The sequence below is a fragment of the Papaver somniferum genome, chromosome 4, assembly GCF_003573695.1.
Source record: "Papaver somniferum cultivar HN1 chromosome 4, ASM357369v1, whole genome shotgun sequence".
Lineage (NCBI taxonomy): Eukaryota > Viridiplantae > Streptophyta > Magnoliopsida > Ranunculales > Papaveraceae > Papaver > Papaver somniferum.
Window position 1 is genome coordinate 149,080,566 of NC_039361.1, and position 72,089 is coordinate 149,152,654.

At 35.6% G+C, this 72,089-nt stretch overlaps 2 protein-coding genes and 1 long non-coding RNA gene across 3 annotated transcripts; 1 reads left to right on the plus strand and 2 right to left on the minus strand.

The window, feature by feature from the left end:
- The first annotated feature begins 31,857 nt into the window (after positions 1 to 31,857).
- Positions 31,858 to 35,662, plus strand: LOC113271546 (serine/threonine-protein kinase PBS1-like). Its single transcript, XM_026521444.1, has 5 exons — positions 31,858 to 32,311; positions 32,660 to 32,868; positions 33,069 to 33,258; positions 34,211 to 34,602; positions 34,906 to 35,662. Exons 1-5 carry the CDS (start codon positions 32,161 to 32,163, stop codon positions 35,383 to 35,385), a joined length of 1,422 nt encoding a protein of 473 aa, XP_026377229.1. The 5' UTR covers positions 31,858 to 32,160; the 3' UTR covers positions 35,386 to 35,662.
- A 4,483-nt stretch (positions 35,663 to 40,145) lies between these two features.
- On the minus strand, positions 40,146 to 41,595 carry LOC113271547. Its single transcript, XR_003322192.1, has 3 exons — positions 41,485 to 41,595; positions 41,189 to 41,261; positions 40,146 to 40,785 (listed from the first exon to the last, which is right to left on the minus strand). It is a non-coding gene; the product is annotated as an uncharacterized LOC113271547 (long non-coding RNA).
- Positions 41,596 to 64,519: 22,924 nt separating this feature from the next.
- LOC113274352 (bidirectional sugar transporter SWEET14-like) lies at positions 64,520 to 67,243 on the minus strand. Its single transcript, XM_026523762.1, has 6 exons — positions 67,036 to 67,243; positions 65,915 to 65,951; positions 65,597 to 65,807; positions 65,325 to 65,486; positions 65,076 to 65,195; positions 64,520 to 64,958 (listed from the first exon to the last, which is right to left on the minus strand). The coding sequence occupies exons 1-6, from the start codon at positions 67,085 to 67,087 to the stop codon at positions 64,656 to 64,658; spliced, it is 885 nt and encodes a 294-aa protein (XP_026379547.1). The 5' UTR covers positions 67,088 to 67,243; the 3' UTR covers positions 64,520 to 64,655.
- Positions 67,244 to 72,089: the final 4,846 nt, after the last annotated feature.

The following is a 72,089-nucleotide window of genomic DNA, read 5'->3' on the forward strand; positions in this document are numbered from 1 at the left end:
CCTAACTACATCAGTCACTGCTGCTACTCTTCTTCTTCACTTCTTCGTTCTTTTTTGTTTATCAGTAACTAAATTAAGATATATTATATATCTTCTTTTGATCTCTAGATTTAGAGTAAGCTTTAACTATTCTTGATATTTTTTTATTTATTTTTTTTGTCTGTAAATTTGTGTAAACCAATACTATCGGCATCTACGATTTTTTTATCTGTAAATTTGTGTATCTTTTTTTGTTTGTTTGAGTCGTTTGATATAACTATTGGTTAACCAAAAACCACTGGGACAAACCGAAACCGGCTGGAACCATTTAGAAACCGAACCAATGGTTAATGGATTGGTTTGGTTTAGATTTTTAGAAACCGAGAGTATTGGTTTCGGTTTTGGTTTGGCTAGAAACCGAACCAAAACCGACCATGAACAACCCTAGTGAGAGAATAACTTTTAAAATCTATTTTCAAAATACCCTCAACGAAAGCTCTCAAAAAATCATCTAATTACCGCAATTGCCACTATTATTATTAGTTTGAGGAAGGATAGTTTTGGATGTTCAACTTATTATAAGTAAAAGTATCTCTTTTGTAAGTATAAAATTTAACGAAATTTAAAAATAAAAGTAACTTTTTTCCTGAAACGGAGGGTATAAGAGTAACCACCAAAACTTTGACTATGAAACCACCAAGCAATTTAACTATTAGCAGGTTCTAATGGGTAGACCGGTAGAATGCCCGTCAATGGCAAGATGGTGAAAACAGGTACATGAAATGACACAAATATCATGTAGGCAATCTTTTATTAGGAAGCTTCCTCTTTGTTGAAATCTACCAGGAGTATGACATCGTACTAAAATAGCATGTGCCTTTACTGTAGGAATTTTGTCGGCGGCACGTTGATATAGTATGACGTGGACGAATTTTAGCCGTCCGAATGCTAATTCGGTGATGACTTTGCGGCATATTTTTCAAATAACTTTAATTTCGAAAATTTCGGCGGTACTGGAAATGAAAATAAGTCTCAAAAATATTAAAACTCCTTTTTTTCTAAAAAAATAATTGTTTTTGCATTTGGGTTTCATTAAAGAAACTAACTTAATGCGTTACCAGGCATAATTTGCAATAGTATGATAGCATTTACTAACGACGAAATTGGGATATACCACTTGTGATATAGAATAAGAGGACAAGACTACACACAGTAAAGAAGGCTAAATTGGGGTTTCTCAGAAAAATAATTGGGGACCCTAGTTACAGGACAAAAAATATCATAAAATAATAATTGGGAGTTATTCCTTATCCCAATTTTTTAAAATGGCTAAACTATCCCAAATCATTAGTGGTAATTAAGTTAATTAATTGTTAACTAGTTTATTAGATTAAAATCAGATTTAGGGATAAAATTTTGATAAAAGAAAAAAAAAATTGTGTTGTGGAGAGTAAGAAGTTGAGTTTTTAGGGGATTCCAGTAGAGGAATCATATTGCTCAAAATGAATGAATCAATCCTCAAAATGAAGAACCCGAAGCTCAAAACAATCAGATAAACTTCTTATACTCTTCAAATTGTATGAATGATGCCCCATGTGGTCGATTCATGTACACCATGCAACTACTCAGAGTGAGGGTCGTTAAGTCGAGAGGGTAATAAATGAACGACTCTAAGGAGTCGTCAATTACTTGACACAACCTTTGACGACTCAAACCTGTAACTTTTGCAGGTTATGAAAAATCGTCAACCAAGTGTGATATAATTGACGACTCCAACTAGTTAGGTCATATAGAGTCGTTAACTTAATATGTTTAGAACCCAACGATTCTAAAACTTTTTACTCTCTGAAGATGTTACTCTTAAGGTCGTTAGTTAGGCATTCATATATACTGACGACCCTAGCGAGCCATTTCATAGATCAAGGGTCGGCAAGCAAAATTTATAAAACCAAACGACCCTTCAACATCGTTAACGACTTCACATGACGACCTTTCAACATAGTTAACGACTACAACCATTTGACATGACGACCCTTCCTATTTTTTGAACAGAGAACAAATTTTGTATCGTATAGAGTCGTTGGAGATTTAGAAATCCCTAGACGACGTTATTTTAGGGCAGAAAACCAGGTTTAGGGTCGTTATCTACTACACCCTAATTGTTAACGATTTTTTTATCAATTCAACATGCATATCAAAAATCGTTAAGCAATAAAAAACCGTGGTTAACGACCCTGGAACTGTAACTGCAATTTTGCAGTTGAAAACCTAATTTTTTTTAGTTCACTTACGACGATGAATCGGTGAGATTTTTTTTCTCAGAAGTCGTTAATGGAATGGGAAACAGTGGAGGAGAAGAAGTTATTAGAGAAGGGTAAAATAGTTATTTCACCATCATTTTGGAAGCCCCATATATCTTTTGGTGTGGGTATAAAGTGTGTCATGGCCTCCAATTAGTTTCCATGTCCCCCAATTTAGCCTTGAAAGTAAAGGGAGAAAAGAAAAGAGATTTCTTATTTATGTGTGTGTTTATAAAGGTTTGGGACTTTATTTATAGAGTTTACATACTTGATGTCCAAGTAATGGGGCCCACTAAAGTGGGCATCTACCAAATAAACTTCCGTTTATAACACTCCCCCTAGATGACCACTGTATCTAAGCTAATTGCCTCATTAAAACCTTATCAGGAAAATCCAAAGGGACAAAACCTGACTGAATGGAAAAGAATACAATTATGAGAAAAATTAGAACAGAGTTGGACATGGATATGTTGCCTCGTTAAAACCTTGACAGGAAAACTACATGAGACAAAACCTGAAATGAAGGGGAAAGAGTACAACTTTTGATGTAAATATGGATGCTAATCAACTCAACTATATAAGTGTTATACAAATAAGCACCAAAATCATAACTATGGTCTATATTATAGACAAGTTTTAAGCAAGCATAATATTTTAACTGCAGATTTAAGAAAAATAATATTTATGCTGCTAAAGCATGGATTTTTGTGTTTTTATGGACTCCTCAATAGACCTATAACGTTAAAATCATCAACTAATTAATCTGTATTTTTGGTTTTGCACCAAATTTCTAAAAACACATAAAGGATTGTTAAACCTTATGTAAGCAAATAAGGTGGCTTCGTAAATATAATTTGAATCCTCCAAGGATTACAAATTTAATATGTTCTCCGACCACATTTCTTGTGTGAATGCTATATGAATCCTTCAAAGACGACCATGCCAAGTGCATTGTATAAAGAGAACAATTAGTAAATCAATCTTAGGATTTGAAAATAAATAAGACCATGAAATCGTTTTTAAAAACGTACAAATTTCTCGTATAACGATGCATTATGACTACGCCAACCTATAATTAATAAGCTTGCATTGTTTAAGTTGTTAAGTTTTGGATCCAAAAATGCATCATTCGAGAGATTCATCCAAACTAATTTGGATTGCATACCAGCCAATCACATATGTCGATATTCCTCTGCATAGGGGTTCACAACCACCATCATTTATTTCAGTAGCTACTGTAAACGAATATTCGACATTATTTAGCTCTTCACGATCCCACAAAATTCTCGAGTGTATGCATTTATTAAAAAATATTCACATAATTACTAGTACCAGGGCCATCGAATCTCCTTATCTTCCAGTGAGGAGATATGAATTATGAGAATGTGGATCTTGTTTTGATATACTCAATTGGAGCACTATCTGTATCCTCTTAAAATGCTACAAATTTTATGTGATTGGATTTGCCTTTCCAAGAGGCATATTAAAAGCTAAATGAGATAACTTTACGTCTATTAAATGAGATCTCTTTCTTGATTTTATGGGTCGTGGTGCATTTTCGTTCTTAGTTGGTAGAGCGATTTGTCTGGTTAATTCCGTTAACGAACGAGACCTGAGCCTGCTAACTAGCTATGTAGAGGATTCCCTCGCGACCAGCTTCTTAGAGGGACTATGGTCGTTTAGGCCACGAAAGTTCTAGGCAATACCAGGTATGTGATGCCCTTAGATGTTTTGGGTCGCACGCGCGCTACACTGATGTATTCAACGAGTATATAGTCTTGGCCGACAGGCCCTGGTAATATTCGAAAATTTCATCGTGATGGGGATATATCATTGCAATGGGTCATATCCCATGGTAATCCAACAATCAGACTCAATTACCCAAACAATATTGAGCGTTAAGGCCCTTTTTGTGTAACATATGGCGATATTCCCATCTGGGTGGCTTAGCGTATGCATGGACCCTTGTTCATGTGTACGGGTTATTCGCCAGGGTCAACTCTCTCAGTGGATATACCTTCAGCATGCGAACATGTTACACCATCGACTAAGTAGGGACTGCGGGTATGCTACTTTAACGGTCCTGAATACGTAAACCCAACTAGAGTGGTGTGCCGAATCCCTGTTCTGTAACCATTGCGACATAGAATGTATCAAATCTATACCTGCTTTGTGGATTTCCCAGGCTTCGCGCGCTGGCGGAAAACTTAGCTATACTTTTGGGAGTTAACATTGTCTCCTGCCCTACCTCGACTTTCTCGGGACTACAAGGCTCTGGTTTCTTGTTTCTGGAAGAGAAAATGATATAACTATTGATTTAATTACACAAGCTTCAGATAGTGAGTCTCCTCCTGATTATGGCAGAAATTCTATTCATCTCATATACGAAAACTTCAAGTTTCGTAAAGTATTATCCGATTAATTCGAGACATATACTTATTATGAAATATTTCTTTCGACATAAAAAAAATGTAATCTTAATAGACATACATATTTACCATCAACCATGGATTTCTTTTGGAACAAAAAAAATAAATAAGATAAAATAAAATAAAAAATTATATGTCAAAACCAAAAGTATTGAAAATATGTAAAAAAATCTTCGATAACTTCGTGATCTCAAGGGCCAACGATATGAAAATATGGACACTTTCTTCGTCAAAATAAATAAATAAATAAAATTAAGACCAATATAGTCACTACAAGGACTAATAATAATATTGGCCAACAAGCCGGGTGTGCACCCATTGATCTTTTATGTCCTACCGTATCTCAACATCAAGTTGAACGGTCCCAATTTGGGAGATTCATATTAGGAAGAAAAAATAAATATTGCTTAATATCCCCCAGGAATGCAACAATCTTCCATTTCGTTGGTGTTTGCAATTGCAAATAACATGATAACGACATCTCATCCTTTTAGTATCTATAAAGATACCAATTTCAATTAGCATATATGATTTTTCTTTAAAAAATGAAGATATCATTATCGTTATCAATTTTGGAAGAAAAAAATCCATTATTGGTTGGAAAATTCAATCATTATTGGTAAAAATTTAGAGAATATGCCAATTTATTTTCTCTTATCTTATAAAAACGTTGGAGAATATTAATAAAAATTGGTCTCTACGATTAATTAAATTCGTTTCGACAAAATAAAAGTATTGTCGTTTTAGTCATCGCATACGAAACCTACTTCAAGGTTGACGGATGATTTCTTGTAAAAAAAAAAAATAGATATCATATGTAAATCACATGATCTTTGGCCATAGGTTTTTCAACCATGCACGTGATTAATTACCATAAAGGTAATTAAATTGTGATAACACCAATTTCAATGATTATAGTTTCATTAAAAGAATAGAAACTGTGTAAACCATCTTTCGACGGATTTATTTATTTTTTTTCTATGAAAAAAATTAGAGAAGAAAGAAATCATCAATTTTTTGGTGATTACAGTTTCATTAGGGGAATAGAAACAATACACCATCGTCAGATGTAATTTTTGTTTAATTGCTCTATAAATAAAAAATAGAGAAGAAGGGAAAAACACAGTCAAAGCCAAATACCCACCATAATATAACGGGCGTGATAAACAAAAATAATAAAAAGAAGGATATCAAAGCTTACTCGTTAACAGGGAGCAAACCCTTAAAATTTGGTGTGCCAAGAAGTTGTAGTAGTGTGCGGCGCCCAAGTCTTATGATACGTATAAGGAGTCGATCTGCTGTATATATGACAAGTTCAAAGGTTAGATCAAAGATGCATAAAACACAATAACAATATAACAGTCATATAAGACAAAAGTTAAATAAAAAAGAAGAAAAAAGAGATGGAATAGTTTGAAACAAATCAGTTGTTTAAGCGAGCAATTAAGCCATAGGCGTTTCTTGGACAGTACTCATGGGGAGAGATATATGTAAAAAGAATATATATTTCTTTTCTAAAGAAGGTATAAGAGAAGACGAATTAAAGTTGAAGGCTCACGCATGTTATTGGCTTGTTGATCGCGTTGCTGATAACGTCTTGTGATATAGAATAAGATATAGAATAAAAGGAGAAGAATACATAAAATAAAGGGAGAAAAAAAGAGAGATTTTTTATTTATGTGTGTGTTTATAAAAGTTTGGGACTCTATTTAGAGAGTTTACATACTAGGTGTCCAAGTAATTGGGTCCCACTAAAGTGGGCATCTACCAAATAAACTTCTGTTTATAACAATACCCAAATTAATTGTGGTATACCTAATAAGATAAAATAGGGTCATTAGGAAGTACAACACAAAACCCCTTAGCCACATATTTACAAAAATGTCTAATTTATCCTTGCTTAATTAACACTAATAAATATGATTAGGTTAATTAGTTTAGTTAGTTAATTAGTTTATTATTAAAATTATGAAATTAGATTTTATTTGGATTGCACTCACAGATTATGTGGGTAAATTTTTTAGATTTTTTTCTTCTGAGAATTATGTTTGTAACATGAACGAAACCATACTACCCAAACACTTATAAATATGGGATTGTAGAGCTGCTGGGTGATTTCGTAATCAAAATTATTGAAGGAATCAACACTTTCAGTTCTAAAAGTATGAAAAGTCGGCAGGGCCAATAAATTTGGAAGATAATGACCACAAAACCGTCGGCGGGCTAGTAAAAAATCATTATGCCGACTATATATTTTTGACCTACATGAAAGTTGTTGTAAATGCTTGACTAGTCGACATGATATTTATTTATGAACCTGCCGACTTGACAGTAGTCGGTCTTGTTGTCGTTACGGAAAATGACGACTCTGGATTAGTCGGCAGGCTGTGTAATTTAAAACTATGTCGTCTTTTGATATACCAACAAAAAACTGAATATGAAAAGATGTCATCCACTTTGTTCATGCAATTTTAGTTACTACATTGATTGAAACATAAAATCAAACTCATTTTCGTAGGAATCACAGAAGCACTTAGCACGTGCATCAAGCCTTTGAACCCCTAGGCGATCCTAGTGGACGAGTTATACTCTCTTGAGAGTTTACATAGGGATCTACCAACAAAATCTACACAACAACTTGTAAAACTATCGATCTTCGTCGGAGGAATAGTCGTGGTACTCATACTCCAGAATTTTGGATACCATGAAATAATAACTTTCATCAAATGTGAATGCTTCCACCTTTTTCTCTAAGTAGCGCGCTTTTACGGCTCCGTGCTACAAAACCACAACACAAACTTACTTAGTTAGTTTTGTTTAATTAAAAGATCAAACAACTTAGCTTATTTGAAAGAAACTATGAATATACTTACAAATTGGTCAAGAGGAAAGCTGGGGTGGATAGCGTTCAAAATCTGTTTTTGAATACCTATAAAGTCACATATGTCTTTTTGGATAACTTGGTACATATCATGAATTCATTGAAGACTTCTTGTCTTTGGATTCTCATAATCTCGATGGTATATTGGTTATATATCTTCGCCCAAAAGGTTTCGAGTTCCACCCTTACGGGAGATTGACCGACAACTCGACTTTCGGTATACTATGTTTTGATGATGACCAAATCTTCGGCGGAGTCAAATGATGCCATAATTGTATGTAGAGGTGTGAACAAAGTTAGAAAGAGTAGATGATGGATTGAGCTTTGTAGAGTATTTAAAAATAGGTGTCTGTAGTTTTGTAGAGAGAACTAATATATTTATAGGATAGTGCCCAAATCTAGCCGTTGGGGTAGTCAATCAACGCAGTTGTACTTGCAAAATTTTGAATTTTGAACTCGCCGTAAAGGTTTTAGTTTTCCCCATATGTCGACCATCCTTAGTCGTACGGGGCATAATTTTGTTACATGACGACTAATAAAATTTCACACACATGAGAAGGTCATATTCTTCTGCCTATAGTCGGAAATATATTCTTTTACTACAGTGACGGCTAACATATAGTCCGTCTGGTCGTAACACTGTTAAGCTGATGACTATTGGCAATTTAGCACACAGGAAAAAGCCATGTTCATTGAACATTAGTCGCGCAATAGTGATTTAAGAATATGTTGACTAATACTTTGTCGTCTAATTTTCTTGACCTGACGACTACTAACTTTTTCACACACGGAAGAAGGTCAGTTCCATCTATCATTAGTTGGCATGGTAGTGGTTTAATATAGTGATGACTAATATATAGTCGGTTAGGTTATAATATTTTAAACCCGACGATCCTGGTAACTGCATCATTTCTGTTGTCAGGATCGGCAGTCTTCCATTTTGCAACCTTGTCGACTCTACATTAGTCGTCACTGTAACTAAACAAATAATTTATTCAACACCTTGCCGAATAAATATATAAACTTAACATAACTAAACAAATCATTCATTCAACAATTAGGAATCCAACATTTGTCTAAAGTAAAAAAAACACATGTCCAAACAACCTTAACGAAACATTTGTCCAACCATTAATCTTAACATATTTTCTAACACGTAAAGAAACAGACTAGAAATTCATTAATTTATGACCACGACCACTACCACCACCACGGTACCGTTTAGCACTTTCGCGACGACCACTACCACTTATACGGTTACGAGGCCTCTTTAGTTAAATATAAGCTCGTTGGAACATTTCGGTGGCATTTTAATTGTCAACATTCTTAGCATATTCAATGTGCTTAATTTTATCTTCAACCGACAAAGGCTCTCATCTGTCTCTCCCGCAATACATCATCTTCACAAGGGTCTTTAATGGCTCCTTCTATTTTCAATTAAACAACAAACAATTAATAAAATGATTCGATAATGTAATCTTAAAACAATATGAGCAATTTTAAAATACTTACAAAATTATTAAGACTTGTTGTTGGGTGTTTCGCGGTGTTCTTCCTCTTATGAGCCGGTTGTTCAAAAATTTCTTCCCTAATTACAGTAGGACGAGCAAAACCCATGTACCACGACATGTAATTCTCATGAGATTCATGACCTTCGGTTACCTTGTCCAAAAGACTCAAATCAATTTTATTGTCCCGTCTATTATCCCAATAATAAATTTCTGGTGGTGGAGCGTAAACGACGTCAATAATTTTTTAGGACGTGATGCACTCATTCATTACCATTTTATAATGGATCATCACCGGGATGGAGTACTTCTTGGACATAACCCACTTGTCGCATTACCTGATGTGGATCGTACATTGAAAATCCTTGGGGGTAAAATAAGGGACCGTAGTAAAATGCAACATCATTTGTCCTTACAATCATTATATCTTTTCTATCATCTCGATACAAATCATATATTACCTCATCCGTTGTCATTTTGTCTGCAATTCGCATGTTGATAAGTTGCTGAGGCATATCCTTCTCCTGGGCATCAGTAAAAGTGTATTAGCATCCTCTTGGCTTGTGCTTCGCAAGACTACTTAGATGTTGGGGTTGGCTTTCACCGAAGAAGGGAAGTTTTCATATATCCAAACCTATGCAAACACAAAGTGTAGTAAGAATCTTATTTTACAAGAATTTTGCAAATATAAATGATTCAGACAATTGAATTACCCGTAAGAGACTTAGATTCCCGTTAACTTGCTTTACTAGAGCCCTTGAAGCCTTAGCCAACTGCATTCAAGAAGCCAACCAACGCAGTATCCCAAGAATACATATGTATCTTGTCAAGGATATGCAATAGTTGAAGATACTTGTTTTCGACCAATTTTTTGGAACTGTCGGGGAAGATACAGTTGGCCAGGACATATAACAAATAAGCGGACGCAGTAGTATTGACTAGAACCAATTCCACACTTCCTTCCCTATCAAATATTTCTTGGGTCCCAGAGTATGTGTCCATCAACTTCTTCAGACTTAACTTCTTGCTTGTATAACCAACCATCCTTCTTCACAAACATAGTCTCCGACTGCTTTTCATCCAAACCGAACAAAGATCTTGGTCAATTTGAAGATATTCTCCCAATAAATTTGATCATCATATCCATCTTGGATGGATTTTCCCTCAACCTCGAGGCGTAGAATTTGGATTTTCCCTGAGTCTCAATCCTATTTTAGCTATCATGGCAAGATTCATTTTGTAATTTTTTCCAGGATGGCCGAGTTTAATAGATATTTGATTTTATATTATTATATCTGGCATCATATATTATTATATCCGAGTTTAGTAGATATAATAAAATATTATTATATTGTAAATATATTATCATATATTATTATATCTATATGATAATTTATCTTAAGGATAATATGAATGTTGTTGCCAAAATGTAATTTGATTATTTTTGAAAAAAGTTTCACTTACAATTATATCCGGCAGCCAACTAGTTGTTTGTGGTTTGATATAGATGACAACTTCGTTATCCAATTCCTGAAGTTTTAAAATGAATTATTTATTAGAGCGATTATTTATATTTGAGATTTTATCAGTTTAGGATTTATCGTGTCAAAATAAAGCGCAATCTAATTTCTTTCCTTTTTTTTCTTTTTTTTTTTAGAAAAAACTTATCTGATTTTATCAAAGTTAAAAAATATGCAGGCATCCAGCTAAAAACCGTTTGGTATAAGTGTAGAATCCCTTATGTATTATATTTAACACTAGTTATGGGGATATAAGCGACTTCGGACTGTTATCCTTCACGTGCCCCCTCACACACAGGTAGGCTCAGCATTTCTGACCCAACCTTCCAACCCGACCCAACCCACCATCATTTTGAGGGTGGACACCCTATCGTTTATGGGAGGATCGAACAATAGTTCATTCTTAAAATATCGAATAAATGTTAAATTGGTTGTGGACGCTAGTCTAAAAATTCATTGTACACACCCTCTAGGTTTATGGTAAATGGGAAATATAATTAGAAAAATTAAGGGGTATTTTTGTACTTCGTAGGTGTTAGATAATTTTTAATATATTTTCTTAACCTAGGTTGTGTCGATAAATTGCAAGCAACAAATGACAAAGAAGCATTACAACATTATTACGCTTGTATGAAATCATCGGAGGACTTTCATATGGTTGGAGATTTTATTTTTGGTTGATGGAAAGACATTGCATAAATCTTATTATTATAATAAAACTAATGCTATTTATATTAGTTTTTTGTATACCCATTTTCCTTCATTAAAAAGTATACATAAAAAATCCTCGGATCCTCCCTTATTCAGCCAAACTCGTTCATAATTACATATTGTTTTTTCTTCTGGTCTATATGGACAGCCAGACTTGAGCTCATATTCAGAAAAAAAATCTCACAACCCCTGAAGACATCTTAATGAAATCCTTCAAGTGGAAAAAATAGATCAGACGGCCGGTAATTCTTGCATAACCACCTACTAGTAACCTAGAAAGCAACATCAGAATAATAACAACGATCTCCGCATCCAATCCAGGTAGAGATTGGATAAAAATCAACACTAATGGAGATGTTATGGGAAACCCATGAATTGCAGGGACATGTTTCATTTGCAGAGATTTAAAATTGAGGATTGTAATGGGTCTTGCGCAATCATTGGAAATAACCACCGCATTAACAGCCGAGACTTGGGCCACGTTTATGGCATACATAAAACAGAAAGACAATATACAAAAGTTATGTTTCAGACAGACTTTGAAAATATCATTCTCTTCATAAAATCATCTGATGAACCTCCATGGTATATTTGAGGAACTATTGCAATATTCATCACAACTATAGAAAAGGAAACCAAGCGGCAGACGAACTAGAAATTATGCAGCGGATGAAGACTAATCGTTAAACCTCCCAACAATAATCTGGTACCAGACAATCCCACCTTTTTTTAACCAGATTTTACCTCGTGACTCTACGTGTACCAGATACCCGTGTGTAATATCTATTTGTTTAATTAATTTTCATGCTTCAAAGAAAAAAGTCAGTATGTCCACCCGTCCTTTCAAATCCACCAATGATGTCTAGACATCGATAAAATCTAGCATATGGCACTTAGATAGACATGAAGGGTGACACTAATAAAATTTTAAAAGAGAAGGAGTATTTCATAAGTTGCGTTGGATCCCGAGTAAATCAATACTCTCGTCTAGAAGAACTCGACTAAAACTGAAGTTCCACCGAGGAAATGGAGAATTCACATTAGCATCCTTCTTCGAGTTGAATTTGAAGAATTCTGGGTATAATCGATTTTTTTATTCGGCTTGTAAAATCGTTAGTCATGTTAAATAATAGTCCCTCCATTCCACCAAAGGTGACTTTTTCATTTTAAACTTTTGTCCCTCCATAATTGACCCTTATCAGTAAACACGGTTATGTTTTTAAAATTACCCTTTAATTGATTATTGTTATCAAATCTTAGTCTAAAAATTAAGTATAATTTGATGGTCATAATTATATGTAGAAGACAATGTAGGAGTATGTGGTCCCATAACATTTTAAAATTATTTGGACACTTGTGTATTTTCTAATATTTTAGTGTTAAAAATTGTCAATTGGAACCCATATAATTTTGAAAATTAGAAGATATCCACATATTATCAATGTATTTATTTTGTAGTTTTCAAATTTACTGTGGTGTATTTTCGATATGCCATACCAACATAAGGAGATATACACATAATCCTTGTTTTAACGATCTTGTTCATTTATTAGTGTATTGTTTCTATTTTCTGTCTCAATGAACATGTATTTTAACTTACTTTTATTTTAGTGTATGAGATTTTTTCTATCGCGTTTTTAATTATGATCATCAAGAGCAAGGTATGCCCCTATTGAAACGTTAGTCTGAGTTCACCACTGATTATATTCGTTAAGTATGTATGCTTTTCAACGATATCGAATTTATGAATATCCGTGACATAGTTTGAGAGACATCATTTCTAAATTTTATCATGTTACTCATAAAGACATAACTGGGAAAAAAATCTGATTTTCTTTATTTTTCTCATTGCTTGGTGGATTATACAAACTTGAATATGTCAATTTCGACGGGACAGAGAGAGTATTTTTCAAACGAAAATCAAATAATGTATGCTTTAAGTTTAGTTTGGAGGTGTTTCTATTTTAGAAAATGGAAAACCTAATTCAGATGTAGTTTTGGAACAAAGAGATTGATAACTATCCCCACTTCAATCCATAGAACTACACACTTAATTTCAGATCTGATGTTGATTTCATGGATAATTTTGGAGCTCGTGTTCTTTAGCCGTGAAACAAACTTTGAGTCTGTTTCTAGTTTCTACTGATTTTAATTATTTTATTTATTTTTACATTCCTCTTGAGGGATACATTAGAACTTGCACATGCAAATAAATTATTAAGTTTGAGCATAATGCCTAAATGGGTTATTCAAACTACGAATTTTAAATTTTTGGTTAACAATTTTTTTTATTAATATGCCTACATAGGTTATTAATATTTTTTATTTATTTTTTTAGACCCGGAAATCCAAATCCAAAAGTTAATTAAAATTCTCGATCAAGAACAGTGATTTTGTTTTTGGTCTTAGTAAAAAATTAGAAAAATTGGGTCAATTGCCCAAATATTTTTAAAACATGGTTTTAATGGACGAGTAAAAATTAATGCGGGTGAAATGGACACCAAAAAAATAGCGAGGGTGGAACTGGATGCATCCGGATATAAATTAAAAATAAGAAAAAGTATTTGAAAATGAGTAGGATGAAATTGTTTACATCCTGACTGTTTTTACATTCTCGTTCATTTAAACAGTATCAAATTTTACACTAATTGACCAATTTTGTGAAAAAAAAGTAAGTTTCGTCTAAGATTTTGACATGTCGGATAAGGGAAACAAGGAAAAAAGAAGTCGCATATAATGTTGCGATACTTTTACTGGTCCAAATCACGACGTAATTAGACTTTTTAATCCTAAAGTTAGGTTCTTAACTAAACTTCGAGAACACTGCTTGCTTAAAAGTCCATCCACTATCTAGCAAAAATGTCGTGTTGACTATTGGCTCTTCTTTCTTAGTAGGAGTAGTTTTACCGCTCATGATCTCCATTTTGACTTAATGGCCTCAACTATTACCAATTAGTCAACTATAAATATGTGAAAAGTTCAAACACTGAAACCGAAACAGATGATGAAAATAAGAAAAAAGTACAAAATAGAAAAGAGAACCTGAATTGAGTGACAATATTGGTGAAATAGATCACAAGTAATTGTATAGCACATGGTCGCACGCATAAAAGTTTGATACCTTAATAATCCTTCCATTTCGTGTTACTTTTCATTCAAGGAATGAAGATTAGATTCTTTTCCCATGTAAGAATTAAGAGATATAAATGGATGTATTAGTTTGAGAAAATGTAGAATTATTTTGAGTGTTTGACACCAAAGACATATGTTATTTAGAAGTATAAATTGCAACACATCAGTCCTGAACTCGTATGGTTCTTCCATAACACTCCCTCTGTTTTCGAAAAGAGATGCTATTTTTTTCATTTTGATCTAGAAACATGAAAAATTACATTTTGATCTAAAAACATGCAAAGTTACAAAATTGATAGTATTTCTTTTCTAAAAGAGGAGGGAGTATAATATAACATCATTTTTCTCCTAATATTGAATAGAGAATTATGTCGAGTGTTTCACACTAAATTTAAGGCATATGTTAGTGTTGAATATAACTCAAAATGTAGAATTATTTTGAGTGTTTCACACTAAACTTAAGGCATATGTTACTAGTGGTATAAGTAAATATCAGTGCTGAACTTGTATGTTTCTTACATGATACTCCCGCTGATTCTCGGAAATAGATATTATCATTTTTTTCATTTTGTTAAAAACATGTAAAATTGAAAATTGGTAGTATCTCTTTTCCAAAAGCGGAGGGAGTATAATATAGCATCATCATTTCTCTCCTAGTATTAAATAGAAGATGAGAAGTTTAGCTTCTCCCGATCAATCGTGCCACACCAAAATATATAGTCATAGAGAAAACCACCACTAATATAAGGTCTTCTTATTTTATTACTATACAAATCAAATATCTTAAAATAAGACAAAAAAGAACTAGAAGAGATGTTTTGACTATCTCAAAAGCTAAAATTATCTTCCGAAGAGAAATTAAACCTATCTCAGACCAAATAAATCATTTTTAATACAAACTAGCATAGAGGGTAATTTTGACTTTTCCACCAACTCAAATGAATGTTGGAATTTTGAATAAAAAATCGTTACTTAGTTAGAAATTTAAACAGGAAAACTAGAAATATGCCCCAAAATTCAGCTCCATCTTGATAATATACCCCAAAATTATAGTTTTTGGTAATGTGACCCAACCATCCAAGTTTCCATTGAAAGATGTTAAGTAGTCAATATGTGCACACATATGAGATGACGTGTGCGACAAAAAGACATACACATTCTCCTATCACATGTGCAAACCACACGGATAAGATCAAATCATCCTCTTCCTCGTCTTCCAAATTGTTACAACAAGTTCACGGTGTTAGTTGCCGATTAAATTTTTTTAATTAAAAGCCAATTTTTTTTTTAAACGACATTACCAAGATTAGGTTTAGTTGATGAAGGAAGTATGAATATATCTGTAAATCAATTCAAAATCACCTAAAGAAAATTCAACAAGGTTATTTATTATCTCCTCTTCCTCTTCCATTAGCAATAACATCGGGATTAATGTCCATGTTATTTGCTGTAAAATCATTACTAAGATCATTGTCTATGGCTATGAAACAAAAATAAGTATGAAAAGCATCATTTATTTACATTAATTTGATATTAAACAATAGTTATGAAACATCCCCAATTTCATATAAGAACCCTAAAGGTTCAACTGAGAAATTAAACTGATAAACTACAAATCGACATTATTAACAAGTACCTATTCATCGTTTTAAGAAAGAATAATTATCAATTCCAACAAAATCTCACTCAATCATGGTAGTAATAACACTTACAGTTGAGGATTGTGAGAGCCTCGCTCATTATTCTGATCAAATAACTATTTTCTAAAAGAAAATTGACTACTCTCAACCACGAATCAACCGGAGGGAATCATATTTCTCCTTTAGGAGATTCAATATATTTATCTTGTTTCGTCCAACTTTGTCACTGCAACTATATGTTTCCTACTTGAAATTTTCGGACTTTTTCTTTTTGTTTTTGTTTTACTCGAGAAGAAGCACTAAGGGCCCAAAAGCTAATTCGTAGTGGGAATAATCAACTTTTGTTTGATTTAATTGTGTTAGATCTCTAGCCGTTCAAAAGCATAAGGTTAAATTTATCATTTTCAGCATCTCGTCAGATCTCATATTTTGATATTTTGACTGGTCAATGTTCGATAAATTGACTATATAACTTACTTAGACATTAACTATTTTATTGGGGCATATTACTGAAATTGGAATCCCGAGGAATATCCTCAAGATGACACCGAATTTCAGGGCATATTCCCAATTTTTCCAATTCAAATTTTAATTACATGTGAATGAATGGTCCATTCAATGAAACCTTTCATTTGAATTTTATCTCTTCATCCAAAGCGATGTAATCTTCATAAAAGGATTTCTCTAAGAGTCTCATTTGAATCTACATAAATCCCACTCACTAGTCAAGGGTTTTAGAGCCATATGAGAAATATAAATTGTAAACATCAGTGCAAGACTTGTTACAATAAATAATGTAGTATATCATTATTTCTCTCCTAGTATCAACTAGGATAAGAGAATTTTATTTCTCCCTATCAATCCTGCAATACCAAAATATAGTAATAGATACCACATTGAACGCCAATGATAGGGCTTCTTCTTTCACTATTACATAAATTAAATACCTCGAAGAAAAAAAAATTAACAGAGATGTTTTTGACTATCTCAAAAGCTAAGAACATCTTCTGAAGAGAAATTAAACCTATCTCAGACCAAATAAATCAATTTCAGCACAAACTAGCCTGAAGAGTAATTTCAACTTGCTCAAACGAATGCTGGAATTTTGTATAGAAAAATATTAATCAGTTAGAAATTCAAATTTGAGTTACATGTGAATAAATGGTTCATTCACATGAAAACTTTCATTTGAATTTGAATATCTTCATCCAAAGCATTTTGATATTCATGAAAGGATTTCTCCAAGAGTCTCATATGAACCTGCAAAAACCCCACTCACTAGTCAAGGGTTTTAGAGCCATAAACTAATATTATTATTTTTAGCTTGTATATTGTGGTCAAGAGAAAAGAGAAAAAGTTTGTAACACAACAAATTGCATTCGTTTTTTTCGCTGATAATTATCTTGAGAGTCACGCCGCTATCAAACCATTGTAACCTATATACGAGGAAAATAATATCTCAAGCAAAGATCCTAAATTTCCTCGATGAAAGTAAGTTTAGTTTAGGATACTTTTTAGATTGATTATCTAATGTTATCCATTTTTGTTTTTGTTTTGGTTATTGATAATTAAGTATTAGATAAGTTGTAAGACATAAACGAAGATGATTGTCGCAAGTTGTAACAAAATATTGGAAATAACACCGGAGTTGTACTATTGTCCTATCGGTAAATAAGATTTTACAACAACTAATACTTATAGCCTCTTTTTCATTTTAATTTCCTTTATCTTTGTTACTAATTCAAATAAAATATTTTTTAGTTTTATTTTTCTGATAAAAAAATGGGATATGATCTTGATTTGTTGCTTTCATGGTGACGGTTAAAGGAACTATTTGTGTGTTCATTCTTGAAGATTGCTAATTAAAAACCAAATTTTAGTTTTCTCTCTCTTCCGATGGTTTTTCCGGCGATTCCCTTGGTGACTGAAAACCAGGTTTCATCACCGGATTTACCATGGTTTTCATCCGTGTTTTCGGTTTTCGATTGATTTGGTTTCGTTTTTGTAATCTAGACTCGTTTCTGCAACCTAGATTCTTTCGTTTTTTTTTGTTTTCCTGCGTTTTCTTCTTTTAAGGTTTATCTCATTTTTTTTTTTTAGGGTTTTGGATAATCTTCAATGCCGAGGCATACCAGAGCTTCATCTTCTCGTCTTCAGTCGCTACGCACTCCTTCTCCTCACAATGTAGCTTCTCACAGTTCCTTGCAAGGTCCTTGTTCGACTGTTACAGTCGCGACTATCAATGATGGCTTTTGCCAATATCCTTACAAGAATTTAGATGGCTGCAACAATGGTGTGAATGGCAGAGGGTATGCCAAGGGGTAATTTCTTCGTCATCTGCAGGAAAAACACTTCTTCTCCACCGATAACCAAAGCCTGTGTAGAAATCATGTATACATTGCCTGGGAGCAGAATCTGATGCTTTTACGCAGTTGGATTTGTGGTAAGTGCATGCAAATTCACGCCTGGAAGATGCCGTGTAAAGGTCAGGAAGGTACAAGTCACGGAGATATCATTGCAGGGCCTGGTAGCACTGCAGAGTTCCTTATTCATGGCCTGACGAAACCTGCAACGATAATGGAGAGTGTTCAGTCTGTTGGGAGAACTTTGGAAGGTTTGGCAGGGTCGTTTAATGAGAGTACTGCAGGTGACAGTACAGGGAAGGGGGTATTTTGTTCTGAGTTTGTTTCACTCTCTACAGATTTACTCAATGCTGCCTTCCAAAGACAGTTTACAACTGTTTCATCTATCCCTCATCAATGTAGACTCTCTTTCTCGCGAGTTCTGAAAACTTGCTTGGACAAGGTTTTAGCTAGTCCAGCCAATATCTCTTTCTGGATTCAGCTCATTCTTTTGCATGTTTGTGATAGACATATTTTTGTGTCTAATTTGTCCTCAATGTTCTGTATTGTTGGTACTCGATTTCGTACTTATTATGGTGTTTTATGTGTTTGTAGGTATTTTTGGGAAATAAACTTTGTTGGAAAATTCGGCTCGAAAAACCATTAAAGGCACCTCCGGAGGACATTTGCTAAGCGGACCCCAGATTTGGCTAGGGAGCACCCATGGTTGTCTACAGCCCAAATTCATTCTCAGCACCCATGGCTATTCGCACCCCATCACAGGATAGGGGCACTCCATCTTCACCTTCGTTTGAAACAAATTTTGGCGGGAAAAAATATCTCCACCTGCGTGATTTTCTGGATCGGTGTGGAATGAGATTTACTCGGAATTTCTCGGACAACTTGTATTATGAGCTATTATTGTTTAGAATTGGTATTTGAACTTCATGAAATTGAAGTTTGGTGGAATCCCGAGTCCCGGTCATCTCTTCATCCTGTGACAATTTTTGTATATATATATTTTCTTATTTTTAGTACGTTTTATATTTAAGCCTAAAATCAATTCCAACAAAGTCCGAGTGAAAGACAACCTTATTTACCACTATCGAAAACCTGATCATTTTGGTGCCGCCGACGCGGATTTGTTTTTAGGTTTTATTTTATTTGTTCTTTTTTACGCGTTTTGGTATTTTTGTTTGCTTTCAGATTTGGAGCTAAGCTAAAGGAAAAAAGAAAGTGCTGAAAAGAAGGGAAAAGCCCAAAAAGGAAAGAAAAGAGAAATCCAAAAGGAGTGAAGAAGAAGATTTTGTAAATAATTTTATTTTTATTTTTTTAGAAACTGTAATTAAGGTTTTTATTTTTGTAATATTTTATTTTTGGACATTTTTTTTTCTTCTTTTCTTTTGGACATTGAACATTGAACTTTATTTTTAAAACCCTACGGAAGGGTAGTTTTAAATAAACTGTTTGCAGAGAAGGACGCGATTACGACATCGCCTCGGCCCCTCGGGTTCATACATTACATAGGAGTTATGGCCCGAGTCGACTTCAACGGTTCATCCCCCGTCTGGAACGGGAGGTAAGAATTCTAAACACCCGTGAATCCCCTGTCAGCGGGTTTACTGGATGATTTCGTATGCATATATGTTGAGGACCTGAAATCGGATTTAATTTTCTAGTAAAGGGCAAGGCCTAGCCAAATAAAGATAAGGACTCGGATTTCATCACCATTTCCTTCTTGCCCGCCTTAGGAACACGTAACCTACGCGAACCTAAGTCTTAAAATTTGGACTAGAACGAGACCGATAGGGTAACGATCTTATTAGGAAAGTCGTTCAAAAAATATTGGTTACTCTGTTGAGCATACTTTGAAGTTCATGATGGTTTCTGTGAGTTGAATACACCGCCTTGTAACGCCTGTGAGGCCTTGGGTATCAAAGCTCCACTGAGCTTCCCTCGTCTCTATTCAACTTACTTTAACTCGGATTGATTCCAGAGAGGTTTGCTCATATTATAACGAATTACTTTTCGAAAGAATAAAAGCTGGTCTAGAAACAATCTAAGGGAGCCATCATGCTTTTCGTTTGCTAGATAAAATAGGCTTGTTGTGGTCGAGTCAGCCTTATTTGTGTTTGTTTAGAATTCCCTTGCAGTTAGGATGTCGAACTGGTATATCCAATACAATGATTATTCGACTGAGCAACATGAATATTATTCTTTTTATGACCATGGTGTGAATAGTGGTTGGGAACACCAAACTTTTGAAGGTTATGGGTCATACCATGGTGAGCCCAATTACTATCCACATGCCCACCGGCCATACGAGCAAGATTCTTATAATTCCTCTCCTCTAGATGAAGCACGTAAGATACTTGAGTCAACGCGTAAGTTACATGAATCGACACATAAATCAGCGGACACATATGACTTCGTTATAGAAGAAAAAACTGTAACAATGAGCGAACCTTCTTTAGAAGATAACCTCAGGAAGTTAGCTGAGTCAACATGTAAGTTAACTGAGTCAACACGTGAGTTTGCTGAGTCAACACGTAGGCTTGAGTTAGAGACGGAAGAAAGAATTGCTCGAATTACACTGAATTGCCAATACATTGCTTCAAAAATCAACCTTGAAAGTGAGAAAATTTTTTATTTACGTAATAAAGATGACAAGGATAGAATTGGAAGCAATACTTTAGATGAGGTTCAACCATTTTCATGTTATTATGATTATGATGAGGATAGTGCTGATGAAGAATCTGAAATATTTAGGCATAGTGATCAGGAATTTGTTACTCCAACTGAGCTTTATAATGATAATATTATTTCTAGTTCAAATCCAAATAATTTTAATGATTATTCACCTATTTAAAAGGACGAGGATTTTACTAAAGATAAGACTTCCTTAGATGATGTAGTATTTCCTTTTGATTACGAAGGCGATGATAGTTTAGATGAGCGGGCTTATCCTGAGAATATTGTTTTCGAGTCTAGCGATTTAGAAACATTAGTCTTAGAAAAAAAATGAAATCGTAGAGATGAGTGAGGATATACCTGACTTAGAAGAATCAATTGACCATTTTCAGGAATCTGATGACCTTGAAACTAGGGAAGTTGTGACTAGTCTTTATAGAGACACTGAAAACTCTAAGTTTGGGGGTGATTTTTATTCTCCATGTGCTTTAACTTTTACAAAGGTCCCTCACTTGGAACTTGACATATATGCCTCAACCATTTTACAAGATTATCTTCATACACGTTTTCCTGAACCTAATGATATCCAGAAAGAAGTTCAGTTGTTAGAAACCCATCCTATGGTTGATGTGGTTAACCCAGGATACGATACCTCAATTGACTTTGTTTTCCCACTAAAAACTTTTTCTCCAATTGTGGGAATTTATGAAATTCAAATGTGTCAGATATTAAGTTTCGAGACTAAAGCTAATTACATTAGGAGATTAGGGTCGACATATTTGTTTAAGGAAGACCACCACTCTCTTTGTGGTCAGTTGTGTAAGTCAAATTTGACTGACTTTAAGGATCCGCAATTATTTAGGTTATTATTATGTGCTTCTAAGTTTTTATTTGAGTTTTTCCAGACTCTAGAACCTGAACATTCGGATCTAACTTTTGAGGAAATGCAACCCAGGAAAATATGTTATCTAGACCCAGTTATAGAACCTGAACCTGAACCACATCTAGATATAGTTGTCTTAAACAGGAAACTAGACAAGGGTGTGCTTTATTTGTTAACTTTCTTGGCATGGTGCAGATTCCTTTTACTTGTGATAGCTCTATTTGGTTTTGGTGATCCGCAGTTATTACGGCTATTACTTTATGATTCTATAAGGTGACTAATCCTTTCTTAGTCTGGATGAAGACTTTAAACTTAGCACTTCTTGGGAGGTAACCCAATCTCATGCAATACTGTAATATCTTTCCTTAACTCTTTTGCTTCAAATGGTAACAGTTTCTCCTTGTTCATATGGTTTTAATTTTATCTTTAGAACATTGAGGACAATGTTAGATTTAAGTTTGGGGGTATGGGAGAAATTTTTTAGTTGCAATAAATAAACTCCAGAGCTTAGAAATTTATGTTTATTAAGGATGGCACTAACCAATCTAAGTGGATGGAAGCATCTTGGTTATAGGAGTTGAGGAACCAATCTGATTAGATGGAAACATCTAAAAAGTCTATTCATAAAAGTACAGAGCTCAGGTGTTAGAATTAAAAAAAAAATGGTAGTTTCACCATATCTCGTTGAATCATTTTCACCTTCTGTTTTTATTTTCTTATAAGTGATTGGGTGAAATAGAGTGATTGAGATACAAAAAAAAAATAAAAAAAAATGAGACCAAGCCATAAGACCTACCAGAATAAATTCAATAAAGTCGACCACTAGATCCATTGTATATGCCAGTTGTGTTGACCTAGAGTTAGGATTATCATCCACTGGTTCCCTTGTATATGCCAGCTGTGTTGATATTAGTCAGACCGGTATCTCAGTTCATTAGGATAGGTTCACCTTAGTCAACATCAAAACCATCTATGTTTTTCTCTACATCCATCTTCTTAATCTTTCCATGTGATTGGTTGACTCCGGTTATGATGTACAGAAACTATCTGAGTAGAGCTCTGTCACTTATATGAATTTTAGTATGCTTGAGTGCAAACTCGTGTACAACAATTGGAATTTCGCATCAGGGTACTTCCTTCTGTAGTCAATGTTTGTATGCCAACCAAGGAGATTCTTTAGTGCCTTCCAAGGTTCTGCGTAGATAGCTAGGGTCTGGATTAATGGTTTTGTGGGTACACCTCTGGTAAACCCTCCCTAGACTATATCTCGGTCGCTAGGTCCACCTAGCAAGTTAGGATTTTATTTTTCTAGATTAGTTTTGCTCGAGGACTAACAAATAATAAGTTTGAGGGTATTTGATAGACACATTTTTGTGTCTAATTTGTCCTCAATGTTCTGTATTGTTGGTACTCGATTTCGTACTTATTATGGTGTTTTATGTGTTTGTAGGTATTTTTGGGAAATAAACTTTGTTGGAAAATTCGGCTCGAAAAACTGTTAAAGGCACCTCCGGAGGACATTTGCTAAGCGGACCCCAGATTTGGCTAAGGAGCACCCATGGATGTCTACAACCCAAATTCATTCTCAGCACCCATGGCTATTCGCACCCCAGCACAGGATATGGGGACTCCATCTTCACCTTCGTTTGAAACAAATTTTGTCGGGAAAGAATATCTCCACCTGCGTGATTTTCTGGATCGGTGTGGAATGAGATTTACTCGGAATTTCTTGGACAACTGGACTGGAATCGGCCTGTTTGGGTAAAACATTTCTGGTTATTCTTTTACATTCGAAAAAACATTGAGGTTAACGTGGAACAGAGCTGAAAATATTCTCGGGTTTTTCTTACACTTTCCCGAGATTTTCAAGCTATGTTTGGAGTCGCGTGAAAACTTCAAGGGTTTGATTATATTCGATGCATATATCAGCGTGTGTGGAGCGTGGATGATGCGAGTTAAGCGCATGGGAAGAAAAATAAGGAATAATATCTTTGGAAAATTGCAGAGAAATAAAGAGAAGATTGTCTCAAGTTATGGCGGAGATTTATGGTTATGCTATGTATAAATAAGGTTTTTGTAGGAAAAAGAAGGGGGTGGAGAGTTTGGGTACGAGACAGAACTAAGAACAAAGCTGCAGAGTGATTTTGAGCAGCAACAGGTGAAGGAGAAGAAGGAGAAGAATAGTTGACATTCAACGACAGTGGTTGATTGACTGTCACCTTTTCTTCCCTTTGCAACAGTTGTTCTGCGATAATGCTGGAGTATAGTTTCTTTGTGGCGCCTTTTTGGTGTTGCAAATATCTGTTTTTATTAATATTCATCATTGTAAGCACTTTTGAGCAATGTTATTAATTTTTGAGCGTGTTTCCAATATGATGAACTAAACCCATCACCGAGACAACGGAGGAAGCCAAATTTCACGAATACGGTAATTATATTAATTCTTTTTATGAGTAATTGCACAGTTATTTAATCGAATTATGATTATCATTGAATAGTTGTCATTTCAATTGATGGGTTATGCTTGCTTAAATGTTTTGATATCCCATACTTTAGATTTACAACCATTACTTTCGAAATCTACTCTAGGCAATGAAATTAGAGTAAATGAAACTTTATATTATGAGCTATTATTGTTTAGAATTGGTATTTGAACTGCATGAAATTGAAGTTTGGTGGAATCTCGAGTCCCGGTCATCTCTTCATCCTGTGATAATTTTTGTATATATATTTTCTTATTTTTAGTACGTTTTATATTTAAGCCTAAAATCAATTCCAACAAAGTCCGAGTGAACGAAAACCTTATTTACCACTATCGAAAACCTGATCAACTTTGTCTTCGTATCATCCTAAGAACTCGACTGAAGCGAGATCTGGTAAGAGGAAACGCCTCCAGGTAGCAGCTATTCAGCAGTCTCTACTGACCTGGAAGGAGCCCAATGGTGGTTATACCTTGATCGACAAATTGCTGAACTTTCCAATTCCTCAACGGTCTTCTAAACAGGATGATTTGTCTACTACACAAGACGGGGAAAAGAAGCATGATTGTGGAACTTTAATCGCCTGCCAAAAGAAGATAAGCCGTGGAAATTATGCTGCTGCAATCCGGGTGCTGTCTTCGAATGGCATTGCCCCCCGTGATGAGAATACTTTAATTGAATTGCAGTCCAAACACCCTTCTGCTCCTCTTCCCTTTATCCCATCTGAGGCAGTCAGTTGCGACCCCATCATGGTTGATTCGAAAGCGGTTCTTGGAGCCATCAAGAGTTTTCCAAAGGGAACTTATTGTGGACGCGATGGCTTGCGCGCTCAACATCTTATTGATGCGCTCAGTGGGACAGCAACGACAGTGGTAGATGAGTTGCTGACGTCCATTACCGGGGTTGTCAACCTTTGGTTGGCAGGACAATGCCCTAATGTTTTAGGCGAATACATTGCTAGCGCACCACTTACGGCTTTGCTCAAGCCTGGGGGAGACCTCAGACCTATTGCAGTTGGAACTGTTTGGCGTCGATTGGTCTCTAAGGTGGCCGCCTTCTCTGTTGGGAAGACTATGTCGTCTTATTTAGGAGATCATCAATTTGGTGTTGGTGTGTCGGTAGGGGGAGAGGGTATTTTACATGTTGTAAATGGGTTGTTGGAGTTGAAAGTTCATTCAGACAAGATGTCAATGTTGCTTATTGACTTCTCTAATGTGTTCAACATGGTTTGCATATCTCATCTCATCAAGGAGGTTCGTCTTCAGTGTCCAGGTATTTCTCGGTGGGTTGAATTTTGTTATGCCAAGACGTCCAGACTTTATTATGATCAATATATTTTGTCTTATGCACTTGGTGTTCAACAAGGCGACCCTCTCGGTCCCCTCTCGTTTTCTCTTACACTTCATCCCCTTGTGAAGTCTATAGCTTCTCGTTGTACACTTGATTTTCATGCTTGGTATCTTGATGATGGTACGATTATTGGAGACACGCTTGAGGTGGCCAAGACTTTGAGCATAATAGAGGCTGAAGGTCCGAGTAGGGGTCTGCACCTTAATATTAAGAAGACTGAAGTCTTTTGGCCCTCAATTGATCCTCGAATCTTAGATGAAGGTGTTTTCTCTATCGATTTTGGTAGACCTAGTAATGGTGTCAAACTTTTGGGGGGGGGGGGGGGGGGGGGGGGGGGGGGGGGGGGGGGTGGGGGGGGGGGGGTGCTGAATAGGGTGAACAAGACTATGCAACTTATGAACTCTATCAAAAAGCTCAAGGATCCTCAAAGTGAGATTTTGTTGCTTCGCAATTGCGCTGGTGTATCTCGACTATATTTTGTAATGCGTACTAACAATCCCGCAGCTCTACAACAAGCTTCTGATCTATATGACGACCATTTACTCAAGTATTTAAGACTCTTAATTACGGGTGACGGAGCTGGTTTTGGGCCTTTGCAGTAGAGATTGTCTACCTTGCCTATCAAGGATGGTGGGCTTGGTATTTACACTATGGCGGACACTCGTACTTACTGTTACCTTGCCTCTCAGAGCCAGACTACTTCGGTGCGTAAGGTGATACTTGGTAGCTTATTCTCAACAGATAGTGGCTATGCGTATCAACTCACTCTTCAGAACTTCACCCAGGTGTGTGGTTTTCCTTCAACTTATTGTGTCGATAATACTGCCCCCCTTCCATGCACTCCTTGGCAGTCACTTATTTTGATGCAGTTAAGAAGCAAATCCCTGCCCAATTTTCCTTGTCTGCAAGAGACTCTATTTTGTGGCAATGTAACCGGGTTAAGCATGCACAAGATTATCTTTTGTCTGTCCCCATTAGTGGATTAGATCAATGCCTTGGGCCTAGACAGTTCATAGCGGTTGTTTGTTATCGACTTGGTATTCCCTTGTTTGGTGAGGATAGTCTTTGCTCTAGTTGTAATAAGCCTATGGATATTTTTGGTGACCATGCCCTCCGTTGCGCCAAATATGTGGGTATCAAGTTTCGTCATGACCTTGCTCGTGATGTAATTGTGGATATTTTCTACAAAGCTAGTGTGCATGTGCGTAAAGAAGTTGATTTGGGCCTTTTGTATGATGCTAACAAGGACTTACGTCAACCGGATATCCTTGTCCTTAACTGGGAAAATGGATAAGATGTGTGTATGGACATCACTGGCGTATCTCCATTTACTGGGGAGGGGGTCCGTACTTTCGTTCCAGGTCAAGCCATCTCGAAAGCTATTGCGCGTAAACGTACTAAATATTTGGAGGTATGTGCCTCACACGGGTACGGTTTGGGAGTTCTAGACTTCACCACCTTGGGAGAGCTTGGCGATGACACTATTTGTTTTTTCAAGCGTTTGAAGAATTGTTTAGTTAGCAATGATGCTGGTAGCGGTTTTGGTGGTTTTATTTTTCATAGACTAGGTGTAGCTATTCAAAAAGGAGTTGGTGCCCAGGTTGTTGCTCGGTTACCAACTAAAGCATTGTACGATTCTCAGTAGAGAACTTTTTAGCTTGTTTATTACCAAAAATAAAATAATATATATATTTGAGATTTTTTTTTTTTAATTTGACAACTTTAACAAAGGTAATCTGAGAATTTTATTTTTGACCATCGATGCAACGTGCATCTATTCAGGTAAGTCACACAACCTTTCTATGAATTGTTTACATGTTCATTTATTGTAGTGTTAAATCTTTATGATCTATTCAAGCCGTAATTACATAACCAAGATTGTAGTTTTTCCTCTGCAAAGAACGTTGTAGTTTTCTCGGATTTAAGGCTTCCTTAACATTGATCGGTACTTCAAAAATATCCAATATTAGAGTTGTACAGGGAGATATCTAGCTTATGATTTTGATAAAAAAATTACGAACAATAAACATCTAATTGATACAATTATACTTCAATGAGTATTCATATGTACCTCAAGTATGCGTTAATAAATTGAACATATATAGTCTTGGTTATTCCTGATTTATGAGGCTTGGCAATTGTTAATGCATTACCATACTATTATTATATTTTTCATATGGCAACTAAGAAGGCTCCAGAACTATTGTTGACAGAACTCAGGCCAAGAGCTTCATAACTTCGGAAACCAATCATATGCAAATCTCGTTTCCATTGCTTAGGTATATTTGTCTTGTTCCTAACCTTCAATATCCTTTTCCCAAAACAACTTAATATTTTCTCAACCCACTCACTACCTGTTTGACAATGCGATTATCCAGTAGTATAGGATTTTCAACAAACACTGTTGCTACTATCCAACAATAGCTTTCTGAGAGTTCACACATCCATCAATTTATCTCAACCCGAGATCGTCAACTGCAAAGTTTTGTTTCCTTCCAATCTGAAGACTACTGTGATGAAAACACCTCAAATTAAGTTTAGCATATATAGTTACGTGTATTTCATCCAGTCAACTACCTTCAAATAAGGGGTGTTACTATCTCCCTACTTTCAGACGAAGTTATCCCCTGTTCTGGATTATACAAACACATATCTTTGACGTTCATACTCCTTATAAGACACGTATATGGATTAACCGGACCAACATACCTTCATATATTCGAAAAATAACCCGTCATATACTCTGAATATCCGATACCAATTGCAGTGGGTCCTCCTTTCACCGATAGTGTTTCCATACAGCCATTGCAACCATTTAAAGACGTGAAATTTTCAACGGGAACGACTGCAATCATTCAACAATAGCTTCTCAAGAGGTCTTGTATCGATTTCTTATAGCCCGATCTCCTTAAATGCAAAGCTATTTTGAAATCAGAGCCAACTCAATTCAATCGACTACTATTTTAAACAAATTAGTATTTGAAAAATCTCAACTATATGAAAGACGAAATATCGGTTGGATGTGAGCTTTAGTTTGTACTGCTTAGGGTTAATTAAAAATCATATGAAACCTCAACTATCCACCTGGGTTATAAAAAATATGTGCTACAGAAAATACTTTAATATTGATCCATAATTGATTTTTCCCACTGCTACTCTGGTACTACTTCAGTGCGACACTCTATCCCATATACCTTGCTCTAAGAAGTTGTAGTTAAACACTTAATACTTCTTGATAACAAAACACTTAATACTTAATACTTCTAGTAACAAAGTATCAGATTTCTAAGCACTTGGATATTTGGCAGTAATGTTGTCTTCGTCGGTCCGCATTATAATAAAAAAATGGTACATTATCAACTGACCTCAATACGTGATCCTAAAAAGAAAGCAAAATATGTTGGCAGACCAAATCTTTGTTGGAAAATACATAATTGTTTTTATTGTCTCAAATATACAAACAAAACCATTAAGTTTAAATACATAAAATGAGGGTGCAAACCAAACAACCACTGCATTTGCCACTAGTGTTCTCTAATCCAAACCATGTTTCTTTATCTTCAAATGTGACTTAGATAGGTGATGCCATTCGAGAAACATCTACTCCAAAAACACGAATAAATATAAGAAATTTGATAACAGGTTTCCATGCAAGACTTTAATAACTTTACTTCAATTGATGATCTTTCCCTAGTTCATCTTGATACTTGGAAAATAGCTTGGAAAATTTGTTCCAACTCTGATGATCTTTTTAATCATATCGTGGAAGCTAAATACTTTAAAAATATCAATCCTCCGCATCTTGATAAAATGAGTGATAATAATTCTTGGGTCTGAAAAGGGATATATAGACAGATTCAAGCAATTAGAGAGAATAGTTTTTGTTCTGTTAGATATGGTACCAAGATTAGAATCTGGCTAGACAAATGGGTCATTGGGATAGATCATCCTCCTAACCCAACAGTTAATGCTAATACATCCTTTACTCTGGTGTTTGTGTCTGACTTGTTTTTGCCAGGTACTAGGACTTGGAATGTTCAACTAGTAAGGGAAACTTTTGATACTAACTCCTCTTATAAGATCATGTCAATGTAAATTCCAAGATATGGCACTGATATCCTGAACTGGATCCCTGATAGAAAAAGGAGTTTTCATTGTTAAAAGTGCCTATAAGGTTCTCAACATCTACACTACTGAGACAGTGGGTACTCAACAGGCAGAAACGTAGGTTTGGAAGTCTCTTTGGAGATGTAAAAATCCTCATAAAATTAAACCTTTTGTTTGGAAATGTCCAAAAGACATTGTCCCAACTAGGGATAAACTAGCTAGATATAAAAATGGCATTGATATCCATTATAGTGTTTGTAATGCTCCTCTGGAAACAATTGACCGTCTTTTGTTGGATTGTCCTTACGCCAGATCTATTTAGCTGAGTGTCAGTGTGAATGTCAATAATATTAGAGTTTTGCAGGGGAGACTTTTTAATTGAATTGTCAGCTGGTTCTCTTCTAATGCTTCTAATAATAGTAATCCTTATTCAGATAAGGAACATATGTTGTTTTTGCAGATGATTACCATATGGTCTATATGGAAAAACAGGTGCGCTGTTCTCTTTCAAAATACTAGGCCTAATAGAAGTTAGGCTATAAACAATATTCTTTCCTTGGTATATGGTTATAAACAGGTTGTTTCTAATGTCTCTACTAATATTGTGTGTTTGCAGGAGCAGCTCCAAATTTGAGATCCTCCAAAACAGAGATTGTATTAAATTAATATAGATGCATCTTTCCTAAAAGCAAATTTAACTGGAGCAATAAGACTAATAGCCAGAGATTTTGCAGATAACTGTTATGGAGCCAAAGGAAAACACTTCAATGGAGGAATGATAGAAGACCATGAGGCGGAGCAGCTGGAATATCTAGCTATGCATGAAGATGTGGAATGAGCAATATCCAGAAACTTTGAGAGAGTCATCTTTGAATCAGATAGTGAAGCTCTTACTAAGTCAATAAATGAAGAAATTTTCTATGTTCACTGGTTAAACCAGAATAGCATCCTAGATATTAAGTTTTTATTACAAAGACATGTCTCGTTTTCTTGTCAATCAATTAATTTAAAGAATGGATTGACAGACTTACTAGCCAAGAAAGTCAGAACAAATGCTATTAGTTTTGAATATTAAGATGTTTTTCCTCCTTACATTAATAATTGGATACACGAAGATATAGTTGCTTGTAATTTAATCTATTAATCAATAAAACTATCTTTTAAATCAAAAATAAATAAAATTGAAACATGATAAAACAACAACAAATTTTACATTTCTTATATGCCTAGAAACCTGTAACCAAGGTGGTTATTTTTAGCTACTTGGGCTGGGAAAAACTCTTTTACCTTTTATGTCTATCTAGCCTTTTCTTTCCTTACGAAGCTCCGTTTTGTCTTTATAAAATAAAATAGGATAACATGTAATGTTAAAAAATAGGGTGAGAAACTTGTATGCCAAAATCCCGAATTGTGTAGAGAGATTTGGCGACCTAACTTGGACTATAATCCAAACTTAAATTTGCTATAATGGCAAAATGGCAACAAATTTAATTTTGATAGCTTAACACATGTGGCACACTGATTCAACAACAACCAAAACCATATGTCCACCCGTATAAATTTTTATTTTCTCACTTCCATGTTGTGTTTTTTATCTCATTATCTTATCTCTTTCGCATTAAATGACACCATCGTTGATCAAAACACATTTCTCTACTCCACAGCCCAAAACATTTCTAAAAGACACGTGTCAACACCCCCAACAAGCCGACACTTTTGCGGGGCAATTCACTGGCCGGGTTTAAACATTTGCTCCATTGTAAAGAATTCTAAAACACATTACTCGACACCCTCAACAACTCTAAATAGTAAATACCTTCACCGGAATCTGACATTTGACTAGCCGGAATTACAAATAAAAAAATCTATTGGGCACGTTAACAAAGGAAAGACATTGAATAAGGAGCTGAGGTGAAAGCGTGTGTCTAGATTTTTTGATATAAAAAGGGACAAAGCAAAATACAACATGAACTAGAAGAAGACTGAGCCGGCTCCAATCAAAGTTGATATCTTTAACTTGGATTTCACTGTAAAGTTGATTCCTTTTTTTTTCTTCTAGTTTTTTCGATCTATTATTGTCCTCAGAACAAAACCAGATTTTTTTTTAGTCCATTTTAGTCAAGACTGGAGAGAAAATGAGTGGTTTTTAGATTAGAAGAACTTTAAGTTATTTTTGATTGAGGGAGAAGAAGAGTTTTGATTGAGAAATGGGTTGTTTTCCATGTTTTGATTCAAAAGAAGAAGAGAAGTTAAATCCTGGTAATAAAGAGGAGAGTAGTGATAATGTTAGAAAAGAAGTTCATCATAATCATAATAATCAACCTGTAGTCAATCCAAATGTTGCTAAATTATCTTCAGGTGATTAAATTTCAATTCTTTTTTGTTTTCTTAATTTGATCTACTTGTTATGATTGGTTATACTGATAGTAGAGCTCAATTGAATTAATGGGGGTATGGGTGATCTCTTGAATTTTGCATTTATTAATGTAAACTTATCATTCCATAGTTTCATGATTACCAAATGTTTGAAAATATGAATCTGAGAACAATTTCTTAGGATCTTATTAGAATTATAGAATTTGGGGTCCGTCGAATTGAGATAAGTATTGAACGGTGATGACAGTTAGGTGTTTAAGTTGATATAAGTTGATGAATTGTTATTGATTTGGATCTGGTTTGGTTGCTTGCATGGTTAATGAAATGTAGGAGCTGATAGATTGAGATCAAGAAGTACTCTGGGGGGATCAAGAAGGGAATCGTCCGGTCTGAAAGAAGGACCTTATGATCATATTGCTGCTCAGACGTTTACGTTCCGAGAGCTTGCAGCTGCGACCAAGAATTTTAGACCAGAATCTCTTTTGGGAGAAGGTGGATTCGGGCGTGTTTACAGGGGATTTCTCGAAAGCACTGGTCAGGTAGATAAAAATATTCCCGTACTTCATTTTTAAGGTTGGATATGTTTTGTTAACAATTTGAGTCGCCTTCTACCATTGCAACACTCGCAAGTCACCGAGTCTTTCAATCTAGTATAAGTTGATAAATGTGTTAGCAAGGTTGGTACGTTTTTGTATTGCCTGGTTTCAGATCTCATCTTACTTTTGTGCTAATTGAGCAGGCTGTAGCTGTAAAACAGCTGGATAAAGATGGTCTTCAGGGAAATAGAGAATTTCTAGTGGAAGTTCTCATGCTCAGCCTTCTACATCACCAGAATCTTGTCAGTCTAATAGGTTATTGTGCTGATGGTGACCAGCGTCTTCTCGTGTATGAATTCATGTGTTTGGGATCGTTGGAAGATCATCTCCATGGTAAGTTTGAAGATTCTGTTAAACCCAGCTCCATGTTGGCAGTTTATACTTTTTTGAATTGCATTTTAGAATCATTTTGTCCTTCCAATCGGATTTTAGAATGTTTATAAAAATATGGACAAGGATACAGGAGCTACAGGTCATTTGTTTAGAGCCCTTGATTGTCCAGTATCACCAAAGATACTTACCTTCGCTAGTGGAAAATAAGTACGAATGTTGATGCCTAATGTCATAACTGGTTTTTTCTGTTGGAATAAAGTACATCATCTATAAAATACTAAGATTGAGCAATAAATTGCAACACTGCTTAACTTTTGAAAGGCATCGTCTATAGTTACAATAGAGGAAGTAGTTGACTATGGGAATCAATCTGCACTTCAAAAAGGAATATTAAATACTGAAGACCAACTCATTTTGCTTGTAGGCTTATTTAACTGAGTCTTGCCCCTTTTGTGACTGATCGTACATCCAAGATTGCTTTATGGGGTGCGATTGTGTACCCTGATCCTGCCGCTTTTTGCAAGTATGCGAGTTTTCGTCAAAGAAATTTGTACCCTGTCAACAGTGATGTGACGGGGGTCTAGCACCTTTAAATCTAGGTCATCACAAACATCATGGGGTCATATGGGAACATTATTATATGAATGCCAGTGCCATTTTCCATCAAAACATTAGTACGGAGAGAGAAGTTGATGTCAGCCATGCTTATTTGTGGTTCTAGTTGTCTTTCTATACCTGGGGTCAACTTCTATAAAACTCTAAGAATTTATATTATGTACTTTGTTTAAGCTGACATATAATCCACTATGTCTATGTGATATCTGATCTACTAATTTTTTTATTTCACCCGCTCATTTACAAACCTTTCATCCTATATTTTCACTGCAAATAGTTTGCTAGCTTCTATTATCCGTAGTTTTCTTAAGAGAAATCCGGATTGATTTACGTGTAGATTTGCCACCTGGTAAAGAAGCACTAGACTGGAACACCAGGATGAAGATTGCAGCTGGTGCAGCCAAAGGTTTGGAGTACCTACATGATAAAGCAAACCCTCCAGTGATATACAGGGACTTCAAATCATCCAACATATTGTTAGGTGAAGGATTCCACCCAAAACTGTCTGACTTCGGACTGGCAAAGCTTGGTCCAACTGGAGATAAGTCGCATGTCTCCACAAGGGTCATGGGAACATATGGTTATTGTGCACCTGAGTATGCCATGACTGGGCAATTGACAGTGAAGTCTGATGTTTATAGTTTTGGGGTAGTCTTCTTAGAGTTGATCACTGGACGCAAGGCCATCGATAGCACTCAAGGTCATGGAGAACAGAACCTTGTTCAGTGGGTACGTTTATGAATTTCAAAGTAGAGTTGTACGATTCTTTTTTTTTTCCTCCTAATAATCAATGCTTTCTAACTAAGAAAGGCTAGAATGTCGGGAGACATAGTGGATAGGAAATTTAATATCAACTGACTTTTGGTTGTATGGAAAATAATAGACCTTGTTCCCTTCCAAATCTGGGCACACTTTTCTCTCTTCCACTGTATTACGAGTAGAAGTCTTTGAAGAAAATTTATAGGTTAATCACCCTTTTGTGAACCATTTGGTTAGGACAGTCTTTACTGACGGGTTTCTTATATTTTGAAGGCAAGACCCATGTTCAATGACCGTCGCAAGTTTCCAAAACTGGCGGATCCACGGCTGGAAGGACGTTTCCCCATGCGGGGGTTGTACCAGGCTCTGGCTGTGGCATCCATGTGTATCCAAGAATCAGCTGCTACCCGTCCTCTCATTGGGGATGTGGTGACTGCCTTGTCCTACTTGGCATCTCAGTCTTATGACCCTAGTGCACCCCCGAGTAATAAAGCCAATGGAGATAAGGAAGATAGAAGGACTAGTAATGAAAGAGGTGGAAGGATTGGCAAGAACGAAGAAGGAGGTGGTTCAGGACGGAAGTGGGATTTGGAGGGTTCAGAGAAGGACGACTCTCCAAGGGAAACACAGAGGATGCTGAACCGGGATCTGGACAGAGAGAGAGCTGTGGCCGAGGCCAAAATGTGGGGGGAGAATTGGCGGGAAAAGAAACGGCAAAGCGCACAAGGTAGTTTTGATGGAGTGAATGGATGAATTAAAGATAGTTTAGGTTTCTTAGGAGGTAACCCTTGCTATATTTTTCATTCAAGGGAGAAGAAAAAGCTTAGTTCACAAGAGTGTATATTTATCCGTCTGAATTGCAAGAAAAGGAAGGAAAAAAAGAAAAAAAATGAGTAGAAAATGAAAGACAGAAAATGTTGTAATCTTTTCTCCGGGTTGTTGTACCCTAATAGCAGCATGTCTTAATGACCAACTTTGTTTCAATATGTTCTTAAGAAAATTTTGAGAGTGAACACCCATTTCTGTTTTATCTGTTTTCTTAGTGACCAGTAGAAAAACAGAAGTGGAACCAGATTTCCCGGTTTGGTTTTCATTGTTTGTTCTTGCTCTGTTAAAAAGAGAATGAAATATGAGATACAACATAAAGAAAACGTACAAAGAGTTGAACATCTTGACAGTAACGGCAACAACAGAAGAATGATATATTTACAACATTTTTCCTCGATTTACGGGAAGAATGGAGATGATCAACATCTTAACAATAATGGCTACAGAAGAATGAACTTCCAACATTTTCCCTCAATTTACAGAAAGAATGGAGATATGTCTCAGTAGCTTGTCCAAGGTTTCCGGATGCGTTCAAGTATCAGCTGTGGTATCTCAAATTCTGGGTACTGTTTTGTCAATTTTTCTTAAAATGATTGTCATGTCTTTAGGACATCTTGAACACTGAATCTAAAAACTTACAAAAGCTTAATCTTGGACTCCTTTTAAGAGGTTGTCAATTGTCATGCTTTTGGGAGATCAATAACTCTGTATATGGCGTTGTGGTTCTCCATATTGATTTCCATTGGTAATACGCAGCCATTTGAGGCTCAACAGGGTAGTCAATGAAAGGCTAAGTGGCCATTCAGAGAAGCATTGAGCCAATGCTTCCAAAACAAAATGATTAATTAATTAGATAACTCTATTTTTCATCATCTACTCGCTTATTATACGTAAGCAAAACAAAATATTACTGTACCATTTGTTAAATGAATATTACCCTGGAATTGTGGATTGGATTAGTAATCAGTGAAATCATACAATTTGATCCTGGATTAATCAGTAGAACCATAGTGTACAATTTTTGATACGTAGCAAAAATTATTAAAACCGCTGATAAGCTAAACATTCGTAATTCTTGGTTATATTTGGTTTGGCTTCCTTCCCAGAAATAAAGGTTTGTCGTGTCTTTGGCTCTAAAAGTATGAAACTTGTGACTGCGTGTTCAATTCTTTTTGAGAGGACATTGATTCTGTAGCCAAGGAAAATTCATGCTCCACATTGATTCCTAATTAGACTTCCCAAACATGTTACTCACATTAGGACTGAGGGTGGAGGAGGGAAAAGGTTCTTTTAAAAAGATACTGTATTTCATTAGTTCGGCTTACAAAATGACTTTCCTTGATTGGGCCAATAGCCACACTGAGGTACCTGAAGTAGATGTTCATGGTACTACAATCGCGGTAAAGATGTGAAGAAGGGCAAACTGCCTACTGCAAATCATTTGTGTTGTTCCATGAATTACAAATTAGAGAGTAGAAAACCTCTCAATACGTGATACATGACCTTTTGTTAGAATACCCTTGGGTTTAGTGACTTTAGTCTTTGCAATTCCCATTGCGACAGACTTGGAATTTAACAAGTAACAATCAAAATGGTGCATCCATTCTTTGCATATATGAAATCGAGTATTAGCTTTTCAAAGGTCCGAGAAACAACCATGATAGATATGCAGATTATCTAATGCTGCATGGTTTAATGTAGCGGACCCGTAAAAAATTGGATCAATGATCCAATAAACTGCCAATAGCTTGTACGAGATCAATAGATTCATAAAAGCAACACTAAACTAGCAAATATGGAGTACTAGTGTAAGATGTTCTTTCCTCTACAATAATTCTGCGGTACTAGGACCAGGAAAAAGGAAATCCATCAGAAATAGGAGAAGGAAATCTAAATTAGCACAAAAAAAGAAATAGAAAAATGTTCAACTCAGTCGAACAAAGGTATTTTAAGAAGCTAGATATCTTACATCATTATCCCTTGGCCAACAAACAAATAAAACTCAAACTGGCACCAGTATTTATCAACTAAGACAATTGTCAACAACAACAATAATTCACTGAAAACTGGTAACAAAAACAAAAACTGAAACTGGAAACTGAAGAAAAGATACATCTAACAATTGAATTCATCTTGATCCACTTTAAACTGTAGTCTATCCTTCAATTTTCATTTTGCTTCAATTTCCATATGTCCCAGGTCGGCTGAAGTGTCGCAACTTCTCTATAACGAAGTCATATACCCGCACAGGCAGAAAGCGCACGTAAAAGTTATCCTCATAAGTCCTCCTGTCTGTCTTCTCTAAGCTACTGTTGTAGTCCCGTTCTTGAAAGTACAAAATCCAGCTATCAAAGTAAGGTACCACAACCCAGTCTTCATTGTGGAGTTTCTTTCTTTCCAAATAATTCGTTTAACTCTCTTGTGTATATTTTCTTTGACTCATCTTCGTACAATTGTGGAGTTTCCAAGAGTTGAATAACCCGACGAGCTGTCTTCTCCCTACCGAGCAAATCAGATACTTGATTTACTTCTCTGGGCAAATGAATAAATGTCACGTTTTTCAGACCAAAGTGTTCAACAATCAGTTCTCTAATCTCTTTCATGATTTGAAATCTTCAGCCATCTTGTTGTGATAGATTACTTAGACATATTTTTTCAGCAGCTGAGCCTGGTAACATCATTCTCTTCATCCTCTCAACCATTGCCTCGCAGTCAGAAGCCACCTCCAAATGTTTAATATTTAAGACATCTCTCAGTTCTGCAGCAAATCCAATTCCTGTTTTTGCTGCAAGATATTCATGCACCTCACTATCGGGTTCCTTCTTTGATGACCCATACGTGGTCGCTACGATTTTTGCCTTAGTCCTGATGTTTACACCAAACCCAGCCTTAAGCACTTCACCACCAATCAACTCCGTATACTGACCATCAGTCGTTACTTGGTAGTGCCCTTCTATATCCAGAGGTGGCATCCATGCAACCGGTTCAGCATGCGGGCGATCTTCGTAATACTTTGTAACACAAAGTGAAGCTTCCAAGACCCTCCTCTTGCCTTTCTTGAACTTATAAGAGAATCGGTGAAGCATCTCATGTTTCTCTTTTAGATGTTTTGGTATTCTAGCCCACCTTTTAATTGCAGGCTCCACAAACAGACCAGTACCTCTTTCACCACTGCTGTCATAGTCTGGGGCTTTGATCTTGTCGTCTTAAAGTCTTTGAAAATCCCCCAAATCATACTGAGAACGAAAACAAGAAATAACCCCGGTGAATATAAATAGATCTGAAGACCATCATATATAATAAGAATACAAATCCTGACCATCAAAGATACTAGACACTCAAAAAAAATCAAGATGTTGATTCAAAATTGTTCCAAACAACTATGTAAATATTTTACTCGGTATGCATAACATAACTTTTAACTTGGCATCTAGGCAACTAAACTCTCCAAGTACTAATAATAATGCAGAAAGATGCCGAGAGGCAGTTAGAAAAACAGGCAACTCTTCTTAAAAATGGAGTTCTACAGTTTACATGGTGAGGACAAGCCGTGAGGGAGTGACTCTATTATTGTGCATTACCCACTGGCTTTCTCTATCTATTCGATGTACATGCAGTTAATGAGCTAAAACAAACAATAGACCTAAATATTCTGTATCAGATTTCGAAACAATACCGTGACAGTTTCTTTCCCACGCTTGTTTTTTCGACGTTTTCCTCCAGCTTTCTTTGTTGTTGGAGAAGGATCTTTTCTACCCTCCAGTTCCACCTATGGCTCCTCTTCCGAAATATGACCACTACCCTCATCCTCATCACAAGAAGAAGATAATGCGGCGAAAGGGTTGAGCGATGTAGACATTGAGATCCTCCTCTTGCGACCAAATAAAAAAAACTGTGGACAGTATTGGGGAATTAGGGACGACCGAACAGAAAAAAGAAAAGACACGACTAGAAACCAATACAGGAGTAGATCTGTCGAACGATAACAAATAACTACGCACTCTGCAGGAAGTACTTGTATCTTAACAAAGTGCTAATATAAGTGCAATGAACACTGCCAAGGTCCTTTTGCTTATATTTAAATCCCAGAGGATCGTTAGTTAAGAACTTAAGATACAAGAATTGGTATAGAACTGAATTCTTCATATTAAAGAGAAAAACATGCAAAAGAAGAAAAGTATGCATGTCTGACCCTTAATAAGAATGACTGACTTCATCCAACAAACAGTTCTGTAAGATCCATAAGTTCTTTTTATGGTTTTCACAACAGAATATTATACCAACCAAGTCACTCACTACTACACTACAGACACAATCAAAAGTAACATCCTTTGAGTCAGTATTTGTACTTTGATACACAAGTGCACTTTAAAATTACGTGCCATCACTTAAAGAGTCTACAACAGTCCAGAGATACACACTGAGATGTGTGGCCAACATCTAATCAAAACCGACTGTTACAGAGCTTTATATTGTACAATCTGTTTCAGGCTTTCAGCCAATTACAACCCAAAGACGAGTTATCAAGCTTTGCCCGCAAAAAAATAGTAGAATGCAGCAGCCTAAATGTAACGCCTACATGCAGATACATATGCATATACATAAATGTAGAAGGCTACAATGGACTGATTAGGTGTATGCTAGTAGATGTTCCAATCAATGTATGGCGTAGAAATTAACAAATGGAGTGGAAATTATGCCATCTATAGGGCTGTCAACAGATAAAACCTGTAAAACTAATACAATTGAAATTTAAGTTCAATTTCTCAATCCAAATTGTCTTAAACACACATTCAAACACATAAACATTCTTAGATTAAGTAGTTGAGTCTCTTTCTCTCACACAGATGGAAAAAAAAAACACAAAAATGCTAAAGAAAGTAAGAAACACAAAGTATCTCTTGTCTTCATCCATCAACAATTTCCATATCTGCATTACAACATTCATCAACGATTTCCATGAAAATAAATCAGACGCAGCTTTCTTAGCCAGCAGTTTGCTAGTTATGTGAACACTTCAACGACATTTTTGTTCTTTCTAGTTTAATGTGTTTTCACGATCGTTTGATATCTAACGGTTATCCTTCACCAGATTCCTGTGTATATGGTTACAGAAGTTCTCTACTTTGCAACCACCTCTATATCCTGAGGAGGATACCACTGGAATGCATTAAATTCCCTTGACGGAGGTGTTCAATTCACTTGCTTGAGAGAAAGAGAGAGAGACGGAGCATGAAAACTTACAGCGGAGAAAACAACAAGGTCACTGAAATCTGGTTGTTGTCCTTGTGGCTGTGCAAGTCTTACCAGTCTATCTAAATTCAGCTGTTTAAAATTAAAAGAAAAAACGTTGATGATTATCATGCCCAAGTTCAACTAACATTAGAAGAAAAAAAAAAGAGATAATATTAACAGAACACATGTTTACCACTTCTCTAACAAATTAGATCAATTAACTACCTTCAAACTTCCATCACTAAAAGGACAAATAACATCCACTTTTTGCATAAAGACAAGCCACAGACAGAGAACAAAAAACTGACATTCCATAGTAATTAACTTATTCAAATCATACTAACAAGAGCTAATCAGCTCAGTTCCATCAAACTGGGAAAAATAACCCAGATTTATCAACCCTAATTCTCTGAAAAATCACAAATTTTAACTTCCAAGCTAAACAACAAACCCACGAATATGGACCCAATTAAAGCAGAAATCTTACACTAACCTGTCTAAACAACTGCTGTTGCTGTTGATGCTGTTGTGAAGAATCAAATCCTCCACCACTCCAAATGTTTAGCCTAAAACCATTGACAAATAGTGACTGACTATAGACAATAAATGGAGATAATGAATCAAAGAATATTCATGAACAAAATATAAATATCTTGGATTACTAACATGTATTGAACTGCTAATAAAGATAATAAACACATCATAGAAATAAAATCACAATCACAGCAGTGGTCTCTAGATGATATCTCGATCAAAAAGAATGTTATTCAGTAGAGAGAGAACGCTTACAGTTCCTGTGAACAGCAAAATGAACCATCGTTCCAAATTCCGCGTCGCCGGTTTCGTTTGCTCTCTGGTCTGTTCTTCCAAAAGCCTTAAGGTGAAAAGGAGGAGGAGGTTAAGAAGTTCTCGTCGCTATTTAACTTACACCATGTTTGTTTACTCCTGACTCATCTGAGTCGTCTGGATCTGAATCATCTGGATCTGAGTGAAATCGCCTGACTCATCTGGATCTGAGTCGATATGTTTGTTTTGAGTCAGATCTGACTCATCTGACTCGGAAATAAGTGAGTCAGTGGTTTGGTCCCATGAGTCAGGGGTATTTTGTTACCTGACTCAGATGAGTCCGAGTCAGGGGTTATGTCTGAGTCAGAGGTCGAGTCAGATCTGACTCAAAATGGAAAACAAACGGTCTGACTGCTGACTCGGTCCGAGTCAGGGGTTGACTCAGATTCAGACGCCGAGTCAGCTGCAAACAAACAAGTTCTTAGGGTCTGGGGTTTCAAGAATGGAAACATTATCTAAATACCCCTACTACAAGCCCCATCGCAAAACACCCTCACCACTTTAAAAGTGAAAAATACTGTAAAGGAAAATTAGGCGTACGCTCAAAAAAAATTTCAACGAAAAATGGGAGACCTAAGTATTTTTCTTCTTTGATATCCAGTTGGCGAACTTGAAGAAGTCCACTGATATCTTGGCAGACAGATGGTTCCATATTTCCACTAAAATAAACCGCAGACTTGCTGAAATTAATAAGTTGACCAAAACAGATTCTAAACTCATCGATAACCTGCAACAGTTTGGTTGTTTGAGAAGTATTCGCCTTGCAAAAAAGAATGCAATCGTCTGCAAATAATAAGTGGTTTATTTTAGGTGCAGAACGAGAAATCTTGACCCCTGTGAGCTGTCCATATTTTTCACAATGAGCTAGAACCCTAAAAAAACTTTCCATGGCTAGGATGATAAGTATGGTGATAATGGATCATCCTGACGAATCTCCCGAGTTGGTTGGAAAACAGTTGAAGGTGAGCCATTGATGAGTACTTCAATTTCAGTTGTTGAAATACACTGAAGGATCAGATGGAAAAATTTGCTACTAAAACCAAACTTTTTTAGAATATCAATTAGAAAGCTCCACTCTAGTCTGTCAAAGGCTTTAGACATGTCCATTTTCAAAGCTAAGTTACTGCCTTTTTCTTCCTTCTTCTTCATGGCTTGTACAATTTCTTGCACTAAACATACATTTTCAGAGATTAATCTTCCTGGTACATAAGCAACTTGCATAGGGGAGATTATTGTTGAAATGTGTTTCTTCATTCTGAGAGCAATGACCTTAGAAATTATCTTATACATTGTGTTGCACAATGCAATGGGCCTAAAATCTTCCGGCCTGTGGGGAGATTGTATTTTTGGAATCAAAGAAATTCTAGTTTTACTCAGTTGGTTCAAGAGAAAATCTGAATGAAAGAAGGACTTGATAGTTTTGAAACATCATCTTTGACAATCAGCCATTGTGTTTGATAAAACCCAGGTGGAAATCCATCCGGACCTGGTGATGTCCATGGATCCATAATCATCAATGCATTGTATATTTCTTGCTCAGTTGAGATGGCATAACATGTTATGCATAAATTAATAGATGCATGTACCAAAATATGGTTGTGTAATGTTTTATGCATCTTTTGTTGTGTCTGCATAATGTGTTATGCATCGTTTTTGGTGGCTGCATAATGGTTACGTACCAAATTTTTGAAATTTTTGCTTAAAAGAATAATCGCCTCCGATTTTTTCGCAAAAAACTTAAATTTGATATCGTTGTTTGTACTCGTTGTGTAGCTCTCTTAAAAAGATTTCCAACGATATAAAATTTGTAAAATTCCAAGGCGCGTTTTTTTAGATATATTATATCCAAGTTGCGTTTTCAATTATACCCCTGATGCATAACCCGTTATGCATACGTTTTTCAAAATTCCTTTTTCTGTTCTAGTTGAGAAGATGGATTACAAATACTCTAAGTGAAATGCAAGCAACATGTCAGAGGCAGCTAGAAGTGTGATGATACACAATGTTACAAATGTCATTCCCATTCATCACATGTCGATCTTCAAGTTACCTGATGTCACCATCAACAAAATGAGTTCTTCACAGCAAACTTTCTGGCGAAATAAGAAGTCTAACAAAGGTAGACACATAATCACTTGGGAAAGAACAAGCAAACCAAATAAGGAGGGGGGTTTGGCCTTTCGAGATATGAAGACTTTTAATAGAGCTCTTCTCGCAGAATCAACATGGAAACTTTGCACAGATAAAACTAATATGATGGCTCAATCTCTACAAGCCAAATATTATCCAGATGGGGATATTTTTGACATCAAAAAGAAATACAACTCCATCTGGTCATGGAGAAGTATTAGTTCTGAGATAAGTTTTATTCAGAAATACAGTTGCTGGCATTTAGGCAATGGGGAAACTATTCTCATATGAAAACATCGTTGGATTCTAGAGTTACAAGATCCTCATCAACCTAAACAGGGTTTTATGATTAGTACAAGCTTTACGCATGTGAACTAGTTATTCCTACAAAACTCTTCAGCATGGGATATTGATCTCCTGAATATTCTTTTTGAAGCAACTATTGTGGATTACATTAGGGGTCTCTCGATTCACTTAACCCAGAAGGATAGTCTTATTTGGTTGCTTGAGAAGAATGGTAACTTCTCTGTCAAGGTTTGCTATAGAAAGATGTATGAAGAATTGTATCCGTACCAGTCAGTGGGCCCAAGAATGCACGGGATCTAAGTCTGCGAACTTAAGATTGGTTATATCTAAAAACAATTGTTTGTGAACTTATATTTATAATAACTAAGGAATGCAAAATGCAAAACGTGGCATTTTGCATAAACATACATAGCAATAAATAAAGCATTCAAGCATTGGCTATGTAAATCAAAAACTATCACAAGAAAAATTATAAATCAAATAACTTTATTCATAATAGTTTTTATTCATAATAGACTTTATACAATCAATGAAAGAAATCAAAAATTGCTGTCTATTCTCCTATCTCAGTTCTCATGACTATTGCTTTCAAAAACTGGATTCAAATTCTTCTGAGCACTTTCCTTATTAGAAGATAAATTGCTCATTTCAGACAATTTAAAGAGAAGATACGCTAGTACTTCTTTTGAATCCTTTATCATCAGCTCATGATATCTAATGCAACCTTTAACAGAAAGAATCTGTTTTCTCAGAGAATCTAGAGAGTTATCATAATGAGTTTCAGTCATGACAGATGCACAGAGTGCTAAATAACCAAGGGATGACCCTTCCTTTCCTGATTTCTCCATGGAAGCACGAGAAATCTTCTTTCGGACAAGAATAAGATATATATATGTTTGGAGAAAATCAAGGAATAATTCGATTTATGAAAACCGAGACTATTTTTTCCAAAAATAAAAAATTTCTTTTATTTTTCTCATAAAGGAGCAGACATGATCGACTTTCCCAGATTTATGCTTCCTCACAATCAGAACTTTTGGGAAACAAGTGAGGATGCATCTTTCAACACAATCAATGTGTGTTGAGGTGAGAATGATTCTCACCGTAGTTAACAAGCACATCCTTGGGATGACCTATGAACACAATAGATTGTGTTTCCTTTTGTTCTTCTTTCTCTTGTAATTGCAGGATTTTGCAATTTCCTTTTGAGATCTAATAAACTTACCCATCATTTTTATCCCCTTGCTAAGAGCTTTAATAAGTTTATTTCTGAGAAGAACTGAAGTGAGATTACTTTCTTCACATGAGGAATCTATCCTGTTATCAGAAAAACTAGTCTCAGATTATCTTGGTTTTTTACCCAGTTTTTCTTGTTTAGATTTCACCTTACGGGTTTTATCTGAAAGGAATTTCAGAAGGTTTTCAAGTACCAGAGTTAAACTTTTATTTTATTTGATCTCCAAATCAAGTTGTAGGGGTTGATTAGACTCACATGAATTATCACTGTTTGAGTTGGCAAGAAGTGCATTACAATTAGATATTTCTTCATTGGATTCTTCCTCCGGAATATCATTAAGAGTGGAGACATATGCCTTGTTGCACTTATAAGTTCTTCTGTTGTGGCAGTGTTTTTCCATATGTACGAATCTACGTCACTTGAATCATTGTACTTCCTCTTTACCCTTTTTATGGAAAAACAATAATGTATAAGGAACACATTTATCAATAGATAAGATGTCCATTATCCGTTGTGCTAGAAGCACAAGAGTTGATTCAAGCTCTTTTTCAACATATACCTTGTCTTCTTGACAACAATTCTTAGTTAAATTCTTCAGCAGAAATTCTTTATCAAAGATATTTAACTTTCCTACAAGAGAGCTTAGATAAAGTATAGAAAGATCATTTCCTTCTATTATGATATGTTTCTTAGACTCGTATCTGGATGGTAACGATCCGAGAATTTTGTATACTATTTCCTTTTCAGGTATGACCTTTCCAAGGAAAAATTATGCATTTACAATCTCAGAAAGTTTAGAGTTAAACTCCTCGAAGGTATTGTTATCACCCATCCTGAGATTTTCCCATTCAGATGAAAGGGAGAGAAGTCTAGCTTCTTTTTCAGAATCATATCTTTCGAATACAGTCTCAAGAATATCCCATGCTTCTTTAGAAGTCTTGCAACCCAGCACATGATGTAGAAGATCATGGCTAACTGCATGCATGATGGCGTCCAAACCAACAGAATTATGCATTGCACGAATTTTTTCTTCGTGAGTGTAGTCCGCTAAGCGTTTAAACTCAGTTTCCGAATAATCCATCGGTTATTGATATTCGTCTTCGATTAATAACCAAGTATTGAAATCTCGGGATTGAAGAAATGCTTTCATAGCAGATTTCCACAACGGGTAGTTAGTCCCATTAAATCTTGGTGGTACGTTAACTGAATTATATAAAAGATTCATTTCTTATAGTATGGATCACACCAAACACATATTGTTATATCTTTTCGTTTTTGCCTGCTCTAATACCAATTGAAAAGGCGAGGGTACCCAAGTATACCTCAAGCTAAAAGTTTTCCTTCCTATAAGTCCTTTCTCCGAAAGTGATTGTCTATGGACTGAGTCGAGACAATATAACTAATCGGTTTACACTTCGTGTGATCGTCTATGGATACAAGATCGAGACAATAAAAAAACGAAGTATGTTTACTTGATACAAAGGTTCGGACTTTACCAAACACAGTAGGATTTCTTATCAAGTAAATAGGAAATTAACGTTTGTGTAATTTACTTTAATTATAATAAAAACAATTATAATGCGAAAATATAAAGTAAATGACACAACAAGATTTTGTTAACAAGGAAAACTGCAAATGCAGAAAAACCCCGGGACCTTGTCCAGAATTGAATACTCTCGGGATCAAGCCGCTATACAAAATAAACCAACTTCGTATAGTTGAGACCAAACAACTAAACCTATAGTTCACCTAGTTCCGTCTGTATTCCTACGCCTCCAACTTATGAATAAGTAACTTACTTGGAAAAATTCCTTTGGTTCGTATTCCAAACAGTAAAGGAACAACAAATATGTTTGGTATCAACTCTTCAACCAAGTGATATGAGTCGGACAAAGGCTCTTCTGTTTATCTCCAATAAACTCCTTCGTAGGGTCCTTAGATCTATCTTATGTTCAATTACACAAAGTAATCATAAGATTTTGCAATCAATACCTTTAATCCCAAGGAACCGTATTGATGCCAATCTACTCAACTATTCTATCCAATCTACCACAAGGATAAACCGAATATAGTGAGATCCTCTTTTTACCAAAACAAGTATTGTGCACACCGAAGATTTATATAACCAAGTCATAAATATTCTATCTCTTCTTTGTCTTCAAATCTTCTTAGATCTTCAATACACACCTGCACACAACTACTTGAATCTCTTGTGATCAATCACATAAAGAACGGAGTCTGTTAACAATGGATTATCACAAGATCATCTTTAGCACTAACAACAGTCTAAATATCCATGTCGAAACTTCGAACTAGTTTGAGTGAATCTTATATCAGAAGAGAAGATTCTAAAGCATAAACAAACTAGGTGCAATCAAAGTTCAACCACTGTTAGTCAATCAAATCAATCGAAAACAAAAGATAAACTGCAATTATCTAGTTTCCCACCAACGGTACTCGTATAGCTTGTTAGATCATTGCTCAGTCGAACTCGCATGACTTTCTATCTCAAGCATGTTTGTCAATGTTAGTGATCAAAACTATGATTTCTAGTCTACTATAGCTAATGTCTCGGACTAGGATAGAAAGTGTAGTTGAGCTCAAGAAATCCATGGTGATCATCATACAAGACGAAGGACTATTCAAGGAACTGGTGGAACTTCATCGACTAAAAGGTATGTGGAGACTTGAACTTATCTATCACTCAAAAGTCTATCTACTCTATCTCCTATCTTTGAGACAAAAGTCGTTTTGCTATATAGACTTTGATCATACACATTTGCTGTTTCGAGCCGAGTTTATCTCGCCTATCTATTTCTCGAAATATATGTTGGTAAGCTTTCGCTTTATCCAAGTTCATCTTTACTTAGTGACAAAAGTCATGTTATGTTTCAATCACTTTGAAAATTGATTTGACGAAAAATAGTTTGTGAATAACAACTATATAATAACGTCCTCTAAGAATATTTCAATGGTTGAAATGAGAGTTTAGATTATATAACCAATGGTGGATATAAGCATTATGTGGCAACACATATATGTATAAGTCCTATTTCCTTGAACCGATGTTTGAGAACCGGAATAGTGGCGTGAGCTAAGTCCGCGAACCTAGTCCGCGAACTGGCGGAAGTTCTCAACCCGAGAAATTCCGCTGGAGTTTGTGAACTCCTTCTGGAACTCAAGTCTGCGAACTTGAGTTGGTTATATCTAAAAACGATTGTTTGTGAACTTATACTTTTATAATAACTAAGGAATGCTAAATGCAAACCGTGGCTATAAATTCATGAACCGATTCGAGTGAATCAAATCGTTTTTGCTTCGATTGTGTCTTGTGTGGTACATAAGATTTCCTTACAATTGAACAACTCTCTAACTAGTTCATTTGAGTCATTTGAACTAGTTATGGTGAAGAAGAATATGGTTGACATGAAAGTACTCATATGGATAACCATTTGGTTAACTATTTTCGAACCAACAAATGTACATGTTTGGGTACGGTTACACAAACCTAAAATCGTGCATTTCATTTGTGTGTAACAAGCTAAGTTTTCGATCCAACAGTTGAAAGATATTAGCTTAAATCTAATAAGGTTTTCATCTAACGGTGAATATTGAATGATTTGTTACTAAGCTAATATTGATTGCAAACCCTGATTTGAAAGACTATATAAGGGAGAAATCTAGCAACTGGGAAACCTAATCCTCACACCTCCTGTGTGATACTAGTTGTATTAGCTAGAGTCGATTATCCTTTAACCTTTGATTTCTTCTTAGAAACCAGGTTAACGACTTAAAGACTTCATTGGGATTGTGAAGCCAGACCGATACTACTTTCTCGTAGTTGTGTGATTTGATCTTGCTGATTCTATCGTATTGAGTACAATCGTAACGATTGACTTGAGATTAATATCTCCGATAGGCAAGATATAAAAGTAGTCACAAAAAATTTCGTCTCATCGTTTGTGATTCCACAATATATTCTTTCACCGCGTCGATTAATATTATTGTGAGGTGATTTATAATACTAGGTTGTTCTTCGGGAATATAAGTTCGGGTTATCAATTGGTTCCTGTTTACCTTGATTATCAAAAGACGGAACAAAAACTTGTAGGTTTATCTGTGGGAGACATATTTATCTATTCTGTAGACTTTTCAGTGTGATACAAATTTGTTTATTAAAGTCTTCGACTTTGGGTCGTAGCAACTTTTAGTTGTGGGTGAGATCATCTAAGGGAATCAAGTGCGTAATATCCTGCTGGGATCAGAGACGTAAGGAGCGCAAATGTACCTTGGATTAGTGTGAGATTGATTGGGGTTCAACTACGGTCCAGACCGAAGTTAGTTTGTAGTAGGCTAGTATCTGTAGTGGCTTAATACAGTGTGTGTTCAATCTGGACTAGGTCCCGGGGTTTTTCTGCATTTGCGGTTTCCTCGTTAACAAAATATGGTGTCCATGTTATTTCTATTCCGCATTATATTTTGTTATATAATTGAAATATCACAGGTTGTGCGTTTGAATCAATCAATTGGAAATCCAACCTTTGGTTGTTGATTGAAATTGATTGATCCTTGAACATTGGTCTTTGATACCGTTCAAGTGATTTCTCTTGTATTCAATAAAGACTCGCAGATTTCTATTTGCTTGAGAAAGAATTGAATCAAGGAAGAGAGATATAACTCTTTGATATACTTTTTTAAGATTGAGTCTAGTTGATTCTCTTAAAAGTATATTAGAGTTTGTCCATACAGATTGCTAAGCGAAATATTGGGTGTGGTTGTTAGACCCCCGCTTTTTCAATTGGTATCGGAGCAGGCAAACACATTTCAGAATTCTCTTCCATATACGATTTAGTTAAATATGTCGAAGAAATTCTATCTAAACCTCCACCAGGTTTAAAATCCCTTGAAGTATTTCCAGGGCTTGAGAAAAGGCTTGAGATCTTATCTCTTGATGTTAAGTCATATCTTCAAAAGAGAAGGAATCTCTTGATAAGCTAAATCAAGTTATGAGGAATAATATTCATGTTGAAGTCGACATTGATTTACTAATTAGTGAGAGCAATGCTCCTCCTCTGCGTAATTCAATTAATTGTAACAAACTAAACGAATTACAAGAGGAGTTTAAATCTCAGTCATCTGAGTATATCACTTCAAAGCATGAATCGATTCATTGCTCAATTGCTGATACTTCCTATTAAGATAGTAATATTGTCTTCTTTTTTGAAGAAGCTAGGACGTCTCTTTTTATCAAAAGAGTTTCCCTTCGCAGTACTAAAAACTATCTGCAGAAACTGTTTTTTATAAGTTGGAAAACAAGAAATTAGAAACACAAATCTTTTTGGGTTCTCTTGAAGTTCTTTGATAGATTTATAAATTGGGTGTTTCTCAACACTACAAGATGTAAAAGTTGCTGGAAAGAAACTCTTTATTGGTGCCATGGTGAGCAAGACACTGTTCACCTCAACACAACTTGATTGTGTTGGAAGTGCATCCTCACCAAGAAATGCCCTTCTATGTATACGGTTAGGGATGCACAAGAATTGGGGCACACAGATTATGTTCGGTAAGGCTGTAGTATTCAATTGGATTCTTCTAAAAAGGTATGCATATAAACTTGAGAAATTTTTATGTTTTTTATTACTTGCTTAGGGTACTTATAATGATCCATGTACCTTGATTATCGTTCATTTATACCTAACTTGGTCTGTGTTTAAGATTCTTAAATGTTTAAGTTTGAAGATATTAGTTCGGGATGTTTGGACTTCATGGTACACATACCAAGTGTGCATAATATCTTTTAAATCAAAATCTAGGGAGTTAAGTACGCATACCCGTTTTCATATTGCTCCTGGTCATGAAAATTCGTTTGCAAACCCGTATGCATACTTGCCTGTAGACGTCGTTTTTTGGTAAACTTGTTTTGGCCGTAAATTCTTCGTCCGAACTCGGATTGACCTCATTCTTTTTGCATTCTCTTTATATTTGAATTATCTTCAAAACGGATATGAGAAACCTTGAATTTGAATAAGTTAAGATTGGTATTTGTCCTGTCTCTTGTTTTTGAGTGTTTTGCTCCGTTTCGTCGTACTTGTTCCACTTTTCTTGGACTTGGGCACTTGGATTCTTGGAGTAATACTATTCTAAGATAATTTGTAGCTTTTATAAGAATGTTGTTGGTGAATCACAAAGAAGGAAGTTCAAGAATGGGTAGTAGTATGCATTGCTATGGAATTCTTGAATGTTCACAATCATCCTTTGTGAACTATGGTGCATGGTCGTTATTGACTTTGTATATTCTTCTTTTTTAAGAAAATATTTTTATACACCTTTGGTAGCTATAATTGGTGTAAATCCGTGCGAAAAAGATTGATTCTACCATGTAAGGACAAACCATCTTGTATGTGCATTACGAGTTTGTCTTGATGCCTAGGAAACTTCTTATGAGAATTTATTCTTGTTTTTTAGAAGGATTACTAGAGTTTGGAATAAAAAATATTGTGATTACACATAGCTATGTCCAACGTTTTCATCTTCATGTTTTTAGATTTATTGGTTTAAATTCTAAAATTATTTGGAAGATGATTGTTGCAGTATTAATCTTTATGGTTTTATATATTGCAATGGGGTATGTGTGTTTGCGTCCGTAAACTATGATTGTCCCATACCTTGTCAAAAGTTAAGTCCTTTATATGTCGATATGCATGTATTGATTAAAGAAGGAATGAACTTTTGACAATACAAACGGTTGGTACCACAATAGGAAACACAAAATACCACAACTTAACATAATAGCATTCCATTTTATTGTTTGACTAACTCGCCCCCAAAAAAATATAGATTACCTAACATATCCTCGGACTTGGGGTCACACATTTTGAAAAATGGGATCTGGTGCATGATTGATTTGGATGTTTGATCGATAAAATATATGGTTGTTGTAATTAAAGAGTATTTATTAGGTCGGTAAGTTTGTGATTCAGGGTTTCCAGTAAAAGAGTTTTAATTAGGTTTCCAGTAAAAGAGTTTTAATTAGACTCGTGATGGAAAATCCTGATGGTCCTTTAAGGTTCTGATCAAAATTTACATCGTTTCCGTGGGGTTCGTTTGTTGAATGACTACTTAGGATTCCCATTGATGGTGGATCATCTATCATTATCAGGTTTGTGTTGCAGCCGATTAACTGGATGGTATAAGGAAGTTTAAAATTGATTAGTTATGATGATTTATGTCAATCTAAAAAATAGTATCTTGTGTAACTGATTTCAAATCTCTGTTCTTGAGACTTCAATAAGATGTTATTTCAATTAGTTTTACTTCTTATTCAAATAGTAGAATCGCTAATGCGAACCAGAAATAGTAACCATTAGCTATTAATTTTCCTTAATCAAGCCATTAAAATTCGTCGCAGATATGCCATACACCCATCACTAGGGTAATGCAAATATGGTGCTATTAAGTTAAGAGCCTGCCGGCGTTTACTCGGCTTAAATGGCTTTGGGCCCCACATCGTTCATGTGTAGCACATCCATCATATAAGAATCACAAAAATTGTGCTATTAAGTTAAGAGCCGTTCGGCTCGGGGTCGCACATTATTTTAAGTGTCGTTAATCAATCTCACTGGAGTCGCATATTCAGTGCTACTTTTTGCTAGGAAAATTACTGACATTTCGCAGATGAGTCGCACATGTGACGCGTATACAGTGGTATCTTGTAAGATAAAAGAGTAAATATGCAGGTGGACAAAACCCTCGATTTTGATTGGTTGACCGAAGAAAATTGTTTGATCTGAGTGCAAAACACGTTTTGCAGAAATTTTTAGAAGGGTAACTACCTTCAAACTATATTAAATCCTAAAAATTGTATGCATTTTATGCATGTTCTCCCAAGTTTTTTTCTCCTGCAATGCTGCAACATCCTGCAAAATTAAATTCTCTCCTGATTGAATCTACCTTCAATACTATCTATAGAAAAGACCCAGTTCATTACAACCGAGATCAACATATGCATTTACAGTACTCTCGGTTGCTAGCATTTAAAACATTGCATTCAAAATATCCATTCACACCCTTTTCAAACTCCTAAAAAGAAAAACACCCACATTTAATATAACTACACTGATATATTTCATCAAGACAACAAAATGAAAACAACTACTTGGACCGGCCAACTTACTGAACTTCACACAAGAACAAGATGATTCTTACCAGCAATAAGAAGATCAGACATAAAAACCTCTGGAGAAAAACTTGCTAATCATATTTAAGCTTGAAGCTATGCACAAACTCTCGATATTTCTGAATCTCTGGAGAACTCTAATCAGAATCCTTATCTTCATCTTCATCGTCGCTTCCAAAACCTTCTTCCTCAACATCATATTCTTCATCACTATTGCTGGATGCAGCAGTACCATACCTTGTCTCCGCAATTTCTGTTAAAGTTATGGTGAGTTCATTATAACACGTTAAACATCGATTGTTTTGCAATAGGATATCGTTGTTCTTTCCCAAGGCTATCAGCTTATAAGGCGGCCAAAATATATTCGAAGACCCATCCAAGACAATGCTCCTGTTGTCTCCTAGTGTGTGTACGTCCACTTTACCGCCCACTTGAATTCAAACTATTTTGTATTTACCGGTATGTTCACAGTAGCCGAAACCCCCTACGACGTATCGTGGATCCCAACTAATTTGTGGCGTTGGTGTAGTATCGCATATTTGTGGTAGATGGAGGGTGCTCACCCGTTGTTAAATTCATAATATAAATAGGATCTTGTATGCCGTGGTGTGAAACATAAAAACATACCAAACCATTACAAGATCCAACGATTGGGTGTGACATATTTTCATAATAAGATTGGATAGTATTCCATGTACCATTGTTTTCAAATAACATTTGATAGAAATCTCCCATCACCGTGTAGTAATCTTCCTCTTCAATTTGTTCTCTGTAGAAGAGTTGTGTAACTTTTTCTTCTCTCACTTTTTGAGTGAAACCGAAAAGGAGTCCAATTCTTTTGTCTGAAAGGACAAAATTCCACTCTTTGCATACAAGTACTAATCACGTGAAATATAATACATATGACAGTTTTCACTTTAAAACCTATACTATTATTTAGTCCTTTTTGACCACACAAAATCATGTTTACATCCATTATAATTGTTTCTATATCCGTTCTAAATATATTTAAGGACCACGGGGAAGAAACCTGACACTTTGTTCCTATTTTACTATCGAAGTGTATATACATAGCTTTAAATGTCGAGGTCCACTGTATTCGGATAAATCCTAAATGTTAAAGACATAATAGTTTGGAAAGCATTCGACAAATTAGAGCAATTTCTTCCACTCGTTCAAGTTGGGTCTTTCTTGATTCAAATCAGCATATAAAAAGAATAACAAAATATTATGGTGCACGAATAATTAATCACGTGAAAATCGTGCAAAGGACACTAAACAACAGAAAAAAATATAAAAAAAGCTACATAAATAACCTAAAGAATGTGTTAGTGGAATTGTCCACCAAAATTCTTCAACGAGACAACGCTCCTCATGTGAGGAATAATTGAAACCCATGTTTCCCACGGTAGTTTCCCTCAAACTTCCGTCCAAGTTTCGGTGAATGTATTGTAACGCAACAAATGCCTATTCTACCAAAATAGGAGGTCCTTGTTATTTCCATAGGCTATCTTTTCATACGTCGGCGACCACCATTCATCCCTATCCTCTTCCAAGAAAATGCTCATCTTATGATTCCAATCCCATTCCCGTCCAGGCGCCCACATATGAATTTTTTTTTTCGGAAATGGGTGTCCAGAAATCTATCCGGGGCTCATCAGACACCAGATGGATGTAATAAAAAAAAGGCGAACTCCGAACATGACCATCCCAAGTGATGGGCAAGAATCTACCCAAAATTCACTTCCAAGAATATGATGCGGGGGTAATGAATGTTCATGGAATGTTTCAGCGTCGAAATTGAAAGAAACTATGCAAGTATCCTGCGGACGACAATCCTTCAAGAAGATACAACCATGTGCATACACACCTGAACTCTGAAAAGTATAATGAATCTCCCTTATTATGTTCTTCCATCCTCTTTCGACTCCTAGCGTGTGTACTTGAACTTTACCATCCATGTGAATGCGAACTACCTTGTACTCATTGGTAAATTCACAGTATCCAAAACCCCCAATTACGTTGTATCGTGCACACCACCCTTGATCTCGTGCAATTGGGATGCATAGTTATGGCAGATAGAGGTGCTCACCCGTTGCTGGATTCATAATATGTACATGATCTTGTATGTCGTGGTGTGAAACATAAAAACATACCATACCGTTGCAAGATCCAACTATTGGGTGCAACTTATTCCAATCATATGTTCCGTCAAACGGGGCCCCATTGTTGGCTGCTAGGATCGGGCGTAAATCTTCCTCGTTAATTTGTTATGTATAGAAGAGTTGAGTATCATTCCCCATTATTTGTGCGACACCAAAAAGGAGTCCAATTCTTTTGTCCCCAAGGACAGTATTCCACTCTTTACATACACATTTGCTTGATAAAATGCTTTCTGCAATTTGGAGGCACTGTAGTATCTCAGTAGTTATTAATTCCGGTAACATATCCATCGCTATTACTGATGAAAGATGATCAAAAATAAATAAATTACAAGCATTTAGAAGTTACTTTTTGTAGAATGCTACAAGAAGATACGTGTAAAGCTTATATAGACATCCAATACACCTGTTAGCGAATAGTCGTGTCCTTACTGAGCATGCATTATTTGAAAATTCGTGGTACCAACAAGTGACGTATATTTGCAGATTTCATCTTAAAAACGGTTATCACTTATTATGCCGTGAATTTAGCCTACAACTGGATTCTTATTTAAAAGGAAACAAAATCTAACGGGTATAACCATTACGTCATGAGGTACGTCTGAAAGGACATGACATTTTAGTATGGTATTATTATTATCCTACTATTACTATCTAGAGTAGGTTAAGCCAATTTTCTCTAGATTTAATCGATGTGTGCGTCTCTTGGGAATAGACGAATAGGTGTGAGAAGTTAAAGAGAATATATTCATTCTCCAGAGAGAAAATTAAGCCAAGAGAAGAGGGAAAAAAAAAGCTTGAAATGAAGTTCAGAGATAAAGGGCTCCAAAACTATCAAAAGGCAAGACCCCGATGCCAGAGGAAGAAGTTGACAAGGATCAGGACTTGGACAGAAAAAATGTGATGATGATGATGATCATGAAATCAGTAGTGAATGAAATAGACTTGGACCAACCAGAAAAACCTAAGTACAAAATATGCGGATGATGATTACACCATCTCGCTTATGCTTAATACATGAATCAGGTAAATCTATGTTATTATACATGTTGATCACGTTACTAAACACAAAATTCTATCCGGTGAAATTTGTATTATGCACCACATTTCACGTGATCAATTGTTTGTGCACCATATTTTAAAGTGTGAAAGACGTAATACCAGTGCGAAGAATGATATATCAAAGTGCGATTGTAGTTTGTAAACACTACATCATCCTATTTGACCGTATTCCGATATAGCATGAGTTAAAATCTTTTGTGCTGAAGTCCTCAATGCTTATATTTAGACACCATCAATTAGACATAACTAAGTAGCGAAACTGAAACACAAGTAGTATTCTAGATTGTTTAATTTCTCCTCATGCTGACAAGGAGGCAAGAAAATGATAATGACATATGCCCTCATTTAAAAAATAGACGTTTGTGCGACGCATGATTGAATAGGTTGCGGTTTCTGTGTGAAACAACCTTTTCTTACCTTTTTCCTCTTGAAATGGGGGCATACATCAGCATCATTCTCTTATCTTCCTCATCGCTGCCTGATTTAAAATTAAGCAATATAGAATACTGCTTGTGTTTCACTTTTGTCGTTCCGTTAACTGTAACTGATGGTGCAACCATTCCGTTAACTACATCTTACCTTTCAGAAGATGGAAGCTGAAGATGTTCTTTTATCTCAAACTAATGAAGCTGCATATAATTATGTCGAGTGTTTATCCTGGAACCCTGGAACCTGCTGCTGATGCTGGTGCTGCCGCTACTGATCCACCTCCTACCAGTGGTGCCAAAGATGTTGTTTCTGAAACTGCTGAGGAGAAACAAAAAGTCATTGACAAATGGGTCGATAATGACTTTGATTGCAAAAACTACATTCTTAATGCATTATCTGACGATTTATATGAGTATTATTCAACTTTTGAAACTGCTAAAGATGTATGGGATGCATTACAGAAAAAATATGGCAGCGAGGAAGCTGGTTCAAAGAAGTATGCTGTGAGCCGGTATGTGAGATACCAAATGGTGGATGATAGATCATTTGTTGCACAGGCTCGTGAACTTCAAAAAATTTACCACGAAGTTGTGGCCGAAGGTATGAAAACTGATGAACAATTTCAAGTTTCTGTAATGATTGACAAGTTACCACCTAGATGGAAATATTTTCGTAATGCTTTGCGTCACAAGACTAAAGAATTTTCTCTTGAAAGTTTGATTGTTAAGCTCAGGGTTGAGGAAGAAGATCGGAAACAAGATAATAAGGAAGAGATTCTCATTGTTTCTAACAATAAGACTCATCCTAGTTTGAAACCTAAGAAAAATGATATGAAACCTAACCCGAACCAGAAGAAAGGAGGAGGAAGGCCTAATCAATACAAGAACCAACACCCATCGAAAAATGGACAGAATTCCAATTCTGAGTTTCTTTGTTATACCTGTGGCAAACCAAACCACATGGCTAGGAATTGCAGGTTTAACAAGGAAAAGAATAACGCACAAGCTAATGATATGAGTGACGTTATAATTGCCATGGTCTCTGATCCAGAGTTCTACATGGTCGGTGGATCCGATGGGTGGTGGATAGACAGTGGTGCTTCGCATCATTGTTATTTTGATAGGTCCATGTTTAAGACCTATGTTGAAACCAAGGATAAGAAAGTGTTGTTGGGAGACTCTCACAGCACTATGGTGAAAGGTTGTGGTACGGTAGAGTTGAAGTTTACCTCTGCGAAGACACTAATGCTGAAAGATGTCCTTCACACTCCAGAAATGAGAAAGAACCTTGTTTCCAGCTATCTTCTCAACAAGGCTGGGTTGTTTCAAACTATTGGGTCTGATATTTACATTATAACCAAGAATAAGAGCTTTGTAGGAAAGGGTTATGCTACTGATGGAATGTTTAAGCTTAATATTAATGCTATGAATAAAATTGAATCTTCTGCTTATATGGTCTGCAATTTTAATGTTTGGCATGGTAGGCTTTGTCATGTGGGTAAAAGGTTAGTAAATAACATGAGCAAGTTAGGTGCCCTCCCTGAATTTTCTGAAAATGAATTTGAAAAATGTGAATACTGCAGTCAAGCAAAAATAACCAAGACTTCACATAAATCTGTTGTAAGAGAATCCAAACCACTAGACTTAATTCATTCTGATTTGTGTGAATATGAAGGTATCCTAACTAGAAATGGAAAAAGGTATATCATGACGTTCATTGATGACTGTTCTAATTATACTTATATTTATTTGTTGAGCCATAAGAATGAAGCTATTGAAAAGTTTAAGATCTTTATTGCTGAAATTGAAAATTAATTTGGTAGAAAAATTAAGAGGTTTCGTAGTGATAGAGGCATTGAATATGATTCTGCTCCTTTTACTGAAATTTATCAAACTAATGGCATAATACATGAAAGAACTGCTCCATATAATCCTCAAATGAATGGAAAAGCTGAAACAAAGAATCGTACACTGACTGAACTTACTGTTGCTTGTTTTCTTAGTTATGGTGCTGCTTCCCATTGGTGGGGTGAATGTTTGTTGACTGTTTGCCATGTTTTTAATCGCATTCCCAATAATAAAAGCAAGATGTCTCCTTATGAAATCTGGAGAGGTAGAAAACCTAATTCTCTTATTTTAGAGTTTGGGGTTGTTTAGCTTTTGTTAGAAAACCTGAACCTAAAAGACATAAGTTAGAAAGTAGAGCTCATGAATGTGTTTTTATTGGTTATGATCAAAATAGTAAATCTTATAGGTTCTTTGATATTAATAATAAGGTTATTATTGAATCTATTGATGTTGATTTCTTTGAAGAGAGATTTCCTTTTAAATCTAAAAATAGTGAGGGTAATAGTGGGGGTTCAACACCAAGTACTTTACCTAGTTCTGATTCTGAACCTAGATTAGAAGAACCTAGAAGTGAAGAAACTAGGATCACTGAAGTTGAACCTAGACGTAGTAAAAGAGGTAGGACTGAGACAAAAGATAAAGATCCCGATTTTGAATTTTACGCTATAGAGGAAGAACCTTCTAATTTACAAGATGCGTTTAGTTCTGCAGAGTCTAGTTTCTGGCAAGAAGCTGTAGATAATGAATGATTCTCACATGTCTAATGGAACTTGGAGTTATGTAGATATACCTCATGGTTGTAAGCCAATAGGTTGTAAATGGGTCTTGAAAAGGAAACTCAAACCTGATGGAACAGTAGATAAGCACAATGCTAGACTGGTTGCTAAAGGATTTAGACAACGAGAGAACGTAGACTTTTTTGATACTTATTCTCCTGTTACTAGATTAACATATACACGTGTTTTGATTGCTGTTGCTGCTGCTCATAATCTTGTTATTCACCAAATGGATGTTAAAACTGCTTTTTTGAATGGTGAACTAGAAGAGGAAATTTACATGGAACAACGTGAAGGTTTTGTAATTCCTGGACAATAACAAAAAGTATGTAAGCTAGAAAACTCTCTTTATGGTTTGAAACAAGCTCCTAAACAATGGCATGAGAAATTTGATAATTTAATGATTTCAAATAACTTTAGAATAAATGAGGGTGACAAATGCATCTAGTAATCTGAAAATGAAGTGTGTGTGATTGTTTTCTTATATGTAGATGATTTGCTGATATTTGGTTCCAATTTATCTGTTATCAATGAAACTAAAAGAATGCTTAGTTCGAATTTTAACATGAAAGATTTGGGTGAAGCTAGTGTAATCTTGGGAATCAAAATAACTAGAACAAATAGTGGTATTTCTTTAGATCAATCTCACTACATTGAAAAAATTCTGAGGAAGTATGAATATTTTAATTGTAAACCTGTTTGTACTCTGTTTGATCATAATGTGAAATTTTTTAAGAATACTGGAGAAAGTGTTAGACAATCTGAATATGTTAGTATAATTGGAAGTCTGCGTTATGCAACTGATTGTATTAGACCAGACATTGTATATGCAGTGGGAGTTCTGTGCATGTTTACCAGTAATCCTAGTTTGGAACACTGGGATGCTATTGAGAGGGTTATGCGGTATCTGAAAAGAACCACAAACCTAGAATTACACTATAAGAGGTGTCCCGCAGTCCTTGAAGGATTTAGCGATGCTAATTGGAACACTCTTTCAGATGATTCCAAGGCCACCAGTGGATATGTTTTTACTATTGCTGGGGGCGTTGTATCTTGGATATCAAAGAAACAGACAATTACAGCCCAATCGACGATGGAGGCTGAACTGATGGCACTAGCAGCAGTTAGTGAAGAGGCAGGATGGCTGAAGAGTTTGTTGTCGAACATTCCAGTATGGGAAAAACCGATACCAGCCACTTTGATCCACTGCGATAGTACTGCAGCTATCGGAGTAGTAGAGAATTGTTATAATAACAATAAGAATCGACAGATACGTCGAAAGCACGACACAGTTAGAGAATTTCTCACAACTGGCGTTGTTAAAGTAGATCATGTAATATCTGAAGGAAACTTAGCTGATCCTTTGACGAAAGGACTAGCAAGAGAAAAGGTATGGAATACCTCTAAAAGCATGAGACTTTTGCCCGTTAGAAGTTGAGTCATTTATAATGGATACCCAACCTAGAAATAGGTTCAAAGGGACTAGACGAAGTTATAAATGATATGATAGAGTCATGCATTCCCATAGCATGATATCCTGTAGTGATAAACATGTTGAGTTTTTAAACTCTTAATGATGTCTATAGCTCTTAGGTTAAAGTGGGATATACAGGAGTATTCTTGATAGATTCACCTATACGAATGTGGAGGTGTGGCCGCCTTCCATGAGAACTTGGGAATTTCGCTAGATCGTTCGTTAAGAAAGGGATAAGCACATGGCCTTAATGTGCGAACTTAAGGACTTTACTCTAGATATAGTTGTGTGTGTTAAATAATCTAATATTAGTTAGAGTTCAAGACGCAAGTCACTCTAGTCACCTGGTACTTAGAAAGATTAACACTATGCAGAGGTTCAAGTCGAAAGGCACCTTTACAGATGCAAAACTATACAACACTTGTTCAATGTTTTGAAATATAAGTGGGGGATTGTTGGGATATATATTTAAAAACATAGTTTTGTAATATTTAACCAAACTTAGAGAGATAGTGTGGTGATATTATTTTGGGCTCCCACACTAAAGACTTGGGTTCAAGTCTCACCCCATGTATTTGACTAGGTATATTTATATATCTATATTTATTTAATAAAAATCAGGGAGAGTGGGGCTTTGGGGTCTTGGGAAGTCTGTGATTTAAAAAACTTATTTTTGCACATCTGACTTTTGGTTTTTGAAAAAACGTTTATGGTAATTATTCTCTAATTAATTATCTTTAATTTTGACAGTTTTTTCTGCCTGTTTTATTGTTGTTAACTGAGGCAGTTACTCAAAATTTATTTTCATTAAATTTTATTGATTCTCTTGAGCTATATTAGACAAGTTTTGCAGAGGATGAAAACACAGAGTTTTACATCTATCTTTGAGTTCTAAGCAAGTGTTAAAAGAGTATTGTGATTCGATTTCTCATAGTGCAGGGAAATCGAACAAGAGAGTATCAACTGTTTTATCCCATAGGTTTTCGACAATTTTTGACTGCTAGCACAATCAAGAGGCAGAGTCGCGAAATACCTTAAAGATAGCGACCTATTCCGCGACTCAGCTGTTTGAAATTCGATTTCATTATTTATTCACTGTTTCCAACACAAAGTAATTTATACTTTTATTTGTTGTTCAATCTTGAGGGTAAAAAATTATCAACAAAGTTTTTCCATACAGTTGTAATTTCGCAGGATTTTACAATTTGATTTTTTAGTGGTAATTTTCTGAATTGATTTTTCTTATTCAGGCGGTGCTATATAGACTCAATTGATATACCGAGGGATGCATATATCCAACTAGGACTAAGAAACGACCATTCTTTGTACAACTACCACATGTACTATAAAAGGTTTGCAATCGTAAGTCATTCTTGGAAGCTCTTTAATTTTTTGTGTATTATGTCGATTTTAGGAGACATTCAAAACACACCATAAATCACTCTTGGAAAAATGATTTACTAAGTCCATTTTCTCAATTTTGTTGTATTTCTTTTGCTCTAATAATTCCGGATTAGGTGAGAAAAGTTTTTTTTTAACATGTAACTAATGATAAAGAACATGACACTATTTAAATCAGACCATTGATGATAGGTGAAAAAGTTTGTTTGTTTTGATAGGTACTACTCTAACCTACTCCTTACAGTGTAAATTGTATCCCATCTTCTGACGGGATAAATTATAACCCAAACGATGAAGACAGTCGATTGTGCTGCACTAAGAATGTTATAAAGTTACTGAGGGTTGTGCATGGTTTCATGCATCATTGCATGACCTACCTATTTTCACATTTATGATTTAACATTTAGTCTAAAAGCGTTAACTTCCTGGTTTGACAAGGAGATAAAAGCATTAAAGGTAATTGATTTTCGAGTCCCACTGTATCACTATTGTAGCGCTTCGGGTTCGTAAGTCTTTCGTTCTTTTACCAAAACATCTCACTGAACCGTTGGAAAAAAACCACAAATAGACAGTCTCCTCACATACCCTAAAAAATTGTGGGCCCAAAAATGGCCCCTGCTCTTCGGAGGGGAGGGTCCACCCTTCATGTCTTTATACGGTTCTAGCATGGTTTTTTACAAGTGGTTCATATCGAAAAATGTTCCACAAAAAATCCTAAAAACAAGGAATTCACCACAACAGAGATGCATAAGAGAGGGGTTTGGAAAATTCCAACAATCATGGACTTTCTGTTGCACTGAGTACCATGCAAGAATGTGCATTATGTGGTTAGTATCGCGGATTGATATCACTGAAAAATTTGAGCTAAGGCTAACCTTTATGGTCATTTAAGGTTCAAGGTGAAAACTGTGGCCTAATGTGTATATTCAAACCGTTGATCAAACAAATGCTTTAACGCGAAGTTGAATCAAGTTTTTTGTGTAACCATTTAGCGCTAAAAAATTTAACTTTTGTGCCCAACCATTGGGATGCAAAGGATCTGAACCACCATATTCACACATCCGTTTGTAATCCTAAGTTATCTTATTTGATTTATTGGACTATGAGAAAGTTGCTTCGGGCAATTGTTCATTGATAACATACTAAAACAAGATTTATCTTGGTGATTTTAGTTTTAGTGTTGGTTATTTAAGATGGTGTGTGAAATCTTTATACCTAAATCTTATAGGCTGTATAAGTTCTTATGTCGTTCCTCCGCCAAATCCTTGGACACGAAACTCAGTAGTTTTTAAAATTTGTATTTTTTATTTTTCATGCAAAAAAACATACCCGCACATTGGGCGGGTGAAAAACTAGTAATAAATACAAATGTATACGAAGATCAAAGAATTTGCGATATTGACGACCCACCGCATGATGCATCCAAGACGATGGGAAGTGATATCAAACCAAACTAGCCAAAAATGGTCCAATACGCTATCTATTTGTTAAGCCCATTTTTTCCCTCCTTTTTTCACATGCGCATGTTTCATCCACTTAATTCAAATTCAGAAAGTTGTCAGCATCTGAATCTCTATCCTTTTCGTTGTATTGGGATACCGCCTTTAATTTATTTTGATTGTACATTCGGTTGCTAACTTGTACGATATCATAGTTGACACTTGACATAAAACGATCAAGCTGAGCCAACCATTGCTCATGCCTTTTTTTTTTAATAGCTAGGACAGGTTGCAGCAGCTTTGAATAAGGTTTTGTTGGGTTCACATAAGAACCATGATATCCTGTTTTTATTTTAGTGAACCCTTGGCCAAATTACTAAGATAATCAAGTACAGGAGGGATACGTACAGCTAGCATAGTTTTAATTACATTCATGAGTTGGTAATAGACGTACATGGATTAATGGATGGATTTCCTTTTGTCAGTCAGACTATTACATTAACATTAAGGGATAGTGAAAGGAAATTAAGATTAAACTATAGAGACAAGAATGTAAACCCTAGTAGATCCTTAATTAATTATACATAAGATAGCAGATGGGAAGGACTACTGTGGAAATCAACCCATATTTTGTCATGACAAACCAGACATGCATTTCACATATAGGTAGTTGAATCACACTTCAACAACGTTTTGGGGCTGGTAGAGTACTGCTCCACGAATGTTCTTTTCTTTAGCTAGTTGTTCTTGAACATCTTCCATATTACCATTGCTGATAGTAATAATCTGTACGTCGGGAAGAATCTCCTTCAGCTTAGCAACATTGAGGAGAGTAGCAGCATTAGAAGCATTGACAGTACTGATCTCGACTACGTTGTTAATCTCATCCTCCACAGTTTTTGGCTGCTTCCTTTTCCTGTATATTGCGTAGAGTATCATCTGACTTATTCCAAAAATGAACCCCAGTATGTTCGGTAGCTGCACAGAATAACAACACAACCCTAGTTAGATTTTCATTAACCGAATAAACACTTATGCTGAAACTGCTGCCACATCTAGTGAAACCTTTTCGCTCTAAGTCATCAATTTACTTACAGCAATGTACATGTCCCGGAGTACGAAGCCGTAAGAAAACCACACAACGGCGCTCACTGTGAGGAAAAGCGATAGGTAAAACGGCATAAATTCTACACTCTTTGTCTTGATAACTTTTTTCTGTAAGAATAAATGAGGATAGATGTCAGCTCGCGTTAGTTAAAAGTTAAAACCCATTAGGAAAAATGGAATATATACTTGATGGTACTCTATAACTACTGAAGATAATGATAGGATCTTAAACCTTACCATGATACTTAAAGGAGCCGCAAAGACACACACAGAGAAGGCAACACAAACCCATCCCAGAACCTTGATACGGTTTGGTCCCTTTGTCAGTAAGAGAGTGAGAAGAAGAATCAGACAGAACACACCCAAATTCAAGAACAACAGAAGCTTAGCTGTCTGGACCTGCAAACAATGCCATCATCACTTTATAAGTACTCTCTCTGGACGTGCTAAACTACTTTAACGTGTAAAAAAATTATCCAGGAACATTAAAGTTAATCAGTTATCCGTACCCTAGCCTTCCTTGCTGCATATGCCATGTACATGGCGATGTAGATAGTCTCGATGACACATCCAACCGAGTTAATGGTGATAAGAAATGTTGCATCAGTTTTGAGGAATGCATAATATATCCACAACATTGAACTGAATAGTGCAACCACATATGGTACAGATTGGTACCCTTCTGCTGTTTTTTTCTTGTAAATTCTGTAAAATGTTGGTCTGCAATAAGGAGAAATATATATGGTTAATTAATTAATCGTTATCAAACTGGTCTTAAAATCTTAATCAAAAAACAATTTCCTAATAATCATGTAGCAAGAACTTACACTGGAGCAAGGTACGTCATTAGTGAGATGAAATTACCTAAAACATCATTAAAATTTCTGTTAGTAAGGATGACAATATTTATAAAAAATGATTACTGATAACGGCCAATTTGAGTAGTTACATAACATATTTTTAAGGTAATAAGGGAGTGGTGCGTTAATGATGGCAGACGAACGTAATAGTACGTGTTCAAGTGATGAAGGCGACGTACTACAAACCCATTTTCTTGTAGGTATACTTGCTTATAGTTAAGCATATATACCAACCTAATTAACACATTCGATGTTTCGAAAAAGAATAGTAGATACATCACAAGTAAGGTGCATTTCGGAAGAAAATATCTCATTTTCATGTGCACAAAAAAAAATCTAAGATGCACAAAAGAAAAGTTCACAAAAAAGAAAAAAGAACCAAAGATAGTTAAAGCATACATTCTGTGCACCATGTCATCAAAGTCTTGCTTACCTGATTTATGCAACATGTTAGAAGCCAAAACAAAATTTATGCCAAAAAAATTAAAGATAAAACCATTTAACCCCATTGAGAAAATTAATGGTCCCTAGAATTGAACTTATAGGTTGTAAGGAAAAATATAGAAACTATGCATGAAGTTGATCTGTTTAGGTGACATGTCTTGCACCTCATCTATACAAAAAATTTAAAAAGAAATTTGATGCTAGGAAGAAAGATGAGTGGTGAACTTTCTAATCTGGGACAGCACTCTCTTTACCAATTAAAATGCATAAAACTAGTTTAACTTGAATTATCTCCCTTTGACAAAATAATAATGAAAATGATGAAAAGCTTAGTTTCATTTTTTGATGAGATAGCTTGTGCAAAAACTAGCAACAGCAGCTAGCTAGTCGGAAGTTTCATGAGTTTGAAAAAAAACATGATCAACATTTGTACCAAATATAGAAATGGAACAGTTCTAATCCTGCTTATGAATTTTGTGGTATCAAAAAATCGAAACCGATTCAAGCGAGCAATAGAAAATCATCAAAAACACACGTACAAAATGAAAAAGAAGAACAGAATTACTAATGAACATAAGTTCTCATGAACAACAAAAAGAGAAAAACAAAGAGAGATTAGTGATATGAAAGATCATAATTAATACCTAAGAGGCCAAAGACGAGAACGAATGGACCATCAACGGTGAACAACCCCATATCTTCACTTAAGAGAGGAATTAAGATGAAGCAGATATAGCTAGCTCTAGCACTAAACTGATCTCAAAGTACTAAAACCAGCTATATTGATCAAGAGAAAACACAGGGTTTACTTATCCTTCTCTCACAAGGTGTTGTTGTTGATTATGAAGTTGCATGTAGAAATGATGAGAATAAATAGAGCTTCAAAAAGAGCAAGTTACATGAATGGGGGTGTACATTTTAGTGGGTGCACACATATCACTCCACTATCATGCATGCATGGAGATGGAATCATCTCCGTAATGTGTGGTTAGGATTGTTTTGGCGTGGACACCACCTTCATATCTTTGTTTATCAACAGATGTGATTTCTTGCCTTAGAATCATTTTTTTATTTCCCATCTATCTGAACCCTTTTTACGTTATACTCTCATTGAGTCATTCACGTGACCCTTCCTCCCCCTAACCGATTTTTGTAGCCGTTTCTCTCTCGCCATAACACACATTCATATCCTCCAACATACACACACTCTCACTTAGAGGTGGCAACGGCCAATGAGTAGGGTTAGGATCCATTCTAGGCGGATTCGACCGGCGGCGGATCGTTCTCCGCAAGCTCGAAACCGCCTGATAGGGCATTTGCCCCTGACTATGCGCTGTAGGATGGTTTTCACCCCTCCATAATACCGTTATTGTCATTCCGTACACATACCAGTAGGCAAGCTGACTTTAGTCACATTCATGCATTGTGAAGCAACGTACACATTGCGGATTACGACTCCTCAGACATGACGAACCCTGAAGGTGATCAACGAGTGGAATGGTCGGCTGAATAAGGTTAGGGTTGAACTGTGGTTGGCAATGACTTTTGCCACCTTTATTCTCATTGTCCAACACACATTCTCTCCAGTAGCTACTATATGGTGAGGGGATGATGTTTGTTTGGTAGTGTTTATTAGGTGGATATATTGAGCAAGTAATCTATCTAGCTAAATGGCATTGCACGGATAGATTAAGCAAGCATTTTGTGTAGAATTTTCTTCTAGCTTTTGGCAGTTATTAAAGTGGCGAAAGTAAGACAAAACTCAAATATAATAAAAAAATCATATTGTTGTTATTGATTTTTGTTTTTATTGTTTAGGTGTATATTGTGTTGGATATTGGAATGCTAGCTGGTGGAAAAAGTTGTAATGAAAGATGGCGTTTCAAGCTTGGTTAATTGGCATTATTGCATGAGCAATGAAAAGAAAAGAGATATATGCAACATATCTTATCTAATTTTCTCTTTTTATTTTTGATTTGTCTTAACATATCTTTATCTCAATAATTACATTTTATGTGTTTAATGCATCCAAAGATCAAATTGGAGTTTCCATTTATGCAGAATTCTTTCCTTAATCAGTTGTGAATTTGTGCTCTCATTGTCATTGTTGATGTGGTTTAACTTCACCAAATGTCCAACATATAGGTTTTTATGTCTTAATTTTATTAGGTTTGGAAAAATCTGACCCCTTATCTTATACTACCATTAATACATGGTTTCCAACCAAACGGATAATGTGGTTGAACACAAGTTATAACTATATGAAAGAACGGTCAATCGAAAATAATTGGAGAATATTTTGTTGTTCGGCATAATTTTTCAATGTCGACAATGTAAATTGGTATGGTTTTTTTATGCCGGTATTAACAATAAAAATATCCAAATATCCCCCAACTATTTCTAATATATTAAAGAGAAATTGGGTCAATTGTCCAAATATTTTTGAAACATGATTTTAGTGGACGAGTAAAAATTAGTATGTGTGAAATGGACACCAAAAAAATAGCAAGAGTGAATCTGGATTCATCCTGGCTTAAACTTAAAAAATAACAAGGATGAAACTAGATGCATCCTGATGTAAATTAAAAAAAGAAAAAAAAAATTGAAAATGGATAGGATAAAACGGTTTACATCCTAACTATTTTTACATTCTCGTCCATTTAAATAATATTAAATTTTACGTGTCTTTTTTATCCAGGAATTATCGTTATTGGGTTAATTAATTAAATTTGTGTGTTTGTTCTTTTATACTAATTTTTCTGTTTCCCCCCCCCTTTTTCTTCCACTTGTTGTGAGCACATAATATTATGAAATCCATGTAGAACAAACCAATTCTCGCACGAAGCTACGAAATTGGTAACCCCATAAAACTTAATAACCCTCGTAGCAATCATGCATGGCTATTGCTCTAGTTATATCCTACGGACTTATGTGCCTATGCTTTTTTTATTTAGTCAACTGAGTAGAATAGTGTTCGACAAAAATCAATGTACTAAAGATTATTTTGACTTTCCACCAAGTGAGGGGGAGTGCGAATGCGGCACTGCCATTGTTGCAACTTGGACTTACAATTATTTTGTCTTTTAACGTCACGAGAATATATTTCCACATCGCATCTTTTCTTTATTGAATCTTCTTCCAGGCTATCCCTGCAAAAGTTCGTCTAAGTGTCTCGATATTCTTAGCAATTCATGACTTGGCGAAGCGGATCCACACAGTCCGGTGTTTAGTGGGAAAAATTGCATGAATTTTTATTTTCATGGTATAACTTTTCCTTACAAGATGTTTCATGGCATTTGCTTGTTCCCGCTCTTTTATAAATTTGATTCAGAATAGGAAACAATAATTCAAAAGGTTAACAATAGGGTTAGATCTTTTTTCGTTATGATAAAATCTTGTACTAAGAAAGAAAAAATAACTATAATCTGGTATATCTACATAATATTATTATTTGCTTTTTTAAAAGGGGGTAAAAACATAAAGTTTAAGGGTGGTTTTCAACGGCACGCAGGAATACCTCTCCCCTCTCTCCTCTGAATCGGGTGATAATGGTTTACCAACTCAGTTTGTAAAACTTTTTTTTTTTCTAATTCCCTTTGATTCATTTAGATTATTTTCATAGTACATTATGTATTATCATTCTGCTTAATCCTGTTATCTAACTTATTCTTTGTTAATTTCATTTTCAAGATTTTTCTAACTCACTCCGTTTTTTTTTTTTTCATGCATTGCTAATCCTTCCTGCATTCTCCTAATATGTGTTTACAACTTGTTGTTTCTCTAATGGCGTTTGCCACTTATATTGTTGAGTGCATGGCGTTTGTCGAGTTTATGTTTATCAATCGCTTGGTTGTTTTGAAGATCCGTGAAGGTTTCAATGGTGTCTGGTTGAGGAAGTTTCAAAACCGTGTTAACTCGGAACCTAGTCAACAATCCCGTTCATCTACCAATTCAAAAAAAATTCAAACAACTCATTTACCACGTCAAGCGTAATTGCTGGCTTTTGATGATTTTTAGCCTAACCATCTATAACTGTAGTTTCCTTAGTCACATTCGTCTCAAATCTCATATCTTAACTGATTATATTTCCGGTAAAGGTAACAATATTATTTGGAATAATAGTCAATTCCCTAATTCCATAGTTATCCCTTCCTATAAAATCACTCATCAACAACTTAGTTGTTATAACCCTAAATCTATCAAAACTTTCATTATGGAAGAAGAAGATACTTCTCAAGTTGGAGAACTAGTGAATAAGTTCAAAAAAAGCCACTTTGGAGTTGGGAGACACAAATGAAGTGATCATAGTTCAGAAGGAAAGTACCAATGAAGAAGCTGATAAAGAAGACTCATGGGAAGCTAGCGCTATTGGAAAGGTTATCATAGAAGGCATAATGAGCCATGATCTTGTTCTCAAATACATTCAGTTTACATGGCCTTTCATGACGCAAGAAGATGTGAGAATCGTGGAGGTGGATCCAAATACCTTTGTTTTCAAGTTCAACAACTGGGATCTGCTGAACACTGTCATTAATGAACGACGCTGGAATATCAACAAGAAACTCTTGGTAGTTCATGACTATATACCTGAACTGGTTTACACAGAGAAGCACTGGGGATTTCAACACTTTTGGATTCAACTAAAGTTTCTCCTTCCTGAGCATAATGTTGTTGCTGTTACAAAAATTGGAGAAACTATGGGAGAAGTGGTGGCGATTGAACCCAAGGATGCCATCCCAGTAGGCAGTGTTCCTATAAAAGTTTGTGTGAATATTGATCTCACTAATCCGCTGAGAAGAGGTGTTAAGGCGATAACAAATGCTGGGTTATCTCGATGGATCAAGTTTTACTATGAGCGTCAGCCACCTGGTATATGCACTGAGTGTTACATAATCAAACATTGTAGGGTTCTCTGCAAAGATGATGCTAACTACCTCGCTAAGGCACATGAAAAGCCTTATTTCTTTGGTCAAGTAAGCAACTTGAGGAAGATGGTTAATACCAAAAGCACTATCTCAGCTCTAGCTTCTAGGTCCAATCAGAAGACTTTCACCAAATCTACTGCTTTTGTCCCTCCTAAGGATGACGTCCCAATTAACATGGATTTTTTGATTCAGAAAGGAAATGATGACTCTGAAGTGGAAAATATGCTAGGAAAACGTCTAAGAATTACCAGCGATCCCAACCCTAGTAGTGTTGAAGCTGAAACTTCCAATACCAACACCATCAATGATTCTGGATCAGAAATTCAGCAAACTCAAAGGTGCACAACACGAGGGAAACAAACTGTGAACGCATTAACGGAGAATCAGGTATTTCTTACATCTTCTATTCTCAATTTTTGCATTTTCATTACTTCCTGCCTCCTAAATTATACAAGCATTTGGTTTTTGACTTTTGCTCCAGTCATTAATTCCTGGTTTTTACGTAGAATTGCATGCATAAGTAAACACCCTAGGGTGATCAAAAATTATCTTGGAAACTTATTATTCTCGCCATACTATATTACTTTTCTGGCTGTTTTCACAAATTTTTTCATCAGCATGAGAATCCTTTCGTGGAACGTTCAGGGTCTAAAATCTAATGATACTCGTAATAATCTAAGAGAGCTTGTCAGAACACAAAACCCTGATATTATTTCTTTGTGTGAGACTAAATTAGTCATACTAAGAGTCAGCAATTTTTAAGTCACTACCAA

Coding starts and splice junctions, on each gene's coding strand:
- LOC113271546 (XM_026521444.1), top strand. CDS start 32,161: ATGGGTTGTTTTCCATGTTTTGATTCAAAAGAAGAAGAGAAGTTAAAT. Junction 32,869..33,068: donor TTCTCGAAAGCACTGGTCAG/GTAGATAAAAAT, acceptor CTAATTGAGCAG/GCTGTAGCTGTAAAACAGCT. Junction 34,603..34,905: donor AACAGAACCTTGTTCAGTGG/GTACGTTTATGA, acceptor TATATTTTGAAG/GCAAGACCCATGTTCAATGA.
- LOC113274352 (XM_026523762.1), bottom strand. CDS start 67,087: ATGGGGTTGTTCACCGTTGATGGTCCATTCGTTCTCGTCTTTGGCCTC. Junction 65,952..67,035: donor TCTCGTCTTTGGCCTCTTAG/GTATTAATTATG, acceptor ATGATGTTTTAG/GTAATTTCATCTCACTAATG. Junction 65,196..65,324: donor CGGCTCCTTTAAGTATCATG/GTAAGGTTTAAG, acceptor TTATTCTTACAG/AAAAAAGTTATCAAGACAAA.